Raw genomic sequence first — 72089 nt, 5'->3', positions numbered from 1 at the left:
ACACTGCCATTACTATCTATATCTCTTGGTTGATGTGTTGCCTTAGGGACTAGTTTGCTACTAATTTCGAAACCAACAAAAATGGTAGGTGAACCAGAAGGCACAAGAAACTATAAAACAAGGAGCTAATCAAGCAGCAGATGCCACAAAAAACATGAAAGATAAGACTACTTCAGCTGCTGGCCAAGTAATTATTTCTTTATATACATTTCGTGTTGAAATTCTTGAATTTTCTGCTGTTGGGGTAAGGACGTCAACTGTAGATTTTATTATATTCATTACGACTATGAACGTGTAATGAATGTTATTGGTGATCAAATATATAAGTTTGCTACTAATTTATTGGCAGGTGAGCGAGAAGGCAAAAGGAATGGCTGAGAAGGCAACGGATGCAGCAAAACAGGTATGGGACACTGCCATAGAAACTGCTCAAAAGGCTAAAGAAACTGTGCTTGGGAAAGCTGATGAATCCAAAAGAGGCATTAAAGAAAATGCAGAGAAAATAAAGCATAGGATGGACGACAAGAACTGATAATTTATTTCTAAAATGTTGAACCACAGCAAAATAAATTCACCTAAGGTCAACTACCCAATTAAGTTGTATACCTTACTCAGTTCCTTATTTCTAAAACCTTCCATTTTTTGTTTTTTAATTATTTATCTTCTTCTTTTCTAAAGCTATTTTCTTTGCCACTAGCCACATACCACCATCAAATATTTTACTTTACCAGCAATCTCTAAACCAATGACAAAAACTATTGTACAGTGTATTTTCAAATAAATAATTTAATATAAAATTTTGTATGTATAAATATATATTTTATACGATACTGGGTGTGGGGATGGAACTCGTGTCTAACAAGAGTTTTAACCAGACATAAATATATTTATATATTCTTCTAACAATCACAATCTTCAGATTTATATAATATATAGGATAAAATATGCCATAAGTTTTATAATCTTCACAAATTTAAAATTTAGTCCTTATACTTTTCTTTTTAGGAATTTAGTTTATCTATTTCTCAAATTTCAAAATTCAAGTCCAATTGTTAACACAAAATAAATAAATTAAGTTAAATTGCAAAACCTCTCCTATATATATTTTCTTCCCCTCTATTCAAGCAACAATTAAAGTTTTTAATATCTCATCACATTGTTTTACTACTAATCAATTTCACACAAGCATACCCTTAAACAGGAAATTTAAGCTTTAATCTCACCAATCTCACATTGTATATACACATAGACAGTCACAATTTTAACATTTTCTACAGTAGACATCTAATGCTCATAACATCCAATTGTGTAAACTTAAATTTTATCCCAGATGATATTAAAGCTTCACCCTGTACCATCTGTGATCAAAGAAGATCTCAAAATCATCATCAACAACTCAAACTTTTGTATTTTTTCATTTCTTATTAAGCAAAGATAGAGAGAAGAAAGAAAAAGCATTCAACTTAGGTGCACTATTTACACCCACATTTCCAATCCAACGCTAAAACATGCACCAACTAATAAAATAGTTGCCCATTCTTTGTCTAACCTCACCTGATTTCTCCTCTTTCAACTTATATCTCTTAAGCAACTTCAAAAATATTTTTATAGACAATCAAATATTTCTCTGGTCTATGAATAGTTTCGTCCAACAAACTAATAATCAATTTCTTAGATTCTAGCAATTAATTATCTTCACTACACTTCATCATGATGTATAAATTTTCTACCATCCTCTTTCAAATCATTCCCAATTGTACCAAATAGGGTTAAAACTTGGTTTTAAGTTTTCCTAAACCTTTAGTGCTCTTTTTGGATTTCAAAATCTAACCATGTAGCAAAAATTAAACCTAGACATATTGGTTACTGAAAAGTCCATAACCATTTACTGTAATTGAGTCTCATTGATGCGTGAGAACCAAAAAAGCCAAATTTACACCCTTTAACGATCCTCTTTTTTTGGTACGAAAAACATCTACTAATTTACCATAAATAAAAGAAAACGTCCTTAAGCCATCTTTAATGGACATTTGGTGGCAGTTTGCTGACAATAGCAAGACCTGTTAGTCGTCTCTTGAATTACCATTCCATAATTTTATAAAATATAAAATATAAAAATTATTTTGTCTTCAATATTTAAGTTTACTAAAGGAAAAATTTTAATTTATTTAATATTTTAATTTAATAAATTTATTAATTAGAAGATTTTCGCATTAATAAAAATGAAATAATACAACCAACAATTTAATCTAATAAAACATAAAATTTATTGTAGATTGAATAATCAGTTTAAAAATTAGCAAGGGCAGATATGTTGCTTACTATTTTTGTATCATGTTGTTCACTATTTATAGTTTTTAAATTGGTATTTTTAATATATTATATTATACTATTATTATATAGATTATTTATACTTATACTTATATTTATATTTGTATATATTAATTATATTTAATTAAAATTTAATAATTAATAATTAAAATTTATTCAATAAAAATATCAAGACACAATACTTGAATAGAATATATGCCACATTTGAATAATTTTAATTTTATTAAAGTAACATTTCTATTTTTTTAAATTTAAATATTATTTCTATCGATAAAGGTACTATGGAGGCTCCTATACTGAAAGTCAAATTGCATTTAGCCTCCTCCTATTAAACAAATGGGCAAATTACTAGCCCCTGTGCATTAGTTCAAAGATCAAACTGGTTTTTTTGTAAAAAATTTCATCCATTTTTACCGTTAAGTAATGAGGTAGTTAATGGAGAATATACAAATGTACCTTATGTTGATGTGGCATTTCTTTCCATGCTAACAAATGTTTAAAAAATAAAAAAATCCTAAAAATGAATAATTTTTTTAAATAATTATTTGAAATACCACATATAGGATGAACTTGGATAACTAGTTGTCCAGTTCATATTGAAGGTGGTTTGTCAAATAATTACAAAAATATTAAAAATATAAAGTTGTTTAAATTTTATAAGAACTATAAGAAAGTATAAGAAATTATTAAAATTATTAAAATTTAATTATATTATTTAAAAATTAATCTTAATTTAAAATAAATAACCAAAATTAATATAACCTTCACCAAACTACAAATTCAGAATAACAGAATCAACTTTTTGTTTTTCAATGAGGAGTATTTGTATTTCACACCATTTACTTTGAACATATTCCCTTAAATGTTTATTGTTATTGTAACATCTCAAACCTGGCCTACACGTTATGACCGAGTCTGGAGAGATTACATCAGCTCGTTAAAGAACTTTTGATTAAATCAAACTTAATGTGCATTTCGAAAGCATAAAATTTGGCAAAACTCTCACAAATGTTTAGAAATACTTAAGTCCGAAATCATTTATTCCAAATCCAGAATTTGAATTCAAAACCATGTTTTGAAAATAATTATTTTGTCAAATACACAAAAACAAACAAACAGAACAAAAATCAAAAACAAAGTCTAAACAAATTTATAGTCCAAAATAATTAAAAACATAAACTATCTTATTTTATTAACCAAGAAATAATCCGAGCTCCCTTACGCCGTTCGATCCTAAACTCAAAGTTTACTTGAAAAGTCAAAGATAAAACAAAGGGGTGAGCTATAAAGCTCAGTGTATAACTAAAACTAAAACTTAGATCACACATAATACAATATACAAATCAGAGAATTTCATAACGATCAATTAAACTAAACTGAGAATGCATGATTATGCTAATGCAGTATTTTTTTAGAAAATCATAATGTAGATTTTATAGAAAAACTTCCTACCCAACTCTACTACACACCAAAATAGAGTTCCCTAGAACTGATCCAACCAAACCACACCAACAGAATAGTTGTGGTCAATGCCATCAGAGATTGCAGTTAAAACTGCCATATTGGATATATATGGTAAAGCCACCATAATTGTAGACAAACTGCCAAATAGAAATGTGGATAAACCACCAGATAATACAGATCATTAAACTGCCAGAACTCCCTTCTTTCCATATGATCTCAAACCCCATGCAATATGACATGGCATGCATGTAATGAATCAGAATGAAAAGCATGTAAAACATGCAGTCATACAAAACAGACGTATCTCAAATTCAACATAAACAAATCAGTTTTGACATAACGTCACATGCATGGTCATATAGCATAATCCAAAGATACACGAATTTAGCAGATTCAGACATCAGATGCTCATACTCAATATAGCAAAACGAAAACACACCATCAGAATTGACAGAACACAAATCATACGTATATAATTCACATACCTTAAACACAACACATACGAAAACATATTAACAAATACCTTATTTTCAGGTCTTATTAAGCAGTATGGACCCCCATGGAAAGTCTAATTACGAATTTCAGAATCAAACGGCCTAGGTAAAAATTTCAAAAAGTAGGCCCCACACTGCCCAAATAGTCCAAACCGTGTGGCTCACACGGTCTGCCACACAATTGTATAACGTAGGCAATAGGTTTTCCAGCATCGTGCCGTTTGCTATTTTTCGAATTTTTCGTTACACACCTTACTATTTTTTCAATGCAAACACCACGGCGAGGATTCTAGTTCTCTTGGCAGCCGAGAATTAAACGTACTTACGAAGCCGAAGGAAAGTATGCCTCACCACCACCCATGAACGAAACTTAACAAGACAAATAATGACAATGCTTCACGCCAAGTCAAAGGAAAGGGTGAAATCGCAAAATGGGGAAAAAGGGGAAGTGGGAGAGATGGGCGACAATTAATGGGGAGATTTTTGGGGAAAATTTTCTCAACATGGGTGGCCCATAGGGGATTTAGCAAAAATAAATCTCATTTGCACACACAGGGATTCAAACACAGAACCGAAAGATAAACTAAAGCTTTACCAATAAACCAGCAAGCTTATTCTTATTATAAGTTGAGCGAAAATAATATAAAAGCCAGACATTTTAGGGATAAAGTTAGGATAAAAACAATAAAAATTCAAAGGAAATATTTGAACCTAAAACCTTACACACACAAGCACAACCCAAATCCATTGAACCAAATCAATTCCCTTCACAAAATCCCTTTAGCATTAATTCAAAAATTGAACGTGACAACTTTGGATTTCACTAACCTTATTCTTCTAACCTAGTTTTTGAGATATGACATTTATTTTGTCCAAATTTGTAACACATTTTCTTAGTTTGGTTCACTTAATTAGTGGAGAAAATACAACACAAACAACTTATTAAAAGAAAAGCTTTTGCTTCCATTAAATTTTGGTTTAACATAATAAAAAGCCTGTAAAATAATTCAATAATCAATTGATCCCTAATTGAGTGTAAGCAATTAATTAAGCCATCGAAAAATTAACTTTCGTGTAAGCCCTTTTTGGTCATTAAGCCTATGCTAACATGTTAAGTGATGTGGCAAAATGCTAATGTGGTAGATGATGTAATAGCTATTGTGGCAGATGTCATGGTAGGTTGTTCACGTGGACAATTTAATTGAATTTTCAATTATTTTATGAGAGTTTAATTATTTTTTTAATTATATTAAAATATTATAACAAATTTAGAAAATTATAAAAGTTATAAAAAACTATAAAAATAAAAAATAGAAAATTATAAAAATTATAAAAAAAGTTATAAAAATATAAAAACAATCATAGATAATTTTTATTATTTTAAAAGTTTGAAGTCTTTGGTTTCGATAATATGAAAATGAGGAACATGAAGTGTGATAGTGATAGGACTTGTATAATGAACCATTGCCAAGTCCAATTTAAGCTCTCGGTTTTTTATTATCGAAGCCAAAGACTCCAAACCATCAAAATAATAAAAAAATCTCTATAAGCTTTTAAAATAAGTTTTATAACTTTTTAACCATTTTTATAAATTTTATATAAAGAGTTATATAAAATTATATAAAAATTATTAAAATGATAAAAAATATAAAATATAAAAAAATATTTTTTTTTCATTTTGAAGGCTTAGAGTCTTTGATCTTGATAATAACAAAAATGGAGAGTTTGAACTATGATGGTGATTGGACTTGATCGATTTGGCACCCCATAAAAGTCCTATCTTCATCACATTTCAAGCTACTCATTTGCTTATTACCAAAGCCAAAAACTCTAACCCTTCAAAATAATAAAAATTCTTTATAATTGTTTTTATATTTTTTAAAAATAATTTTTAACAATATTTTACTATATTTGATACTTTTTTATAATTATCCTATTTTTCATAATTGTTATTTTTTTATAATTTTTAGACTTAAATAATTTTAAAAATTAATTAAGTCCTTAAAAATAATTAAAATTTAATTATGTCCTCATAAAATCATTTAAAAATTAATTAAGCCCTCCTTATTAGCAACCTGCCAAGTCATCTACCACATTAACATTTTGCCACATCACCTGCCACGTCAACATAAACTTAATGGCTATCAAGATTTATACGGAATTTGATTTTTTGGAGAGCTTAATTGATTACTTATATTTGATTAGGTACTCATTTACATGTCATTTTCGATTGAATATTCAATTTATTATTGAATTATTGTACAAGTCTTTTCATTATATTAAGGCTTACACTTTACATTTTTTTTTATAGTTATTTGTCATTTCAAAATTTTTTAATATTTATAGTAATTCATCTAATAATTATTAAATATTTAAAAATTGTAATATGATGATGATTAATTTGTAATTCGAATATTTATCATAAATTTAAATATTTTTATTAATTTTTAATAGTTTCCTGTATTTCTTAATAATTTTCTATAATTTTTATAATTTTTTGCAAAATCATATTCAAGATTGACCTGGACGAGCGTTGACCAAGTGCATTTGAATCTAGAGAACAATTTATCCAAGTTCATTCTGAAAATGAATTTTCAAATTTTTTTTTTTTAGAATTTTTAACTTTTAAATATTTGTTGACATGAAAAAAATATCACGAAGCGTGCAGTATATGTGACACACCATATGCTGTTGTCTACCTACTCTGTTTGTCATATCATGACTTAACAGTATAAATGGATAGAATTTTTAAGAAATGAACTAACTTATTTTTTAATCTAATGTATAAGGATTAATTTACTTATTTTTTAATAAAATAAACGAAATATAATTAAACTTTTAATACAAGACACTGATATTTTTACCGGTTTATTTATTAGATTGACATGATTTTATGAGCAAAGGACGTTGCCCTTTGTTTTTGGATAATTCATGCAATTCGCTGCATCATGATTTCATTGCCGTGCTTTAACCCCCCCGCCCCCCAACAAACAAACAAAAAAAAAAAAAAAAAAAGGAGGTTGAGATTTTTGTCCTTCAAGTATTAATTTTAAAAGTAGTGAATATTTAATTTAATAAAACGATCTTTTAAAAATAGTTTAATATGACTTAAATATAACAGTAATCAAAACAAATAAATTTTATTAAATAAAAAACAAAATATAAGCGTTAATTTTGAAAATATTCATTAAAATAAATAAAACAATTCATATTTTATTAAATAAAAATAAAAATAAAATAGTTAATTCTAAAAATTAATAAAGACATATACATCGATTAATATATAAGTTTAGAGTTAGTGGGTTTATATATAAAAGTATACATAGTATGTAATAGGTATCGAAACCATCAAATATAATTTCTCACGCTCTAACTTAATTAAATAGTAGTATATAGTAGTAGAGTCGATCCCATTGGGACTGGAATTTTTAATTTTTCTGTTTACGCGATTAGATTTCTGAGTCTAGATAGCTGTTGTGCTCATGACCTCCGGGTGCAGAGCTGTAAAATAAATAAAAGGGTTGATAAATAAAATAAAATAAAATAAAAACATAATTATGATTGCAAAATAAAATTAAAGAAATTAAATCAAATTGATAAATCAATATGTGAATGCTTAGCCTCAACCTCGGTACACTTCGAAATCGAATCGATCCTTGAAAGTAGATTTTCCTTTCCAAACGATAAGTTGGTTATAGAGATCAAGGATGCCCCAACCGCCAACTTTTCCTTGTGTAGTTGATTCTGATACAACCTGCAAACCAACCCTTACCGATTATCTAACCATGTAACACGCGTCCGCAATTTAAGATCTCGGCAACCTTACGATCTAGAAAAGCCTAACTCGAATTAACGACCTCAACCGCGTGGGCTATTTAAATTCAACCACTATCTCCCTTGACGGAATCCAACTAGCTTTTTCCAATTGAACACACCAATTTGTTCACGGGAATTTGAACTCAACAGACGACTGTCTCGTTTTCCCAACTGTACGCCAAGCAACTCCAACCCAGCGCGCTTTTTGAATTGAAATTGAATAAACTTTAATGATTATGACCATCTCATATTCCAGAGAGATAACAAATACTTTGTTGAAAGTTTTTTTAGTGCGAGTTCATATCTTACGATTTTTTTGTCGAAATGATAACCGAGACAAAGATAAAAGGAAATTAGTTGAGCATGAAATTAATCATACTCAAATTGAAATTTAAAAGTGGATTTAAATAAAATGATGATAAGTAAAAAGGAAGAAAATGAAATGAAATGACAGAATGGTTTGCCAAAATCTACCACTACAGATGTATGGAAAAAGATTAGAGAAAACAAATTATAATTTTTATTCAATGTCCAATGTGTTTTCCAAAGCCACTGTACAATGTATTTATATATATTACATATGCTAATTTTAGCTTAATTCATCTAATAACCAACCACATAAAATCATATCTTACATCATATTTTATATCACTTTTTTTTTCTAAATCTAGCTTTTATAAAGTCAAATAAAAATCTGATCAGTCATAAATTTATCAAAATATTTAATTCGACCCTCTATTATTGCTTATGCTCTAATTTAGCTTGATTTGCTTGTTAATTCGAATTTCGATATTCCAACTACGTATCTAATAAAATTAACCAAAAATTACAAGCTCAATAGCAAAAATTACCGAAATTGGATGCGTTAAGCATACAAATTTGAATCTGAACTCATAGGATTAGGCATGTCCCTGTTATCCCTTCTGATCAAAATCGACGCTTTTCAGATAAGGCCTTCCACATAAGATCTTTTCCAGCTTGGGATGAAGTTCTTCTTTGTATGAGAAGGTTCTTCTTTAGTACCAGGTCCCTCTCAAAGAATTCTATAGGGCGGACCTTTTTGTGAGCTCGTATCATTTGCTTTTGACACATTTGACCATGATGAATAACTTTAAGCATTCCTCTTCAATCGGAATTAATCCAAAAAACTCAGAGAGAAAAAATCATGTCTTCAATAGGCAATACCGTAATGGACCCAGGAGAAAAGCATTGCCCCGACGGAGTTTTTTTTTTTTGCAATATGGCATTAATCGCGAACAGACTGCAAACCTTTGATATTGTGCTATTGTTCAAATTTAGCACATTGTCATATATGATCTTTTTGGGGTTCCATACTGACATAGGATTCTTTAAGAATTTGCTGATTGTCGACTTTATGACATTGGCATACGATGCAACTTCCACCCATTTAGTAAAGTAATTGATGACCACAAAGACGAATCGATTACCGTCAGACTCTTTTGGCGAGATCGACCAAATGACCTTCATGCCCCACATAAGGAGAAGTCATGTATCCCAATAAATTTTTTTTGTAGGGTAAGATCCGTTTCTCGACTTGTTCTACCATCCTTAATAGGTCCAGAAATAGACTACGATCTATGTCATCATCAAAGTCATGAGATCCCTCTAAACACATGTCTCGCTCAGAAGGAGATTCTGAGTCAGTAGCAGCGTCACTCATGTCATTGATATCTGGGGACCCATAGTAAGCGCAAAAGAATATACAAAAGAATGTGTGAATTTATGAATAATTATTTGTATAATATAATTATGAATGAAAGAATGATTCAAAAGAATGAAAGAATAATTATTCACATGAAAAGAATGGAAGAATATTTGCTCAAAATGCAAAGATGTTTTTCATTAAAATAATAACATTCAGACATTAGCCTATTTCACAAAAAGTTCTCATTGCTTCTAGGCTAAAAGCAACAAGTGTTCTGAGTATTACTCTAAATAAACTCTAAAAACTATAGGGATTTCTTTCGCAGTCCAATTATTTAGAACACTTCCAAGTTGATGAGGGCAAATATCTAACAAGGACCCTTTTTAGTTGTCTTCATGCATGGCATTGATGTGAATGCTTCCTAACACTTCTTCATACATTGCATTCACCCCATCATCGATGTGATTGGGTAGCAGATTTTCTGCACTGGATGAACCATCAAATTTGTCAATGCCTATATTGATGAGTCTTTCAACTAACTTTTGAAGGCAATGCAATTCTCTATTGAGTGCCCTGTAATTCCCGCATGATAATCACATTGCGTGCTTGTATCATACCATTTAGGGTACGGAGGTTGTGGGGGTTTAGAGTAGAAAGGTGCAACAACGTGCGCATCGAATAAGCTTTGATACAGCTCCTTATACGCCATCGGAATTGGTGTGAACTTGAGCTTCTCAGTACCTGGTTTCCCACCAGATTCGTGCTTTAAAGGACTCTGATGTCTGGTGGTTTCTGTCTTTGGCCGGCCCACAGTGATTGGTTTTGAGTGGCCTTTGTTATATCGGCCTGCATTATCCCCCTTATTCCCCTTTCTCTTTGAGGCCTTTATAGTATCTGAGTATTCTACCCTCGCCTGTTTTATTTCTGCTAGATTATCAAGAGCAATATGATTGACTAAATTGTTCTTCAGATTGGATCTTGAGCCTGTCGGGCGATTCATTGGTGTTAAGGTATTGGTATGATATTGCTGAGATTTGATAGTAAAGGGGTGCCCCTTGTGGGTGCATATCTGGCTGGACACTTATCGGGATAAAATTTGAGGGATAATTACGGTCTTTTTTATCCTCCCCAAAGTGGACCACTGGGCTTTCCTCTCTTTCTAACCCTCTAGCCAATAACTGGGTTAACTGGTTTATCACATTGCTTTGGAATTCTAGCATCTGATCCTTCATATTTTGTTAAAATTTGGTCAATTGCTCTTGCATCTGTATTTGCATTTGCTCTATTCTTTCCAATCTTTAGTCCATGCCTCCTGACTTTGCTCGGGTACTATAACGGTGTTTAGCAGGTTGGTTGGTTTCCAAATTAGCTGAAGAATGATTTTAATTGATTAGGCTCTTTTAGTGGATTTTAATGCGTATGATGTCATGTAACGCGAATGCATGCAATGAATGCATAAAGAGATGTTGATTCTGATTCAATTCCATTTAGAAAACTTTACTAGAAAACAAATCTTTTTACATAAAGTGGATATTTATACGGCCTTGCCCTCATAGGCGAAGATATTCGATCCTCTTCTTCATTCGAGCGTTAAGATAAATCTCACGAACTCTTCAAAAAACGTCTCTTTTATCTCCTTTCTGCTCGATCCAGGCAGTAACTTATTGCTCACTTATCCTCATGATGCTCGTTGGCTTCTCTTTAAGAAGGTTCAGCAGCTCTCGAATAATCTTTGTCATCTTGAATCCCTGGGCAACGGAGCCATAGTCATGTAGTCCTCCATTAAATTATCATCTTTCTCTTATCACATGTTCTTGGACCATATTCGGACAACCATATTGTCATCCCCTTTATCAAGAAACCCATTTCCTTATGACAAGCTCTCTATTTAGCAACTGAACGTGAATCAACACCTCTTTTTTAAGATGTAAATGCAATACAATCATAATAAAAACAACATAAAAAACAAGTTAGTACAAAGTAAAACCACTAGGTTTTGGTGTAATTATTCCTAATGTGGGCAACTAGTGTTCACTATATGTAGTTTGGCTCTAAGGTAAGGGTACCTGAACTAGCAGATTCCTCGATCCTCACCCATTATAGGCTCATACAGACCAAGTTCAATTCAGGGGAATATATTTCCCTATGGCTGCATGGAGATGAAAATCTCAAGAAGACATAGATACGGATGTATCCCGAAAGCAATCCGCTATCCTGCACGGAAGTGAAGACCTCACGAAGGAAATAGCTTCTCACTCCCACTTAAAAGGATATAATCGAGTGGTTATGTAATGCAATATGCAGAAACATTAAAATTCAAACCAATAAAGTAATTACAAATCGAAGTAATTATAATCGTAACAAAAATGGACAAAATACAACAAAATGATCGTAAATTTAAACCAAGTTTTCGGGTGACCTCTAGGCATTCGGTGTGATTCTACCTAGGGTAGGCTCCTAAGGCTCATTATATGAGGTTCGGTTCGGTTCTAAAGTAAAGGTACCCGAACCAGCAGATTCCTCGATCTTCACCCATTTTAGGCTCATATAGATCAAGTTCGGTTCAGGGGAACACATTTTCCCTATGACTATACAGAGATGATAATCTCAAGAAGGCATAAGTACCGATGTATTCCGAAAGCGATCCACTATCCTATACGGAGGTGAAAACCTCACAAAGGAATAGTTTCTCACTCCCACTTAGAATGGTACAATCATTCAACTCATGTAATGAATAATGCAAAGATCAATTAAGCAAGAAAATGAATGGACACACAATGATCTCATGATTTTTTTAAAAATTTATTTTCTCGACAATAAGACAGAAATTAATCAACTTTGTGGCTCGACTCTCGTATGTGTCCCCAGCGGAGTCGCCAAGCTGTCGAAATCATTTTTTAAAAACAAAAAATTTAGGTTGTCGACTTTAAAAAATGAAAATTGGGAGTCGCCACCAATCTTTTATTAAGGTGTGATTGGATCACTTAAAAAAACGGCTTTGATCTATGAGTTTTAGAAAAACGGATCCGGGAGTCAGTTACGTACGAGGAATGATTAGCACCCTCGTAACGCCCAAAATTGGTACCTAGTTAATTAATTAGTGTCTTAATGTCGAAAATTTGAAAAATATAATCCTTAGCAAAAACTTAAAAACGTTACTTATTAAGACCCTTATCATTTCGAAGAAAGAAAATGTCACACTCAATGCGTTAGGGCACAACATTCTAATTTTCTCAAAAATGAATTAGTCTAAAACTCGTGTAATAAAAAATTAAAAGAATATTCATTTGTTTAAGATTTAAGAAATCGCGGCCCAATACGTTAAGGCACAATTCCTCAAAATCCCAAACTTGAAATATTTCCTTTATTATTATTTTTTCAAAAAATATTTATCTCGGGAAATCAATACGTCACATCCAATATATTAGGATACAACATATTTAACTCCCCAACAACAAGCTTTTTATTTTATATATTTTTTATTAATGAGCAACCCTCGATCGTTGGATTTAACGAAGAAAATCGGAACCCAATACGTTAGGGCTCAATTTCCTTGAAAATCCTAAATACGAGTGTTATCTCAATTTTGAAAATTTTAAAATCGAAAAAAAAAAATAATGTGATGCTACATTAAATATAAAATGTAATAATAAATACAACAATGGCATAGAAATAAATGAAATTAATGTACATAAACAACGACATGTAAAATATAAAATAAATATAAATGAAAACATAAATCAATAAGCAAATGAAGGAAATAAACAAAAAATATAAAGAGAAAAGGTTCAAAATATATATACATTTGAAATTATGAAGAATAAAAGACATAAAGATAATTTACTCATAAAATTTTGGGTTATAAAACTTATATATATATATATATATATATATATATATATATATATAATACATAATGCATTTATGAAAACAAGGAAAATATAAATATATACATATAAAATATATTCATGCATTTACAAAAAATAAAATATACAAGTATAATATAAAATGTGGAAAATATTTATAATAAGCTTTGAATGGAGTATAAATATATGTGTATATATTACAAAATGTATAAACATATAAAAATCATAGAATATGGGCAAACGATAAATATTATGAAATATAAATGTGTATGTATATATGTATAAAAACTATGAAAATAAAATAATAATAAAGTATGTATATAATATGTATATATATTAAAACATTTAAAATATATATGTATATATATAAACATGCATATGCGCACATATATGTAGGTATAATAATATATAATATAATAATAAAAATAATAATGATAAAATTAATAAAATAGACTAAAAACCTAAAATGAAAGATTAATGATTAAATTGAAAATCAACATAATTAAAAAAAAATGAAGGGCACAATTAAAAGGCGCGAATAACTCATAGGGCTCGAATGAGAAAATATCTCCATCTTTTGAAACGCGTCACTTTATTAGGGCTAAATAAAATAAATAAATAAAATTCGCTGTGGTATCACCTTCTCCCTTTTCTAAAATCGTAAATAAGTAAAAAATAATCGAAAAAGAAAAAAAGAAAACAGTAAACCAGCTTTAAAAAACCGCCAATCGTTCTCCCTTTTTTATTGATTCTTTTTTTTTTCGGACAATGAAGGGAGAGGCCTCTATTTATAGCTGAGCCTCCCCAAATCTAACGGTACAAATCAATTACATCAACGGCTAAGATTAAAGGGTATCTACAAATTAAATCTCTAAGATTACAAAATCATATCTTCTAAGATTGTATATATCATATCTAAGATTGCATATATCATATCTAAGATTGTATATCATATCTAAGATTGTATATCCTCGAAAATTATGTTTCCATATGTGAGCCCGGACTAAAATTAGGTATTACATATAAAATATAAAAACATAATTTTTTTTTTAATTTTGAAGGCTTAAAGTCTTTAATCTCGATAATAAAAAAATGGAAAGTTTGAACTATGATGGTGATTGGACTTGATCGATTTGGCACCCCATAAAAGTCCTATCATCATCACATTTCAAGCTACTCATTTGCTTATTATCAAAGCCAAAATCTCTAACCCTTCAAAATAATAAAAATTCTTTATAATTATTTTTATATTTTTTAAAAATAATTTTTAACAATATTTTACTATATTTGATACTTTTTTATAATTATCCTATTTTTCATAACTATTCTTTTTTTATAATTTTTAGACTTAAATAATTTTAAAAATTAATTAAATAATTTTAAAAATTAATTAAGTCCTTAAAAATAATTAAAAATTAATTATGTCCAAATAAAATAATTTAAAAATTAATTAAGCCCTCCTTATTAGCAACCTGCCAAGTCATCTACCACGTTAATATTTTGCCACATCATCTGCCACGTCAACATAGACTTAATGGCTATCAAGATTTATACGGAATTTGATTTTTTTGAGAGCTTAATTGATTACTTATATTTGATTAGGGACTCATTTACATGTCATTTTCGATTGAATATTCAATAATAGAATTATTCTACAAGTCTTTTCATTATATTAAGGCTTACATTTTACATTTTTTTATAGTTATTTGTCATTTCAAATTTTTTTTAATATTTATAGTGATTCATCTAATAATTATTAAATATTTAAAAATTGTAATTTGATGATGATTAATTTGTAATTCAAATATTTATCATAAATTTAAACATTTTTATTAATTTTAATAGTTTCTGTATTTCTTAATAATTTTCTATAATTTTTATAATTTTTGTAAAATCATATTCAAGATTGACACGACGAGACGTCGACCAAGTGCATTTGAATCTAGACAACAATTTATCCAAGTTCATTCTGAAAATGAATTTTCAAATTATTTTTTTTTAGAATTTTTAACTTTTAAATATTTGTTGACATGAAAAAAATATCACGAAGCATGCAGTATATGTGACACACCATATGCTGTTGTCTACTTGCTCTGTTTGTCATATCATGATTTAACAGTATAAATGAGTAGAATTTTTAAGAAATGGACTAACTTATTTTTTAATCTAATATACAAAGATTAATTTATTTATTTTTTAATAAAATAAATGAAATGTAATTAAACTTTTAATACAACGACCTGTATGATATTTTTACCGGTTTATTTATTAATTGACATGATTTTATGAGCAAAGGACGTTGCCCTTTGTTTTTGGATAATTCACGCAATTCGCTGCATCATGATTTCTTTGCCGTGCTTTAACCCCCCCCCCCCCCCAACAAACAAAAAAAAAAAAAGAAAAAAAAAAGGAGGTTGAGATTTTTGTCCTTCAAGTATTAATTTTAAAAAGTAGTGAATATTTAATTTAATAAAAACGATCTTTTAGAAAATAGTTTAATATGACTTAAATATAACAGTAATCAAAACAAATAAATTTTATTAAATAAAAACAAAATATAAGAGTTAATTTTGAAAATATTCATTAAAAATAAATAAAACAATTCATATTTTATTAAATAAAATAAAAATAAAATAGTTAATTCTAAAAATTAATAAAGACATATACATCGATTAATATATAAGTTTAGAGTTAGTGGGTTTATATATAAAAGTATACATTATATGTAATAGGTATCGAAACCATCAAATGTAATTTCTCATGCTCTAACTTAATTAAATAGTAGTATAGAGTAGTAGAGTCGATCCCATAGGGCCTGGAATTTCTAATTTTTCTGTTTACCCGACTAGATTTCTGAGTCTAGATAGCTGTCGTGCTCATGACCTCTGGGTGTAGAGCTGTAAAATAAATAAAAGGGTTGATAAATAAAATAAAATAAAAACAGAATTATGATTGCAAAATAAAATTAAAGAAATTAAATCAAATTGATAAATCAATATGTGAATGCTTAGCCTCAGCCTCGGTACACTTCGAAATCGAATCGATCCTTGAAAGTAGATTTTCCTTTCCAAACGATAAGTTGGTTATAGCGATCAAGGATGCCCCAACCGCCAACTTTTCCTTGTGTAGTTGATTCTGATACAACCTGCAAACCAACCCTTACCGATTATCTAACCATGTAACACGCGTCCTCAATTTAAGATCTCGGCAACCTTACGATCTAGAAAAGCCTAACTCAAATTAACGACCTCAACCGTGTGGGCTATTTAAATTCGACCACTATCTCCCTTGACGGAATCCAACTAGCTTTTTCCAATTGAACACACCAATTTGTTCACGGGAATTTGAACTCAATAGACGACTGTCTCATTTTCCCAACTGTACACCAAGCAACTCCAACCCAGCGTGTTTTTTGAATTGAAATTGAATAAACTTTAATGATTATGACCATCTCATATTCCAGAGAGATAACAAATACTTTGTTGAAAGTTTTTTTAGTGCGAGTTCATATCTTGCAATTTTTTTGTCAAAATGATAACCGAGCTAAAGATAAAAGGAAATTAGTTGAGCATAAAATTAATCATACTCAAATTGAAATTTAAAAGTGGATTTAAATAAAATGATGATAAGTAAAAAGGAAGAAAATGAAATGAAATGACAGAATGGTTTGCCAAAATCTACCACTACATATGTATGGAAAAAGATTAGAGAAACAAATTATAATTTTATTCAATGTCCAATGTGTTTTCCAAAGCCACCGTACAATGTATTTATATATATTACATATGCTAATTTTAGCTTGATTTATCTAATAATCAACCACATAAAATCATATCTTACATCATATTTTATATCACTTTTTTTCTAAATCTAGCTTTTATAAAGTCAAATAAAAAATCTAATCACCCATAAATTTATCAAAATATTTAATTCGACCCTCTGTTATTGCTTATGCTCTAATTTAGCTTGATTTGCTTGTTAATTGAATTTCGATATTCCAACTACGTATTTGATAAAATTAACCAAAAATTACAAGCTCAATAGTAAAAATTACCGAAATTGGATGCGCATACAAATTCAACTTATTACCATCTAGTTTTAACCTAACTTATAAACACAAAAATAAACCGTGAAAGTAAAAGCCAAAGAAATAGAATGGATTGATTATAAGAATCCATTAATATGGTGAATATTTTAAAGTTATGATGATTATTAGAATTAAAATAAATAAAAATGGATATTTCTTATCAGCCGGACTGAGAATCCAAGCAATCCAGTCAGTCTGGTTTAAGGTTACGGGGGTGCAAAATGGTAATTAGATGACACGGAATCTAACGCTATCCACTGTTGGAAAGATTCCCCTGCCTTGTTCCTGTTCCTTTTTTGCGGTCAAGACATTACAATAATAAAATAAGATAAAATAAAGAGTTTTGAGAGTTGGAGGTCCCGCCACATTACACACTTCCCTTTATCATCTTCAATTTCATTCTTCTTTAAACCCATATTATCTTTGTCCATAACTTAATATGGCTACCACTCCAGCTTTTCCTCTTCTTCAGCTTCGTTTAACCAAACCCAGACCCAAACCCACTGCTTCGTGTTTTAAACCTTATGGTATGTTCTAACTTTACAATTCTCCATTTTCTCTTTCTTTCTTTTCTTTTAAGCTTCATTTTTGCTTGTTTAATGGGATTTTCAGGCACATCTAAGTTTGGAATAGTAAAATGTGGATCATCTTCTAATGGGAGAGAGCCTGATTCAGCTGACAATGGTGTTAAAAGTGTGGAACGTTTACTTGAAGAGAAACGCCGGGCTGAGTTATCTGCCAGGATTGCTTCTGGAGAATTCACTGTTCAGAAATCTGGGTATTTTTGCTTTTGTTTCACTTTGTTTTTTTGGTTTTGGTTTTTATAACCTTTTAGCTGTCATTGTGATGCTTACTATTGTTTTGGGTATCTTTTGTTTTTCATCAAAGAGAAAGGGATGTTGACTTTTATTTCCCTTTCTTAATTTTTTCAATTAATTATGGTTAAGAATAATATTTGGAATTGATATCCTTGTATTCTTTTGTAATCTTCCTTGTCATGTTTGGATTGGCTTAATTATATTTATATTGGTGAATGCTTAGTCTATTCTCTGACTTGTATTTCTTTACTTCATAATAATTTCTGCTAATTTGCTGTTCTTATTATGTCTTCCTATTCCTGGGAACTAGTTTCCCTTCTCTATTGAAGAATGGTTTGTCGAAAATTGGTGTTCCCAGTGGGGTTCTTGAAATCTTATTTAAAGGGGTTGATGATGTTGAAGATTATCCCAAGATTCCAGAGGCGAAAGGGGCGATTAAGGCCATCCGAAGTGAGGCCTTCTTCATCCCTTTGTATGAGCTTTACCTCACTTATGGTGGGATTTTCAGGCTAACCTTTGGACCAAAGGTTCGTGTGTCCTTTTCCATTTTGGCTTTTTTTTTTTCTTGTACATAGCATTGTCCAAGATAATTATGGATTTCCTGTTGATATACATGGGATGGGGATGTTGCTGCAGTCGTTTTTGATTGTTTCCGATCCCTCCATTGCTAAGCATATATTGAAGGACAACTCAAAGGCTTATTCAAAGGTAAACAGTGGTGTACTTCTTGGCTTTCCTTGGATGGACTAATATTGCTTTATTGTTTTTGTCTCATCTTTTGTTCTCTTCAATGTGAAGGGTATATTAGCAGAGATTTTGGACTTTGTCATGGGGAAAGGACTTATCCCAGCTGATGGTGAGATATGGCGCATTAGAAGACGTGCTATAGTCCCAGCGCTGCATCAAAAGGTATTGTAGTTAATTTATGGGTTCAGTGCTTTAAAATTTAAAAATTTATTTCTTATAGTCCCATGCACTCTGACTTAGCAGTGGTTGATGTAGTCTGCAAAAGAGTGGACGGACTGAAGGGGTTTCCGATAACCATATAAATGATTGAAGTTAGTATGCATAATTACTAACAGCAATTTGCAGTCTAAAAAAGTGATAAACTAAGAATATTCATTAAACTTGATTGAACACACCCAAAGTCATTAGATTGGAGCTACCTTTTAAATATTATTCTCTATCAGTAGCGTTGTTTTACTTTTTTATTTTTCAAATATTTTTTGAGAGAAATTTTCAATTTTTAGTATGTAGCAGCTATGATTAGCTTATTTGGACTGGCTACCGATAGGCTTTGCCAGAAACTAGATGATGCTGCAACTGATGGGGAAGATGTAGAAATGGAATCGCTTTTCTCCAGGTTGACACTAGACATTATTGGCAAGGCAGTATTTAATTATGATTTCGATTCATTAACAAATGATACCGGCATAGTTGAGGTACTTTCTTTCCTATTTGGCTGGCACTTCACTGAGTCTTAGTTTCATTTACATTTTTGTTAAAAGCATCTAAAGTATGTGACTGTATTTTGACTAGGACAGGCTGTTTACACTGTTTTGCGGGAAGCAGAAGATCGAAGTGTCTCTCCTATTCCAACCTGGGAGATTCCTATTTGGAAAGACCTTTCACCACGACAAAGGAAGGTTACTGAAGCACTCAAATTGATTAATGATGTACTAGACGATCTAATTGCGACATGCAAGGTAAAGTTATCAGTAAATGTAGTGAGATAATATTACACTCTACCTTTACGTCTTCAATAATCACTGTGCATGTAGGAACATGTAGTATGATGTATCAAACACTGGATATGGTGTATGCATAACTTTTTGCAGCTATACCAAGCATTTACACATATCTTCAAGTACATAGAGGGAATGTCAGACCTGAGAATATATCTCCAAATGGGTCATTCTTGGTATTGTTGTATGTCAATGTAAGGTAAAAACTTTTTGCGGATTAGTCTAATTGTTTGATTTTGGTATGTTTTACATATTTGTATATGTGTCTCAAGGATATTAACCATTGCATTGACTTGATCAAACATTTCTTTTGTTGTCCTTTAAATTTAAACTCTTTTATTTTCAGAGGTTGGTAGAAGAAGAAGAGCTACAGTTTTCTGATGAGTATATGAATGAACAAGATCCTAGTATTCTCCACTTTCTGCTGGCATCAGGGGATGATGTATGTATTGATAGTTATGAAATTTGTGGATTAGCAGCTGATGAGATGTAAGATATTCCTTGAATCATTTTGCAGGTTTCTAGCAAGCAACTCCGTGATGATTTAATGACAATGCTTATTGCTGGGCATGAAACATCGGCCGCCCTTTTGACATGGACCTTCTATCTTTTATCAAAGGTAATTCAAGGATTTGTTCTGTTCTGCGCGAAAAAGGAGTTAATTCCCTCTCTTGTAATGTTTGGCTTCTTGTTTGTGGTCTGCCCATATAAACAAGCTTTTGGTACTAATTTCTGTACAATTATCATTAATTACTTTCTTTAACAGCTTTATGCAAAATATATTTATATAAACAAAGAATTAATGAAGCAAGAATAAAAAAAACACAGACACAAGGATTTACATGGTTTCACCAGAGTGAACCCTTGTTCCAACACACAATCATATTGAAGAACTCTAATTTTTTCAAGTTCATTAGAGTAAAAAGAATACAATAATTGGGTTGCTCCTACTTCACTCGTAAAAGAAATTAAATTCAAGTCATACTCCTATAGGCAGGAAAAGCATATGTTAATACGTTTGTTTTCTAATGCTTTTCTCCTTGATATTTATGTGTATAGGAACTGATTATGCAGTAAACATTACTTCCTATCCCTCGTAATTGCAATTAGTTGTACACTTTGAATGAATAATATGCCATAACCTATTCCAAGATTGCTAGGTTTAGTAGTATTTAGTAAGCTTTTGAATATGTCTTTGGGATTGCTTTTGGAGTGTTACTAATTGATGGTTGTTTCATGGGAAGAGGATCTCCCTCAACAGGGTTGAAACAAATATCATTTTTGAATAACAACTCATTTCAAGTTCTCATTAGTTCTTTTTTTCTGGTTGTTGCAGGAACCTAGTGTTGTATCCAAGCTCCAGGATGAGGTATCTTTGAACTTTGTGTAATACTGGTATAAAAGGGCAACCGATCTCATTGTCTCATTTTCTTATTTATTATCGTATCAAACTTCCTAGGTTGACTTCGTTCTTGGAGATCGGTTTCCAACGATAGACGACATGAAAAAACTCAAGTACACAACTCGTGTTATTAATGAAGTAAGTGTAGTTCTGTTTCATTTCATGTTTCATCAAATATGTTGCATTAATGCACCTTGAATGGATATAATTCTATCTACTTTTGTGCAGTCTCTGAGGCTCTATCCACAGCCACCGGTCTTAATACGACGTTCTATTGAGAATGATGTGCTTGGAAAGTACCCAATAAAAAGGTCCCTAAAATCAATATCATTACCTTCCTATTGGACAATAAGCATGCACCATTTGCAAGCATCTTCTTGCAAAATCACTTTCTACCCCTCTTTTTTTCTTGAGAAAATATGGTTGTTTGTCAAATTTATAAATGTAGAACTTGTAGCATAGATCAAATGGATTCTAGAAAGCTTATGGGGGTGGGGAACTTGTGCTAACTGTTTTTTGCTTATATGGATATCTTTTATTTGTATATTTTTGCTTTATCTCAAGCTTTACATGAAAGTGCTATGATATATTGACTTTACCACTCGTACTTTTTCCGAATTCTTAACTTTGTCATACATTTTACATTTAGGGGTGAAGATATTTTTATCTCTGTTTGGAATCTGCATCGAAGTCCAAGTCTCTGGCAAGATGCAGAGAAGTTCAATCCTGAAAGGTGGCCTTTAGATGGACCGAATCCTAATGAAACAAACCAAAATTTCTGGTAACATATAAGTACAACTTTGTTTATTTGATCAATATATCTATAAATGAGATGGCAACGAGGAGTTTTTTTTATTTATTTTTATTCTCTGATTTCTAGTAGTTGTAGTTTATAGGTGCAATTTGGTGAAATGAAAAATGTGTGTTAATAGATAAGCTAAGTTACTATAGACTAATATGTTTTCTCAAATGTTATTTGTCCTTTGTTACAGTTACTTTTATAACTTTCCTTCAATTACAAATCACCAATATTGGCATTCTTTTCAGTTACTTGCCCTTTGGTGGAGGACCTCGGAAATGTGTAGGAGACATGTTTGCATCTTTCGAGGTATTTTTTATTGAAAAAAATTCAGTCAGTACTCAGTATCAAAACATGAGAGTTAAGTTTTTTGTATTGGGGTATCATACTTAATTGTTCTAGTTGAAACATGACAAATTCTGGCCACTGGTGATTGGTATTGTATAACCTGAAGAAGAGTTACTTTGGTGTACAGACTGTTGTAGCAGTTGCAATGCTTGTCCGGCGATTTAACTTCCAAATGGCACTTGGAGCTCCTCCAGTAAGTAAACTGCCTTTCACTTTTTGTTCATGTTTACAACTTTTACTTGTAGACGACATAAACTGTAGCTGGCTCTCAAACTTATAGTGGACTAAAAACCCCAAAAACCTGAAACTCTCTTGTAAGTTCACTTTCCAATATTGGCTTAATAGAATAAGAATTGTTGACTATCTGCATCTCAAACTACATATACCCCATGCATAAGCTATGTATCAGACTTAAGTACAAAGAGATTCTCAGCTATTTTTGAAGCTGAAATACCAGTACCTAGCCAAGCTATGATTTGTTTGAGAGTCTTATTATTATTCGTATGTGCTTTGAGTACGAGTGGTGTCTTATAAACCTGTAGTAATTCAAAAAGGAAAGTGGATATACATTATAAAAGATCAATGAAATCTGTATGCAGGTTGAAATGACTACTGGAGCAACTATCCACACAACGCAGGGGCTGAAGATGACAGTTACACGAAGAATGAAGCCTCCGATTATCCCTGAAATAAACATGGAGGGATTGAAGATGGAAGGAACTGCCCGGATTTTGGAAGCAGAGACCCAACTTGGAGAGAAAGGTGAAGTTTCTCAAGCTCATTCATAGGTGGAATAGCTTGCTACATTTAGCTTCATTACACGATGCATATGCATGGGGGGGAAGTAATGTTGATAGACATAAGCATTGGGAGAAAGTCGGTAAATATTATAGTATATGCTTCCCTTCAAAACTAGCTGTTTAATGCAATTAATTATTTTCTATTTAATTTTCTTTTTGGTCAAGAATTACAGGTGTTTTCATCTTGCAATAAAATCCTCATCCTAGAATATCATGTTCACGTTTGGGTATATTCTAGTAAAATTTATACGTACTTAAAAATGATATTAAAACACGATACAATACTAAAAATAAGATAAACATGAAACAAAGACACAAATTAGCAATAATACCATTTCCAAAAGATTTGAACGCTTCAAATTTCCTTTTGAAATTTCAAGAATTCTTTTGAAAATTCCTTTGGCTTTTCTCTCAATTTATTCCAACACTATCCATTATATAAATACAAAACTGAAAAGATAATAGAAATTATCATTTATACTTATATATTAAGAGTTTAATTAAGTGAGTGTTATCTGTCAATTGTGTCTCAATAATTATAAAATTATCAAAATTCATTTCTTTTACAAAGCAATAAATATGATGACAATTATAGTGAAAACTTTTAAAATGAGAATTAAAATGATCTTAGCCATTAAATCAAAATAAATGGTTCTAAGCCTCAAAATTTGTATTTATCTTACCTTATTAAAATAAAACCAATAACATCCAATTTTTTAGATAATCTTTACTTTCAAATTTAATTTCTATTTTTTGAAAAAGAATTGGAATTGAAAGAAAAATTAGGGTTATTAAGATTAATCAATTTTTGTATTAGGTATTTATTTTTTATTGAAATAATTGGTCGACCATTTCATTTTAAAAAAATTGGGATTTTTACATTAGTTGAGTAAAAGTGAGTTAACCAATATAAAATCCCAAATTTTTAGAATGACATGGTTGACCAATTTTTCAATAAAAAAACCTAATACACAATTTGATTAATTGTAATAACCTTAAACTCTTACTTTCCATTGCAATTTTTTCTCAAAAAAAAAGATTAAATTTGAAAGTAAAATAATCCAAACTTTTTCACCCTAAGACTTCAATTACACAGTGGAAAGAAAAAGAAAGATATATAGGATGTTGCTAGTTTTATTTTAGTAAGGTGAGATAAATACAAAATTTAAGGCTTATAACAATTTATTTTGATCTAATGACTAAGATCATTTTGGTTCTCATTTTAAAAGTTCTCATTATAGTTGTCACCAATAAATATCACAAAATGAAATTTATAAGTTATAACTTAATTAGTTTACAAATTAACAATAAACAAGACCAAGAGATTTTATGGCAGAGGACGACGACGATGAAAGTTTGATCGGGGATTGACACACTAAAAAAGTTTGTTTTAAGGATTTGGACTCAGATATAGACAATGCTATGGCTATGGGCTCATTTCCAGCGCTGGAAATGTCTTGGATGGAAAAAGTTTTGGGTCAAGGGGCTTCTGGATCTGGTAACAATGAGGATTTTGAGTTTAAAAAATGAGATTTCGTGAGGACTACTGTTAATGGAATACCTACAATTAGTTTCTCTGAGAGGGTTCAACAAATTCTGGTTAGAGATATGGTGACCACGGTGGTGGTAAAATTACCGGGCCGAAACTTATTGCATACACTCTTGCAGAATATGATCCATTCCCTTTGGAAACCCTCCCAACAGTTCCATCTCATGGATGTGGAAAATGGATATTTCCTAGTAAAATTTCAAAGTTGAGAGGATTACGAGAAGGTGCTTACCCAAAGGCTGTGGATTGTGCTCGGTCAGTATCTCACGGTGCAATCGTGGACTCCGAAGTTTAACCCCCTCCAGGCTTTCCCCAACAGCATAATGGTTTGGGTTCGGTTTCTTGGTTTGCTAGGATTTCTCTACAAACGTCGAATCTTGGAGGAAATCGAGGGCTTGGTAGGTGTTGTAGCTAAGCTTGATTTATAGACGGACAAGGGTTCGAGGGGGAAATTTTCTAGGATGGCAGTGTATATCGATCTAGGAAAACCTCTGGTCTCTTAAATCCTGGTTAACGGGGTGGTGCAGAGGATTGAGTTTGAATCGTTATCGTTTGTTTACTTTTCATGTGGTCGGTTTGGTCACATGAAAGACCCGTGCCTTGGCATTGGGTCAACAAAGGATACTGATGTGGGTAAGGAGTTGACGGCGAGTGACTCACCGGAAAAAGATAAGGTGGTGGAGCTGACGGAATCCTTTGGGACATGGATGCTTGTCGATAGAAAGTCACGGTGCAACTCAATTGCTCGTCAAAGCCTTGTCACGAGAGTGACTGAGAATGGAGCTTTGAATCTGACTGGAACAAAAATGACCGAGAATGGCGTGGTGGCGACGAATTTATTGGAGGTGAGATTTCAAAAGGGGGAAATATTAAAAGTTAAAGGTCAAGGAAATATGCTTAGGGAAAAAATGAATGATGGGTCAGTGGCAAAGGATTTTAATGCTTTTAGCGTTTTGAGGCATGATAATTTGGCTGGGCTAGGGACTTGGAATGGGGTTGATTGTTTGGTGGATATTGGGCCTGGTTTGAGAGACATTGGCAAACAAAATGGACCAACGCTTGATTACCCAAATTTGGGGATTGAGGCTTCTGGGAATTTTAAAAACTCCGTTTCTATTGGGCTTGACCAACCAGCTCCAAGGGGCGAGGGTTTGGAGTTATCAATTATCTTGGGGAATTTTATGGTGTTGCAGGGGGATGATACGGAGCTTGTTTCCCATTCGGAGGTGTCAGCTACTTAGGAAGGACCGACCCTTTAAGGTATTACTGCCTATTTAACCCAACTTTTGATGGTCTGGTAGAGTCGGTCGTGGAACTTAATAATGAGGTCATTGATCTTATGAGACACTCAGCTGTTACCTTCAAGGAGAATGAGGTACCTTAGCATGGCAAGCCTAATAGAGTTGTTGATTTGATTGGGAGAGGTAAAGGGATCCTGGTTTCGAAATATAGGGGGTCAAGGGTTAAGGGTGGTACTGTTTGAAGTGGTAGTGCTACCAGTAAGATAATTTGAGAACGTGGGAGTGTTTTAAGAATTGTGGTAGTTCGAGGGTTCTGTTGTCAAACAGTATGAATTCCATGGCCAAACTTATCAGTTCACAAATTAATAGTGAGGTTGAGAAGGGGAGTTTGAATTGCGATGGGAAATGTCATGAAGGTAGTTGTTAGTCAGGATTTACGGTAAGCTCTCCTCCTTTCTCTTATTTTTATTTTTATGAGTTTATCTATTTTTTATTGGAATTGTCAAAGGTGTGCTAGTAGAAAGTTTCCGTGAATTTTTCGTGAGTATAATCGGAAATATGAACTGGATATTGTTGGCCTGTTAGAAACAAGAGTTAGTAGTGGCAAAGTTGACTCAATTATCACTAGTCTTGGCATTCAGTGTTCTCACTGGGTGGAAGCAATTGGTTTCTCTAGAGGTATTTGATCTGCCATGAATTACACTATTATTTATACCTTTTTTACATATAACTTTAGCTTGTTTGATTGTTAAATCAAAGCATCTTAGTATATATTTAGGTTTTCATACTTAAAGCAATAATTTATGCTTTTTAGTAGTTTTTACTAGATTCCATATATCTAAATAAGGTTACATGGTCTTGTAGGTCAAGACGAGAGCTAAATATACTTATCCGGGCCAAAATTGATGCCTATGTCGCGACATCAATATACTGATGTCTCAACGTCGAAGATAGAAGCTAAAAACAAGTTTTGGAGAAAAACTACCCTCGATGTCAAGACACGACCCTTGTGTCACAACATACCCTTTGTGGTTGGTTGCAACATTGCATGCCTGTATTGTAACCAAGCCCTTGCGCAGCCCAAAAAATTCATGCACATTTTAATTACATTTTTAGGGAAATTAGGAGTATCTGTCCTAGTGGAACTCCAAAGGCTTCAAGAATATTTTTGGCACTTTAATATTCCAATTTTAGCCTAAGGCCATTGTAATATGTTTAAGCGCACAATTTGAGGGTTTTGATTCTTAGGTTTTTTTTTCATTCTTAGTCTTTACTTAGATTATATTATGTTCTTATAATCGAAAGATCCTATTCCAAAGTGAGACTTATGCGAGTAGAGATTATACTGGAGCTATGCTTTCATCGATAAATCTATGAGCATCTATTTTCTTTATTTTATTCTTTATCTCTCTTTCTTTAACATTGCTTGATGAATGTTTGTGTAAAGATTAGAATCAATTTATGTTTTATACATATTTTGCATGTTTCAATCACTTTAACTTAATTAGTTGATTGAATGATAGAGTTTCTTAGAGGATCAACTGTTTGGGAGAGGAATAACTTAAACCCTAGGCTTGACCACCCTATGAAGTCATTTAGGTGAGAATTAACCCAAAATTGGTATAGCCTATCCGTGAACACCTGATGCGGTCGTTGAAAGCACTAAAAATATCCTATCCCTAATAAATAATGAAAAAGAGTAGTAAAAGGGAAGTAAGGTCAAATCCTTAGGGACTGGATTTGCACAATATCTTGTTCCATGAAATCCCAAGTAGAATCTTGCCCAAGAAAACTTGTGTTCCTGGAAAAAAAAAGAAAGTTTGGATCTAGAAACAAAAAATAAAATAAAAAAAAGAATTAAGAATATTGAATCAAAAATTTGAGAAATTAAAAATAGAGTTGAGAGAAAGGAAATTCTTATGAAAGGTTCCAGCCTCCAGTTGTCTTGTTCCGCCTTGGGTTCAATCCTCGGCTTTAGATGATCCTTCCCAAACCGAATAAGCCAGTTATAGTGGAAGAGGACGCCTACGACCACCAGCTCCAAGGATTTAGACTTACGATTTAATGGAACCTAACTCTAGTCAACAATCACTTCTGTGGGATCGTCTTATGCTAGATCAACGCTTCTTAATGGCGAATCCCACGCCATTTTGTCTCTTGGGCTCGCCAACCTCTGACGCAGTAAGCTAACGAACCGACTGTGCAACCTTTCCAAAACATACAAAATGGCCGCCTTTGCATACATTGAAAAGCTTACTTCTTAAAGGACATTGACGGAAGCATCAACCCCGTAATGCGGAGAAATGATGAATACTCGGCGAGGAGGCTAAGTACGGACTCTAAGCCTTAAAAACCCTTTTTGGGGAATATCGACAACCTTCGTATAGATGAGTTTAGTGGCTCATGGTTGTGGTGGAAAAGAAAATAAATAAAATAAAAATGGAGATTTTATTGAAAGGAAATATGAGAAGAATAAAAGCCTAGACTTTTGGGGAGAGAGTGTTTACAGAAAAAGATGGATGCCTTTTGAGTCATTTCACCCCCTATTTATAGTGCTAGGGGAGATAGTCTAATCTTACTTAAACTCTCAAAGATAAATATATTTAATTGAAGATAAATAAAGATAAATAAAATAAAATCCTAAAATTAAATAATCCTTAATAATTATCTTAATATTAATTATCCTAATATAATTAAAATAGAGTCTGATAGAATAAAATCTCTTCTTTTTGCATTTCAACCCTTATTTCCTCCATGCTTGCACTTTTGGCACCAACTTTTTCTTGTGTCGCACATTGGCCCATTTTATCTCTAAATTCACGCTTTTGGCCCTTAATTTTGCTTCTGCCTCAAATTTAGCCCATATGAGATAAAAGATCATAAATAACTCAAATTAGCAGGATTATACTCAGAATAAATACATAATTAATACATAAAAATACATTATTCTAGAGTGTTATCAAATTCCCCCTACTTAGCCCATGCTTGCCCTCAAGTATGGTTCCTATCTATTGTAAAAGTTAGATTCTGCCATAAAAGAAATACCACTCCAAAGTTTTATAAAAATCAATCAAAAATGCATATGAAAAATAAAGAGAACCCTAAGCTTGCTTTAAGTAAAACAGAAAAAGTTTTCCAATCAATACACATAAAGATTAGAATCGACTTGAATTATTTAATGAAAAATAGGTAAATTACCAAACATACCAGGACACCTTATTTGTTTCCTCCTTTAGTCCCCAAATTATATATTTTTTTATTTTTTATTTATTTTGATTTTGATTTATTTATTATTTATATTTTTTATGCTTTAGGAATATACTGAACCTTTTGACGCGAAGAGAGATGACAGGCAAGCACTCCACGCCAATTACTCAGCCCAGCAGACTCCTAATTTATTATAATTTTTTCTTAAGAGCACATCGAACCTTTTGACGTGAAGAGAGATGACAGCCAAGCACCTTACCCCGGTTACTCAGCCCAACATGTTCTTAAAAATTAATTCCAGTTAGCGGATTTTTACTTAACACATGACACAACCTTTTGAAGCGAAATAGGATGACAACTCAAGCACCCTACCCCGATTACTCAATCAGTCACATTTTTAAGCTGCACTCATAACCACAAAAACATTAAACGACATTTTAATAATAACTTTTTTATGAAGACTTTAGAGAAAAAAATAATCAAGTGTCAAAAATAAGTTTCAGTAATTACCTTAATAATCATAAACATATTTTAGCATGCAAACATATTAAGTGTCCACTTTGTATTAAACTTGATTAATTTTACGAAAAGCAAGATAAAGTTAACTCTATGAATCATAATTATTTTTAGCCTAATAAGAATAAAACAGTGGAGATGGCATCAATTATGGAAAATCCGTAATTTCCTCAGAAAACAAGAATCATGCTTGTAGGTCAAATAGTAGGAAAATCTTGGTAAAAATCTTAGGCATGAAAAGAGGCAGGAGATTCTAAAAAAAAGTATGGACAAAATGGAGCCTCAAGCAGCAACACCAGCAAAAAATAATCACAGCAATAGCAACAGCAACAGCAACAACAACAACAACCAAAATCACAGCAGAAAATGACAGTAATAATGAAGTGTACCTCCCCCTATTGAAAGCACATTGTCCTCAATGTGGACAAAAAGAAATAAATAGGTAGAAAAGTTTAGAAAAACTCCCCGTGTTGTTACTGTCGATCGCATATGATGGCTGGAGTTCGGAGAAATGGCACCGTCGTGGGTTCATGGTGAAGGAGGGCTCAGCGGCGGCGCGACTACGGGTCCTAACCATGGTGGTGGCGATCGATGGTGAGGGAGAATGGAGGGAAGAGCAGCAGCTATGGTGGTTTTGTGGGAAAAGGAAAAAAATGTTTTAAAATTTTAGGGTTGGGGGTTAATTTGTGCTGAGAGATGGTGCTTGGGTACAGGGATAAGGGTGGTTGGCTGCAGTAATAGGGTAGTTTGGCTGTAGGCATTCTGGGCTGGAATAGTATCTGGAATAGAGGCTGTTTGGTACCATAGATAGGGCTGTTTGGTTCTATTTTTCTAGCTTTTTCCTTTTTCTTCGCATTTTCGCTCTGTTTTATCTAAGCAAAAGAATATAAATTTATTAATATCTAAATAAGTAATAAGTAATAAATAATAAAATAAAATAAATTAATAAATAAAGTAAAAAAATAAAATAAAATAATAAATAAATAACAAAAAATAAAAATAAAAATTGGGTTGCCTCCCAACAAGCGTTTGTTTAACGTTGTTAGCTGGACGCCATTATTGGTTCTATGATGGTTCCAAATGGATTTTCTCAATCGTGTGAGCTTGAAAATTCTCATAAAATGGCTTCAACCGCTGGCCATTGACTACGAACCGCTTTCCAGATTCTTCACTCTCTATTTCAATCTCTCCATGTTTGAACACTTCAGTAACAATAAAAGGTCATTGTCATCGTGATCGAAGCTTACCTGGGAATAACTTTAACATGGAGTTATAAAGTAAAACTTTTTGTCCTACCGAAAAAAGCTTATGAGCTATTCTCTTATCGTGAAATAACTTTGTCTTTTCTTTATAAATGCAAGCATTCTCATAGGCATCATTGTGAATTTCTTCTAACTCTTGGATGTCTAATTTCCTTACCTTTCCTGCGGGTTCTAACTCCATGTTACATTGTCGAACGACCCAATAGACTTTATGTTCCAATTCGACCGAAAGGTAGCAAGCTTTGCCAAAAATAAGTCAATACGGGGTCATGCCAATCTGTCCCTTACACGCAGTCCGATAGGCCCAAAATGCGTCATTTAGTCGAAGGCTCCAATCCTTTCGATTGGGACGAACTGTTTTCTCCAAAATAATCTTGGTTTCCCTATTTGAGACCTCGACTTTACCGTTCGTTTGGGGATGGTAAGTCGTAGCTATACAGTGATGGACTCCGTATTTTACCAACAGTGCCTCCATGACCTTATTGCAAAAGTGGGTGTCACGATCACTGATTAGGGCTTGAGGTGTGCCAAACCTGGAAAAAATAGTTCATTTTAGAAACTCCGCAGCAGTTTTGGCATTATCATTATGAGTAAGCTTTGCTTCTATCCACTTAGAAACATAGTCTATTGCAAGAATTATATATACATTACTAAATGAAGAAATAAATGGGCCCATGAAATCGATGCCCCATACATCAAAGATTTCGCATACATGAATCGGGGAAAGGGGCATTTGATTTCGTTTGGTGATGTTACCTATATGTTGGCACCTATCGCAAGACTTTCAGAAGCTATATGCGTCTCGAAAAATTGTGGGCCAATATAGCCCACATTCTAACACCTTATGAACGGTCCGCTTAGGGCCAAAATGGCCTCCTCAAGCTTCAGCATGACAAAAATTAAGGATAGAAGTTACCTTAGTTTCTGGAACACATCTTCGTATTATCTAGTCTGAATAGTGTTTCCACAAGTATGGGTCATCCCAAATGTAATATCAAGCATCGCGTCTAAGCTTGTCCCTCACGGAACGTGCTAACTCAGTAGGTAACGATCCTGTGGCTAGAAAGTTTACTATATCTGTATACCATGGGAGACGTGCCTAGGTCGAGAATAGGCTCTCATCAGGGAATTTTTCCTTAATAGGGATGTTGCCAAAAGGTACTTTTATTCTGCTTAAGTGGTCAGCCACTAAATTCTCGCATCCCCTTTTGTCTCGAATCTCGATGTCAAATTCTTAGAGTAAAAAAATCCACCTAATGAGCCTTGGTTTTACTTCCTTCTTCACGGTCAAGTACCTGAGGGCTGCATGATCAGAAAAAATAATTACTTTAGATCCCAATAAATAAGGTCAAAATTTATCTAAATCAAATACAACGGCTAAGAGTTCTTTTTCCATAGTGGTGTAGTTGCTCTGCGCAGCATCTAGGGTTTTCGACGCATAACATATGATATGTGGTTTTTTGTCTATCCTTTGGCCCAATACGGCTCCTACACCATGCTCGCTGGCGTCGCACATAATTTTAAAAGGGTATTTCCAATCTAGTTGTTTCACTATAGGAGCGGAGACTGACTTTTGCTTGAGTGTATCAAATGCCTCCTTACATTTCGGGCCAAACTCAAATTTCTTATCCTTCAGCAACAACTCACACAGTGGTTCAGCTACCTTCGAGAAGTTCTTTATGAAGCATTTGTAAAACCCTGCATGGCCAAGAAAAGAACGAATTTCCCTCACAGTGGAGGGATAAGGCAAAGAATTTATAATATCAATTTGGCCTTATCGACCTCAATTCCTTTAGATGAAACAACATAACCTAAAATTAAACCCTTGTCTACCATAAAATGACACTTTTCATAATTCAAGACAAGATTAAATTCTATGCACCTACTCAAAATTATCGTTACGTTTTTAAGGCATTCATCAAAACAATTCCCATATACAGTAAAATCATCCATAAAAACTTCGATAATGTTTTCTACATATTCGAAAAATATATTCATCATGCATCTCTGGAAGGTGGCCGGTGCATTGCAAAGATCGAACGGCATCTTTCTGTATGCAAATATATTGAATAGGCATGTAAAAGTGGTATTTTCCTGGTCCTCCAGTGTGACTGGAATTTGAAAGAAACCTGAGTATCCATCAAAACAACAAAAGTGAGATTTTCTAGCTAATCTTTCGAGCATTTGATCTATAAGAGGAAGAGGGAAATGATATTTTCTAGTGTATGAGTTCAACTTCCTGTAATCAATGCAGACGCGTCACCCATTTTGTACTCGGGTAGGTACCAAGTCACCTTCAGAATTTTTCTTTACTATCACGCTTGTTTTTTTGGGCACAACTTGTACCGAACTTACCCACCTTCTGTCAGAAATAGGGTAAATTATTTCAACGTCCAGAAGCTTGATTATTTCCTTTTTTTACTACCTCCATCGTATTCAAATTTAGCCGTCTTTATGCCTCTCGCCTCGATTTCGTATCTTCCTCCATGTAGATCTATGTGTGCATGTCAAAGGGCTTATCCCTTTTAAGTCTACAATGGTCTAGCCAATCGCCTTCTTATGACTTTTTAGTAAATGAACCAAACTTTCCTCTTCATGTGTGGAGAGTCTATTGGAGACTATGACTGGTAAGGTATTACCCTTCCCCAAAAATACATATTTCAGATGCTCAGGACGTGATTTTAACTCCAACTCTGGTGCCTGTATAACAGAAGGTAAAGTTTAGTATTTGGAGATAATAACTCATTAACAAATTCAAATTTATCAAGTTTATAATTATCTCCATAAATTGACTCAAAATTCTCTTCCACTAAAGAGTCAATTATGTCGATACGATTTATGCTCAAGATTTCACTTGGATGGCTAATGGCGTCGTAGACATTAAACTTTACGATCTCCCCATCAAACTCTATCGTGAGAGTTCCACTTCGAACGTCGATTTTAATACTAGCTGTACTAAGGAACGGTCAACCCAGCAGGAGATTTGAAGATCCAGGAGTGCTATCTTCCTCCATTTTGATCACATAAAAATCTGCAGGGAAAATAAGCTCGTTAACTTTTACCAGAACATCCTCAAGGGCTCATTCTGGATGCACAATAGACCTGTCCACCGATTAAAAGATAACACCTATTTTTGTGAAAAAACCCGCGTTAAGTGATACATAAATAGAATATGGCATTACATTTATAGAAGCCCTTAGATCACACATAGCCTTCTTAATTCCCAGATGGCCTATTTTGTATGGTATTGCAAACATGCCCCTATCCTTGCATTTTACCGGTATTTTTCGCTGTAACACTACAGATACATTCTCACCAACATTCACCCTTTCATTACCAGTTAATTTTTGCTTGTTGGTGCAAAGCTCTTTAAGAAATTTAGCATACCGTAGTATTTTCTTAATGGCGTCCAACAGCGGAATGTTAATCTCGACATTCCTAAATGTTTCGAGGATTTTCTTGTCCTCTTTACCTCTTCGACACTGGTTGAATCGTTCTGGAAATTGAGGTTGAATTTTAGATAATAGAAGCTTCGGTCGGACCTGTTCGTCTTTCTTGGGTTTTTCCTGAGCGATTTCTTGGCCAAGATTCCTGTTAGGAATTGGTTTCAGTACCTTTTTGCTTCACAATGTCATTGCATTTGTATTTTGTCAGGGTTTGGTTCTGTTTGTGACGGTAGCTTCCCTTGAAAGGTCAATTTCTCGATCGATGTGGTCAACTCTTTGATGGACGTCTCGATTTTCTGTTGGAAATCCTTCGTCTCTTTTTGGAAATTAAGAGTTTGTTGTTGGATTCGCTGTTGGATTCGCTGTTGAAAATTAAGAACATTAGTTGCTAACTTATTGACCATGGTTTCTAGAGAATTACCTGAACCTTACAGCTGTTCTGGAAACCGATTTTGGTATGGCTGGTTATTTCGTGGATTGGCCCCATAACTGAAGTTAGTATTATCCCTCCACCCTGGGTTGTAGGTATTAGCGTAGGGTCGTATTGCCTTTTTGGTGGCCTAGGGAAATTTCCTACAGCATCCAGATGGGCCATGGTATCATCATACAAACTGGGACATGTATTAATTACATGATCAGGTGTAGCACATATTCTGCATAACAGGGCTGTCTTTGCTTTTTCTGCAATAAAAGAGTTCATCATATTAGTAAGTCTATCAGCTTTATCCTCTAAGGTTGAATTACTAAGCTGGTGAACCCTTCTAGGGGGTTCAGTATTGGCTCGGAACTACTGAGAATTTGCAGCCATCGTAGTGATCAAGTCTCTCGCTTGTTGGGGAGTCATGTTGACCAATGCTCCTCCACTAGCGACATCTACAATATTCATCTCCACGGGCTTCAAACCTTCGTAAAAGTATTGGATGAGAGATTGCTCCGTTATACCATGTTGTGGGTAGCTTGCACACAACTTCTTAAATCGCTCATAATAATCGTAAAGGGACTCAACTTCTTTTTCCCTTATTCCAACTATCTCTCTTCTTAGCTCAGCTGCTCGAGACGCTGGAAAAAACCTGTTTAGAAATAAACGAGATAGATCAACCCAATTTGTAGTAGATCCAGGGGGTAAATAAAATAATCATTCCTTAGTGGAATCTGCTAAAGAGAAATGGAAAGCACGCAATTTAATATGATCCTCAGTTACCCCTTGAGGTTTCATACTAAGACAAACCATATGAAACTCTTTCAGATGCTTGTGGGGATTTTTATTTTGTAACCCACGAAAAGTTGGCAGTAACTGGATTAGACCTGACTTTAACTCAAAATTGGTATCCACAGTAGGATACGCGATGCACAATGGCGGTTGTTTTGTCGGAGCTTCGGCCAGTTGCCGAATCGTTTGACCCATTGGTTGGTGTGCTAGATTCAGGTTTTCATTAACCCTAATGTTAAGCACTTCTTCTGGTGAGTCGACTTATACTTTTTCGCTTTCAAGTGTTCGAGTAGGGTTTTCGTTAACCCTGGACTCAGCTTCGTCATCGACTTCGATTTCTGGCGGTGGGTTACTTTGAGTTCCAACCACCGTTGACTATTTTTTCCGTAACTTTATCTCCCTGCGATTGGCTCTAGTAGTCTTCTCAATTTTTGAATCGAACGCAAAAGTACCTAGATCAGATCTGGTCATAAGAAATAAAAAATAAGATTAGTACGTTACCAGTCCCCGGCAACGGCGCCAAAATTTGATGCGGTCGTTGAAAGCACCAAAAATATCCTATCCCTAATAAATAATGAAAAAGAATAGTAAAAGGGAAGTAAGGTCAAATCCTCAAGGACTGGATTTGCACAATATCTTGTTCCATGAAATCCTAGACAGAATCTTGCCCAAGAAAACCTGCGTTCCTGAAAAAAATAAGAAAATTATAGAATTAAAGGTTTGGATCTAGAAACAAAAAATAAAATAAAAACAGAATTAAGAATATTGAATCGAAAATTCGAGAAATTAAAAATAGAGTTGAGAGAAAGGAAATTCTTATGGGAGGTTCCAGCCTTTAATAGTCTCGTTCCGCCTTGGGTTCAATCCTCGACTTTAGATGATCTTTTCCAAACCGAATAAGCTGGTTATAGTGGAAGAGAACGTGTACGACCACCAGCTCCAAGGATTTAGACTTGCGATTTAGTGGAACCTGACTCTAGCCAACAATCGCTTCTGTGGGATCGTCTTATGCTAGATCAACGCTTCTCAATGGCGAATCCCGCGCCATTTTGTCTCTTGGGCTCGCCAACCTCTGACGCAGTAAGCTAACGAACCGACTGTGCAACCTTCCCAAAACATAAAAAGCAGTCGCCTTTGCATACATTGAAAAGCTTACTTCTTAAAGGACATTGACGGAAGCATCAACCCCGTAATGCGGAGAAATGATGAATACTTGGCGAGGAGGCTAAGAGCAGACTCTAAGCCTCAAGAACCCTTTTTGGAGAATATCGACAACCTTTGGCTAGATGGGTTTAATGGCTCATAGTTGTGGTGGAAAAGAAAATAAATAAAATAAAAATGGAGATTTTATTGATAGGAAATATGAGAAGAACAAAAGCCTAGACTTTTGGGGAGAGAGTGTTTACAGAAAAAGATAGATGCCTTTTGAGTTACTTCACCCCTATTTATAGTGCTAGGGGAGATAGTCTAATCCTACTTAAACTTCCAAAAGATAAATACATTTAATTGAAGATAAATAAAGATAAATAAAATAAAATCCTAAAATTAAATAATCCTTAATAATTATTTTAATATTAATTATCCTAATATAATTAAAATAGAGTCTGATAGAATAAAATCTCTTCTTTTTGCATTTCAACCCTTGTTTCCTCCATGCTTGCACTTTTGACACCAACTTTTCCTTGTGTCGCACATTGGCCCATTTTATCTCTAAATTTACGCTTTTGGCCCTTAATTTTGCTTTTGCCGTAAATTTAGTCCCTATGAGAGAAAAGATCATATATAGCTCAAATTAGTAGGATCATACTCAGAATAAATACATAATTAATACATAAAAATACTTTATTCTAGATTGTTATTAACACATTAACTCCAAATCGTTCTGGACTATGAGGTCGAAAGATAAGTAGTTCTTGCCGACTCGTTATTTTAGTGGAAGATCGGAAGGTCCTTCTAAAGTGTCGACTAGTTGATTGATTAAAACCTTACATCAATAATTAATTAGGTAAAATAATTGTATCGAGGCTAAAGGAACTCGCGTAGTCGAATCAAGGGATAGGAGAAGTCGATAGATGAACTTAGGAGTAGATTTAAATTTAATTCAATTTATTTAGTTTATTATTATCATCTTGCTTCTTGATTAACATTACTAATTTGTGACTCAAGTATATTAGTAATTATTTTTGGTCATTGGCTTAATAGAAGTTTTATCCAAATGACAATCCTTTGGGTATGATCCTTGGAATACTTACCAAGTCTTATGTTGTAAATAAACTATATTACAGCCTGACCCATATACTTGTAGACGTCGCCTTAAATCTATATCTTTAGTTATTGTATTCATACTCTGGATGTTGGTACGTCCGGAAGCTGTCAGTATTTGGGTTGGATGGAATGAGTTGATTCAGGTTGAAGTTATACAGAGTCATCCCTAATTATTTTAATGTACTTTTCAGCAATCGATTTTTGTCGTCTTTGTTTATGGTGCCCTGATAGTTGCAAACGAATGTGCCTTTAGGATACTCTAAATGCGACTATTCTGGGTAACGATTCCCCTTGGGTGGTAGTAGGTGATCTGAAAAGAGAGGTGGGTGAGTTAGTGGAAAAATATGTTCATTCTTTGGGGGCTTTGTGGATTCATCTAAGGTATATGATTTGGGATTCAGAGGTGCTCCCTCACGTCGCATTGAGGTGGAGTCTTTGAGCGTCTTGCATATTTTCCAAATTATTCTGTTACTCATATTCCAAGGATTAAATTCGATCACAGGCCTTATCTATTGTTTCTTCGATCTTTGCTCCATTATTCTATAGGTCGACCTTTTCATTTTTTTGTAAGATAGGTTGAGCATTTAGACTTTTCTGACTTTGTTAAGGAGAATTGGAATTTTACTGGTTCTATGTCCACTTCACTTTCTAATCTTATGAGTCAACTCGAGGATGGAATAAGAAGGTGTACGATAACATTGGGTTCCATAAAAAAGGATGATTCAGAAGCTTGACAATATTCAGAGGGGTATGGATTATTCTCAGTTAGATTCTTTACTTTAGATGGACTTAGAGGTTGGAGAGGAGTTGTAACATGTTCTTTATCATGAGGAACTTCTTTGTAAACAAAAGACGAGATGTGGTTGGATTTCTTTGGGGGACCGTAATATAAAATTTTTTCATAGGTTCACTCTTAAGAGAAGGAAGCAGAATCAAATTATGAAATTAAAAAATAAGGTGGGGGAGTGGATTTTCGATGAGGAAGAATTGTGCCATGAGGTGGTTTATTTTTTTTAGAATCTGTATGGACATGACCCGGGGCCAATAAGGGGACTTTCCACTAGTTTATTTCTGAAGTTTGAGGATGGCGAGGTCTAGTTTTTTAGTAAACTAGTCTCTTATGAGGAAATAAAATCTGCTATGTTCGATATGGGGCCTTTAAAGGTGTTAGGGAGTGATGAATTTCATACCCTTTTTTTCAGAGTCAATGGGATCATCTTGGGGATTCAATTTTTGCGTGGGTCAAGAATAATTTTGCATGGGAAAAAATTGACCCAGAACTAAACAACACATTAATAGTCCTCATTCCTAAGGTTCCGAATCCTGAATGTTTTTCTTAGTTTCAGCTAATTAATTTGTGTTCGATTCTCAACAAGCTGGTGACAAAAATTATTGTTAATCGGTTTAAGTTGGTTTTCCAAGAATCATTGCCCTAGAGCAAACTTGATTTATTGTAGGAAGGAACACTACAGATAACATTATTATTGCATAGGAAGTGTTTCATTCCATGAGAATTAAGCAAAAGACTAGGAACTGGTTGGTTGTCAAGATTGACCTTGAGAAGGCTTATGATTGAGTACAATGGGAGTTTATTAAAGCATCTCCTCAAGCTACAGGTATTCTAAATTTTCTCTATATTTTGATTATGTTTGCTATCACAAACTCCACTATGTAGATTTTGTAGAATGGAACACCAACTCAAAAATTATGGTCGCCTAGGGGGTGTTCGTCAAGGATGTGCGCTACCTCCATATCTTTTTGTTTTGTGCATGGAATAGCTCAACCACAGTATCCATTCTAGTATTAACTCTAGGAAATAGGGGTCTATTCGCCTGTCTTGATCAGGTCCTCTCATTTCTCACCTCTTGTAACAACCCGTTTTCAGTGATGTCAAAAATAGTGGTTTCAGAACCATAATTTTGACAAGTAAATTATTATTTTATTATTTATTATAGGTCTACGGGATTATATTAAGGCCGTATTAAAATCTTGTTAAGAAATTTTAATGTTTGCATGGTTAATTAAGTAAAAATGACTATATCGCAAAAAGGGTAAAAGTTGAGTTCTATTAGTTAAAAGGGTCAAATGGCTCTGAAACCTTAAACTAAAGGACTTGAATGGTAAATAAATCATTTAGTGAGTTAGTGGATTTGCATGGATATATTTTAATGAAATTTTAATGATTTTAAAAAGGTTAGTTTGGTAAATGGATAATTAAGTTAAAATGTTAAGTAAATTAAAGATAAAAGATATCATCTTCTTGCTTTCTTCATGCCAAAACTGAATTTAGCCATTAAAGGAGGGGAGAGTTCGGTCAAGAATTGTTTCTCTTACATGGTATGATTTTCAACCCCCTTTTTAATGATTTTTATGTTTTTGAGTTCATTTTAGCTTAATCTAGCTAGCCCGAGGGTTAATTTGTAAAACTGTTAAAGGTTGAAGGTTATGCGATGGATGTTTTTGAGTAATTTTTAATGTTAAATGATAGATTATGAATCCGTGTTGAAAAATAAACAAGTTTTGTTAAGTGATTTTTGATGAATTTTAGAGTTAGGGATTAAATTGTTAAATGTGTAAATTCTAGAGTTTTATTGTGAAATGATGGTTGATATGAGTTGTTTTAAAGTCCATGGATTTAGATTGAAATGGTTAGATTTTAAGTTATAAGCTTAAGGACTAAATTGTGAAAAGTTAAAATGTTAGGGGCAAATTCATTAGATAAACCACATTCGGATTTAGATCGAAGAAAAGCTAAAGCTTCGGATTAGTTCGATCTAACCTATACGCCCTTAGTCATCGAGGTAAGTTTGTATGAATTGTAATAGTTTTAATCTTGATTAAATTGAATGTTTACTAGTTATTTTTAATGTAAATGGATTGATATATAAATATATCAATGCTATGATGAATTGACGGATATTGAGTCCCAGTTGAACCTTAAGAATTTGTAAGATACAAATGACATGTCATTAGGGATTTCATGTTTCGAGTGCTGGTCTTGAATGTCCTACCGATGACTGAATCCTGCATTTGTTACGGATTCTCCACTCCTCGTGTGAGCAGCATCGTGTAGCTTACATTTTGACCTACAGCTCGTGTGAGCAGACCCATTTCACAGCTCGTGTGAACAATGATGTAAAGGAAAGGTTACGGTTATATATAAAGACACACTTCGTGTGAGCTTTCCCGAGTATCCGATGTAATTCTAGATGGTTCAAATGGTAAGAAAAGGAAATGGAAATGGTAAGTATGCAAATGCTATAAAACATGACATTATGGTAACATTGATGATATAAAATGTTATGCTTATACATGGTTGATTTCATATATGTATGAACAAGTATGCTAACTTGTGAGTTTTGATGATGTTGTATAGGCTTGTGCCAAGATTATGGTTTTAGTTGATATTACACTTATGCTATATACATTATGCAAATGAAGTGGTAAGTTGTGTTCAAGTTTATTAAGCTTACTAAGCACTCGTTGCTTATGTAGTTGTTTTCCTTTGTTTTATAGATTATTGGAAACTCGTTTTGGTTAGCAGCTCGTTTTGGTTAAAAGCTCATTGAAGATCTATCACACTATCCAGCAGACAATTCGGTAATTTCTTGTGAATATGGCCCTTATGGTATGTTTCGAATGGCTTGGAAATGGTTAAATATGGTATGCTTTAGTACCTAAATGGGCTAGGGTTGTATGCGTGAAATGAGGCATGTGAACATGTTTAGGTAAGTGATGTTTGGATGTTAATTGTGGTGCCTTTGAATGGCATATTGGTTACTTAAATTAGGGTATTAGAAATAGTAATTATATATGTTCTTGGATCATGTTTTAGTCCATTGAAAGTGTGCACAATTGGATTGAATGTTTATGCATGAAATGGTTATGAAATAACTTGATTTTAGGTAAATTTTGGGTTCACACGGCCTGGTGACATGGTCGTGTGTCATTTGAGGATTTCAAAGGGTACAAGTCAATGAGTTACACGGCCTAGCACACGGCCTGACACACGGGCATGTGGGGCAACTCAGAGAGTTACACGGCCTGGCACACATGTGTGTGACATGGCCATGTGACCCTATTCAGTGAGTTACGTGGGTAAGGACACGGGCTGGGACACGGCCGCATGTCTCTAATTCGAATGTTACATGGCCTGAGGTGATTCCACACAGTCATGTGACCCCTGTTTCTAATTTTTGCAACTTTTTCCTAAACTTTCCAAATTATTTCAGATTAGTCTCGACTTACTCCTAAGATATTTTTAGGGCCTCGAAGGCTTGATTTAGGGATAGTATGCATGTGAATGGATGATTTATGATATTATTAACATGTTGGTTGATATGATGTTTAATTGTCCCGATTGTACAGAAATACTCCGTAATCCTAATCCGGTGATGGAGACGGGTTAGGAGTGTTACACTTCTTCTTTGCAGATGACCTGATTCTGTTTGGTCAAGTTGAAGAGGATCAAACCACAATTTTGAAAGGAGTGTTGGATAGTTTCTGTGCTTATTCTGGGCATAAGATTAATGCTTATAAAACTACTATTTTCTTCTTAGAATGTGTAAGTGATGCTTGAGGAGGTAGCTTGTGCAATATTCTTGGTTTTCGTAGAGTTCAGAATTTTAGGAGTTATTTGGGTGTACCTTTGTTTCATGACAAAGTAACCAATAGCACCTTGCATTTTGTTGTGGACAAGGTTCAAAGTAAATTGCGGAGTTAGGATATAAGGTCGTTGTCTTTAGCTGGTAGGGCCACTCTGGCTCAATCGGTCTTATTAGTGATCCCCAATTATTTCATGCAGTCAATGTTGATACCCAAAGGTCTTTGTGAGGAAATTGAATATATGGTGCATCAATTTGTTTGTAGGGTTTCAAGTAGTGGTAGAAAAGTGGCTTTGGTTAGTTAGGAGGATGTTTGTCAACCTCGGGATCATGGAGGGCTTGGTTTTCAAAAGCTGCAAGATTATAACACTTCATTTATGATAAAGTTACGCTTCAAATTTATGGTTGACTCTAAAGCTCTCTTGGTCCAAGTCATTCGAGCTAAGTATGGGGTTGCAAAATGAATGCCCAAAACTTTATCGCGCAGTATATGGTCATTCTTGTAGAGAGCCTTACAAATGTTTGGCCACTTATTCAGGAGAATTTTCTTTGGTCAGTAAGGGATGGAAGTGTTGGGAAATGTGTCAATATTGTAGTAAACATGTAATAATTTTCTATGTATTTGAACGATGAATAAATAAGTTTCACATTTCACTGTTTTGTCTTTTGTACTTATGTCTTTCATATTTTTCATGTTGGGAAATGTGTCAATATTGTAGTAAACATGTAATAATTTTCTATGTATTTGAACGATGAATAAATAAGTTTCACATTTCACTGTTTTGTCTTTTGTACTTATGTCTTTCATATTTTTCATGTATAGCGAAATTGTGACAAACAAATATTAGCTCATTAATTGTCTAAGTTCAAATTGATGATAAGTGGCATTGTAAGAACGTTTACATTACGAGAAAGACAACTTCTTCAATAGATAATCTAAACGAGTCCATAATCCTATAAAAGAAGCATAGTTGAACTCCCTAAACTCTCCCTATATAAAGAGAGCCTTGGGTTATTATTTTTCACACACTTGAATTCAAGAGAAAGTTGTAGAGAGAAATTTCTCTAAAGAAATTATTTTAGAAAATTTCTAGAGATATTTTTCTTATTTACAACTTGGTCCAATAGTTTAGAGAAATTGCAAAATTACTCCACTGATAATTTTTGTGAATTTTTTTATTCAAAGCGAGCCCACACATGATAGACGTGAGCTTGAGGATAGCGGAGAAGACTACTCGGCTGAAGCGTTCATCCTAGACAAATAAAAAATGTACAATTTTGATTACGTGTTTATTACTTTAGATATCACAATCAAGTTCTTGTTTTGAAAAAAAATTAAAAACTCTAATTTTTTCCCTAAATTTATTTTCCACTGCATTTTCTAATCCCGATTTTCCAACAAGGAGAAATGTTAGATGTTGGCGCAATCCGTGGGTTCCAAATATGGGGACTTTCGTTAGTTTGATTCCCGATCATTCTAGTCTTAATTTGGAATGCTTGTTGAGTGATATGGTTTTAGATGATGGAACTTAGAACCTTGATTTGTTTCAGCTTTCTCTGCCTGAAGTGGTCATTCGAAAGATTATAAGGGTCCCTCCACCACATTCGACAACAAGTGTTAACAGGATTATCTGGGGAGGTACGTCGACGGGCTCCTTTTCTGTTAAAAGTGCCTATGAGAAACTTCGAGAATGTTCCTAGAAGTCGAAGGAAACTGTTTGGAAAATTCCTTGGAAGTTTCAAGGACCTTAACGGGTTAAATTGTTTGTTTGGCTTGCGTTCAAGTAGAGGTTGCTTATTAACATGGAAAGAGTTTGACGGGGTTTTGGTCACAATTCGGTTTGTGGGGTTTGTGGGCATATTCCCGAAGATGTGTTGCATGTTATTAAGGATTATCTTACAGCGAGAAATATTTGGAACCTTTTGGTCCCTACTAAACGACTTGCTAGTTTTCATTCTGACAATTTACAAGAATGGCTTATCTCAAATCTACAGAACCAATATGACATTTGCTTTGGCGAGGTTGATAGGCATTGTTTTTTTGGGATTATCTTCTAGTTTATTTGAAAGAATCACAATCTTTTTATCTTTCAGGGTGCGTTCTGAAGCAGCAATGATACTATTAAGGTTTCATATAGTTGGGCCAAGCAATTTATGATGTCTTGTAGGGGCCCAACAAGTTTGTCTCAGGTTGTAATTTCTTGCTCAAACTTTTCTGAGAGTTGGGTTTGCTTGAGTACTGACGGTTCTGTTAGGTATGAAGATGGTTCTGCTGCAGCAGCAGGAATTGTGCGAAACCGAAATGGGGAGTGGATCATTGGTTTTAACAGATTCTTAGGGAGATGCTTAGTGTTTGAGGATGAATTGTAGGGCATCTTAGATGGCTTGGGCAATTTAATTGATCGGGGATACGATAATGTGTTGATCCAGATTGATAGTCTTGAGGTGGCTAAGGCCATTCAAGAGAGACCTATAGAAGGATCCAATTCGACTTTGATTAGGAGGATTCTTCAATTATTGTCTCAGATTCATCATTGGAGTATTTGGCATATTCCTAGGGAAGATAACCAGGAAGTTGATAGTCTGGTCAAGTTGGCTCATGTGGGAAGTCAAGGATTGTGAGTATTTGAAGTATCCTCGTTTGGAGGATCGGACTAGTTTATATAATTTGTTTTTCTTTTACAGTCTTCTTTGTCACAAAAAAAATGAAATTTATAAATTAAATTCATAATTTTCAATATTTTAACTTTATTAATTCAACCAAAATATAATTTTCATAAATAATGTTTTTACTTCTAATTTATTTAATATAATATATGTTTAATACTATGAATGATATTTATAGATGTTTACGAATTTAATGATACACTACTTATACAACAAATTTGTTAAATAATTAATTTTTAACATGAATATTTTATCCAAATAAAACCTTAGATACTATTATATTCTTATCTACATATTTAAACTCTTTAATCAACTGAGTAAACTGTAAATTACTTAACTATTTGGTTAAATTTCCAAACACATGTGACCTAAAATGCTGTAAGAAATTGAGTTAATTTTTATTGGTTAAATAAGCCCATCTGAGCACTTGGATTAGTCATGGGCAATTAAATGCGAGCTATGATAATAAGATATGGCTTTTTCGTGCGGTTATAATCAAATTTCACAAGTTTCTTACCATAAATGTTGATAAAACCATGGGTTGGAATCTTAAAAATAAAGTCAACTGAGCCACTGGGTTAGAACCAAATTGTCAATCAAACTAGCGTGTCTAATAAGTTAATTTACTTGATAATATGAAGGCCTTTATATACCGAATCCCCCCAAGAGGTATAGTTCAGAACCAATTGAACAGAAATAGATTAACTCTTTCATCATAAGAGGGGCAATTATTTAGTAACTATGTGCACATGGAAGGAGATTTGAGCAGAGGATATGCTTTATTCTAAGACTGGAATGTTAAAACCATACAATAACATTACAAACACATTACTGATTCTATTGGAATTTCAAAACAAAATATTGAAAGGCTAAAAAGAAAGGGGCAAAAAAAGATTCTAAATCAGGGTCAAATTGGCATTGTGCATTTCTTTTGAGAATGACCTAATAAATGGCATCTACCACATTGAACAACTCTCTTTGGCCGCTTCAAGTTCTCTACACGAAGGACTTTCTTTTTCGGTCTGCCAGGTGGCCGGCGAATTTTGGGAGGGCGTATTGTGATATCAAGCTTCGCAGCTCCACCCTCAGCTCCTTCACCCAGCTCCTTCCAAATGCTCTTATCTGGAATAGGATGTATCATCTGTGAATAGGTCTCACGGTAGCTTCCCACTGTGAAACAAGGTTCGGCAAACATATGAGCATTCTGCCCACAAGAAATAAGGGCAGCTGCAGCATGTGCACATGGTAAACCATACAGCTGCCATCGCCGACAGGAACACACACGACTCCTAATATCCACTATATTAGTCCTCTCGGTTGAGACAATCTCAAACTCAACTTCATTTGCTCTAAGTACTTGGTAGCAACGAGCATCTGCAATTGCCTCCGAAATTCGCTTCTCGGCAGATGGAACAAGAATTGAGGTCCATCTCATTCCCATTTCACGACGATTGGTAAACCAAGTAGTTAGTTGATGGCGAATATGTTCCATCATCTGCACAATGGGGAGCTCATGACATTCGAGGGCCCAATTATATAACATCTCAGTCACACCAAGCGTAAAGTGGCCATATCTCACTCCTTCAAAATATGCTACTGCCCAAAGCCGGGGAGGGAAGAGTTGAAACCATTGTATAACATCCTGTGAGATCTCTACCATTTCTGCAATTTTGCTCTCAAACTCTACAGTCGTGAGAGCATAAACAGCGTTCCAGAAGATATTAACCAACTTTGTGTTCTTAAATGTATCACGGAAATTTTCACTGACATAACGTAGACAAAAACCATGAAACGCACTAGGAAAATGGGTTTCTACTGCATCTACCATGCCTCGCTGTCTTTCAGACAGTATAGTAAGTCTAGGCATGTTTTCAGTGTTCACACCAAGAAGCTTCCTCAACTCTGACATGAACCACATCCAATTTTCATCACTTTCCACGTCAACAATAGCAATTGCCAAGGGAAACAATGCGTCATCAGCATCAACAGCTGCAGCACAAAGTAATGCACCCAAGTATTTTCCTTTCAGATCTGCCTTATCAAGTTCTAGAAGTGGTCTACAGGCGGTTATAAAACCATAGATAGAAGCACGGTAAGAAATAAAGAGGCGCTGAAAACAATTTTCTTGTCCAGTGGCAAAAACCGATGCAACACTTCCAGGGTTGGTTTTTCTTATTTGCTCACAGTATGCAGGAAGAAGGCGATACCCTTCTTCAAAAGTCCCATGAAGAGCAGCCATACTTCGTTCCTTTCCTCGCCAAGCTTGCATATAAGAAACAGCAACTCCATGCTGGTCTCGGATATCTTGCAGGATTTCTTTTGGTTTGTACTGTGGATTATCCCGAATGCGTGCTTCAACTGATCTTGCAACCCAACCCACTGATGCTTGCTGATGATGGAGGTTGCGAACCCCTTCACATGTATGCTCTCCATGCAGAGTTCTAATTGAGAAAGTTGGAACCCCAGGACATTTTGCAACATGGACTCGCCAGGGACAACCTTCTTTGGAGCACTTGGCTATAAATCGGCTGCGATCTGATTTCACTATCCTAAGATCAAAATGCAATGCTATAGCAATATCTTTCAAGGTTCTTCTGCAGGTTTCAACATCAGGAAATTCCTGCCCGATAACTAATGAATGTTCTACAAGGGTATGAGAAGTATCAGCTACCACTAAAGCATGATCAGCCATGACTACATGAAATGAGGCAACAGACTGACGTGATTCAAAGGGCTCCCTCCATTCAATAAACAGAACAGAAAATGCTTCCAAGGAAAAGCTTCAAAAACAGCATGTATATACTCTAAGTTAAATTGCAGTAGAGACAAAAAAGAAAGGAAACTAATATACATACATACATAATGAGGTGGCAGGTCAGCGGAGGTTAGCCAAAACAAGCTAGGGAATCAAACAAAAATATGTATACCAGCATAATTAATCAACATATAAATGGAATTTTCTTCTTGACAGAACATAAACATTGGCAGCAAAATCCCTTTTTAAGTTTTCAATTAGTGAAGCAACTTATTTAGTACCCAAAAGTATTATATAGCACACCTGTGATAGGTAAAGAAACTAATGAGCAGTTGTTAAAAGACAACCATATTTAACAGTAATCTCTTCCTCTATAATGGGAAGGGGAAGGGAAATTGAAAGAAAAATAATCAGGTCTATGATGAAATATCAAAAGGAAAAAGAAAGTGAAAAAAGTAAAAAATGGAACAAAAATGAAAATGCAATTTGCATTAATTGCTATGAACATTAGACATGATACCCAGAGCCAATCATCAATAAGAATAAAAAGTACTAATTTAGCAATTCTAACACAAAGGAAGTAACTTTGCAAGATTTTGTAACTTGACAATCTGAAACTAGTTGTATCTTAGTCTTGGGGGAACACACTACTATATCAGAGCCAAATCAACTTATGCCTAAAACCATGAGAAGAAGCCACCTATGGTCAACGTAACAAAAGGAACCTTGTGTATGTTTGTGAAGAGGTGTCAACATGCAAGTTGTCTATGAGAATATGGCCCTCTGATGTAGGACCTAGTTTATCATTAATTAGGGATTGAAGATGCAGTACATCCTCTATCTAAAAGCATTGGAAGAAGTTATAGAAAAGATTTAATCAATAAAACTTAAAAAATCATTCATTATTACTTGTGCCGAGTATGTTTATGAAATTTTTACAGCCTATATATTGATATTGAAAGTTAATCATCTGATAAAACTTATAAAAAGAAAGTTCTGATCTAATTCATTCTTTTAAAGAAATTAAACGTGGAAAATACAAAATCATACTTGATATCCAACAGCAACAAAAAATTTTCATAGTTTCACCTTTTTCTTTCTTTCATTTTTGTCCTTTTTCCCCTTGAGAAAGGATTTTGACAAACAATTTCTTCCCCTTCTTATTTCTTAATATGTTGATTCACCAGACTACTTATTCATTTTTGCTTTCATTATGGTTCCTCTGTTGTTAAGATTTGATCAGATAAAGTTTTTATCAAAGATCCTGCAGGTGTAACCTTTATTCAAACTATTCAACAAGCATGACACCACAAATTGATAGTTTTGAAACAAAAAAGAAAAAGGGTATAATACTTGTTCGCCAGCTAGGTTTCTATCCAAGTTGCATCTCCCTGGCTCCAGGAACTTTTTCAGTTCAAAACCAATCTTTAACTGTTTGAGGGTTTAGGTTTGAAAGATAACACAGAAAAAATTCATAAAACCAGGATTAATCACTTGAAAGTTCAACATAAACAAGATAGACTTAAGACCAACAACCCGAATCTGATATAACTTGAATCCAATCAACCAGAAAAACTGTGAAGAATTGAAACCTGACCCAAAATGGAAGCCAAAAGTCTGCAGTGCAAAGTTGATAAAAGATAACCAGAATAGCGAACTCAACTACACTGACAGCCTACATAATTGACACTAAAAGTCCAAGAACAAAATCTAATAAGCCCAAAACAACCTATAACTGAAGCCAACATGACTCGCCTCATTGTCTACTCCAAGGAGAATAAAAAGATATTTTAAGGCTATTTAGAAGAAAAAATGAAGGCAATGAAAGAAGATGATATGAATGAGGGAAATCAGCAATAAATAAGAAAGAAAAAGGGAAATCATGTCTAGGGCTTTCTAAGCAATCACGCTCAGGATTGGATGAAGGAAGCTATTTTACAATTGACAGATTATAAAAGGCAATGCGCAAAATACTAACTTCACCTAAATCTGTCAAGACTTCAAATCCTAATTACAAAAGTAAGAACCATAAGAACAAATAAACTAATTAAAACAGCATAAAAGGAGTCACTAACATAATTCCATTCAAACAACCATTGACCACATAGTAACTAAACTTCGGAAGATTTGTCATTAACTAAAATCCCCTTTAAATAAGTAACTGACCCAAGCCCTAATAATACAGTCCATGTCTCAAGGATGAAGTTTTTTATCCCCCTTAACCAAATATGATGAATTTGGACATAGAATCATCAAAATCTTCAACAAGTAAAAGCAACTTGAACAAATTCCAGTGAAGGAGAAATCCCATGTCACAGCAAGATAATTACAGCAGAGGCAATACCATAGCAACTAAACACCTTCAATGCCACAATTTTTACAAAAGTGAATAAATACAGGCATGGGATACTTTTGATAGTTAATATCAAGCCACCTTTAACTCTTCAAGCAACAAAAACAACACTTTTGAGTCTACAAAAATTACCAATATTTCGAAACAATCTAGGTTCCAAGCAATCGAAAAACGGAAATTACAAAAATGGGCTAAATTCAAAGGGCTTACTAAGCACAATCTAAACTTGCATTAGCTCTATAAAACTTCACGAAGATTAATCCTTTTTCTTAACTCGGCTAATCACTCTATTTTAAGGTATTAAACAAATTAGTTCACTTTCACCAAAAACTACAAATTTAAAGACCCAATTGACCAAAAATGTTACCTGGAATTGATTTAGGTCTAACTCTTTCAAATTCCACGATGCCCGCAAGATCTAAGGCTTGTTTCTTTCAATAAATTTTCACAAAAAGGAAGGCAACAAACTCTTGCCCTTTGCTCAGCGCCGCCTTTTAAATGAAATGGGAGGTGAAGAAACCCTGGAATAAGTGGAAAGTTTGAGAATTGGAGAGGGAAAAATTAAATTTGATAAAAGAACTTATTTTGCTTTTGTGTTTGGATGATTGGAAAACCAAGGAAAACTGGAAAAAAGTTGGAAAGTATACGTAGACCTTGTGTTAAATAATTGGCAGTTATGAGGTAGAAACATTTTGAGTAAATATCACAATGAGTCCCCAAAGTTTCAAAATATATCATTTTAGTCTTCAATTTTAAAATGCTAATATATATAATCTCAAACTTTACAGTTTTGTTTAAATGAGTCTCTACCTTTTTTCCCCTACATATATCTTTTTATTTCTACCCAAATATGCTTTTATTTTCAAATGAAAGGTTAATAATGATTTCAATAAAATTTATATATATATATATTATAAATTTGTTTCCACTCATGTTGTGTATGCAATAATCTAGTTTATGATAAAAGATTTCAAACTTTTTTCTTGCATATAATTAGTTATATTTAGGTATAATTTTAACTTGTGCATGTCTTGTGTGGGTTTTATCCAATTCGATTCAGATGAGTTTAATTTTTATCTCGTTTGTCGTTTGTTGTTTGTTGTATATTGTATTAATTAATACTATTTTATAATCGATCAAACATATAATTATACTTGTAAAGTCACTGCCTTTCATCTTCCAACACAACTTAAGCATGGGATGAAGAATGTTTCCATTAATTATGGATGAAAAATCATTGTATTTTATTTTTGAGATCTTTTTCAATCTTTCTATTTTTACGCTCTACTAAATGCATTCAAAGTTTATAAGCAAGCTTGGGTAAGATATATGTGGTTCTAAATGGTTGGAAATGAACTAAATACAAAATTAATTATACTTACAAGAGATGATCTTTAATATGGTTAAGTGAGTATTCAATAATAATAACTTCACAAGTGAAGTTATAATTTTGTCTAGTACCCTATTTATTTTATATATTTTTTATGATACCTTATATATATTTGTCATCAACTCAAGTTGCATATTAAATATTTTCCTGTTATAACCCTTTTGAGGACTACTATGTGAATTTTGAAAAATGTGGAAGTCATCATCATTTTCTTTTTGGCTAAATACAATCAGTTATCTTTAAAATTATCTTGTATAAAAAGTTTTGAAATAATTTTAAAAGATATCATGGTTTATAAATGAAAACTAATAAAATAGTTTTAACTTTGAAAGTCTGTTATGTAGAGGAAAAGTTATAGCACCTATGTTGATGCGTAATCTTGGACCCAAATATTGAATTAATGGAGTGGAAATTAGTTCAAGAAGAGAGATTAGAATATGATTAACTACTTTAACGAATTTGACATGATTTAAAATTTAAAAGGTAATTCAAGTAATCCTAATTAAAATAAAGAAAATAGAATAATAAAGAGAAAATTAAAGACCAAATTTGTGAATGGGTGATTGATGTTTTAATTAGATTGAATTCAACAAAGCATTTAAAAGACTCTAACCAAGATCAAGAAATTCTAGTAAATTAAAATGTCGAGAAGTTTTTTTTTTTTGAATTATAATAACAAGACAAAGTCCAAACAACCAACGTAATTAATGTGACTCGAACCCAAGATATATCTAAGGCGGTGAGCACATTTGATCATCAGACCATTACATGAAGTTCAAAAAAGGTAATCTTTAAAATTATAAATTCCTAATAAATTGGAACAAAAAAGGAATAAGAATTAAATGGAACAAAAACATTTATTAAATTTTAAATTTATATATAAAATTGTATATAAAAACCTAAACTAGAAAACATCGTTTGCGTTTAAACATTTGAGATAGTCATGCCAGAAAAGAAATTAATGAAATTACATGTTTCGGAAAAACGACAAAATGTGAAGTTTTAGAAAGTCGGTTTGACGCATTTCAGGATGCATAACAAAAGTGCAAAGAAACAACCTAGATCGCAGTTCAAACTTTTTACCTTATCAAAAGAGTTATAGCTGGAAAGATGTGGAGTCTGCTCCCCTCAATGAATCTACCAATATTAAATAAATTACATCTTTTGTATTTCTTCACACTGCACTTGTAACAATTACTTGGACAGACAAAATCAAATAGTAAGGCAAAACCATAAGAATGATTTTTGCAATTTGAAAATAATCATATGTCAATGAATTCATTAATATAGTACTTAGATATAAGTGTAATTGCTTGTAATTACAAATGATAATATATTTAGGTGGGTCCCACTAAATTAGTGTAAGAATTGGAGTTATAAAATTTATATTATAAACATGAACATGTATGAGTGCACAGGATGATTACGGCCAAATTTTTCTTATACTATAAAAATAATTTATGTATTTTATAAAGTTATAACAAAAAATTATTTTATTTAAATTTAAAAAGTTCTAAAGTTAAGGCTAAAAGTTTATTATAAAAATAATTTACTTGTTATAAAAGTGTTATAATATATTTATTTATAAAACTTATGACCAAGAAGTATGAAAATAACTTATTTATGTGCTCATACTATATATTATAAAAACAATATACTTATTGTAACGCCCATCTCAATGACCGGTACGAATGTGAGACACTAATGGGACATTTTCGGAACAAAATCAATACTTTATTTAAGAAAATAAAGTGATAATTTTTTTTTATAAAATTATAGAAAAGATTTAAATTTTATTCAAAATTAGTTTTATGTTTTCAAAACAAAGTTAAAAAATCTTATGGCGTCAATTAAAACAAAGAACTTGGTAAATTATAAGAATAAGAAAGTTACTTAGTTTATTAAAGGCTACTCAAATCTTTAAGGAATTTATTAGAAATTAAGTAAAACCAAAAAACAGTAATAGTACATCAAGTTATCACCCAAGCGACCAAAGCTCTTGCCTAGGCAGTACTAGAGTTATTAGTTTTTTTCTTTTTTTTTTTTAGCTAAGGAGCTGCTTAGGCGACAATGTAGTTAATACTAATTTCGTTAAGCTGTTGCTCAGACAGTATTGGAATTATTTACAATTTTACACATTCTTGAGTTTTATCTAAGCTTTCAACCACTAACTCCATAACACAAGTTTCAAGTACTATTTAACATATCAAATAAGCATATTAATACACATTGATGCTGTAATGGCCCAAATTTAAGGTTATTGGAACAGTGGTTTCGGGACCACAAATCCGATGAGAAAAAAATTTATTTTTATTATATTTTTATGGCCTACAATTTCACGGAAAGATTTCGTGAAAATTTTGTTCAAAAATTTCGACGTTTGGGCACTCAATTTAGTCAAAAGGACTAAATTGTAAAAAGTGCAAAAGTTGAGTTCTACATGTTAGAGGTGTCCAATTGTTATGAAATTTTAAATTGGAGGTCTTTATATGGTATAGACCATTGGTTAAGTTGGTGGACAAAAATGGACATGGTTAGGCATGTTTCCAAAGTTTTTCATTAAGGGAATTTTAGTCATTTAGTTATTAAAATGAATTAAAAATAAAATTAAAAGCCAATTTTTGATCATCTTCTTCATTAGGCCGAATTTAGCAAGGGTAGAAGCCATAGTTAGGGTTTTCAAGCTTCCAAGCTCCATAGTAAGTGATCCCAAGCCCCGTTTTTAATGTTCTTTACGTTTTTGGAATCCTGGTAGCTTAATTTAGCTTATTCTAGCAATAATTTAATCTAGGGTTTATATTTGGAAAAATACCCATAGGTGAAATGTGTTTATTTTGATGTTTTATGGTAGAATATGAAGCTAGAAATTATGTTAAACAACTTTTGCTAGTCGATTTTAAGCGAAAACGAGTAAGTTGACATAATCGGTAAAAATCCCTAATGCACATAAGTAAATGTTAGAGTGAGAATTTGATGTTGTCATAGAAGAGAAAAATGTTCAGCATGTTATAAAACATAAGAATAAGAGATGAAGTTTAATTTCTGAGCCTTGGGGCAAAAATGTAATTATGCAAAAGTTTAGGGGCAAAATCATAATTTTGGAAAAGTTAGAGTCGAGGGCTGTTTTGATAAATGTGAGTATTAAATAAGTTAAATTTTCTATTTTAGATCAAGAAGAATGAAACTCGAAGCTAGACAAAGGAAAGAATAAAGTTGAAGGCTAAGTTGGTGAATTTGGCTATATTTGGCACCAAGGTAAGTTTACAGTAAATAAATGCAATATTTTAATAATTATTATTAATGCTGATATTTTCCAGAAATTATGTATTTATTTCATGAATTTATTTGATGTTGACTCAAGTATGATACGATAGAGAATTAGTATTAAAAAGTCCCGTTGAAACTTTTGGAATGTATTGGATACAAATGTCATGACATTTGGGTGATGAGATCCCATGTAAGACCATGTTTGGAACATGGCATTGGTATCCTTGAGATCATGAGAGGTCCCATGTAAGACCATGTCTGGGACATGGCATTGGCACCGAGATGAGAGGTCTCATGTAAGACCATGTCTGGGACATGGCGTTGGCACCGAGATGAGAGGTCCCCTGTAAGACCATGTCTGGGACATGGCATGGGCACCGATATGATAACATCCCATGTAAGACCATGTCTGGGACATGGCTTTGGCATGTTATGATCAGAAGAGGCCCAAGTATCCTTATTGTTCCAATGTAGCTCAACGGGCTAGTAACCGAATCATGTACATGAAAGTTCAGTTAAGAGAAAAAATGGCAAGCTCATGTGAGTTATAAGAGTTAAGAATTTATTATATTGACAATTGATATTCAACGATGCAGCAAGAGAAGAGTAAGTTATGCACACAAGTATAATAAGTAAACAAGCAAGAGAACTAGAATGAAATTAATTAAAGAGTAAACTAGAGATATAGATACTTGAGTAAATTTATTGGTGTTTAATACTGCTATTTATTTGCTAGTAAACTTACTAATCTTTATGCTTACTTCTTTTTTTTCTTTCTCCTATAGTATTGTAAAGCTACTTCAAGGACCCTAAGAAGTCGGAGATCGTCCACACCATCAACCACAACTGCTCGGTATTTTTGGATTCTGTTCTGAGTTTAGAAAATAATTAAAAATTGTACAAAAATAGTTATGAATTTAAATTTACATGCTTAGATTCCTTAATGAGTCTATTTTCTGTAGGAACAAGTGGGAACACCATATGAAAATCCTATAATGTGAAAATTTATTTTTAGTATCAAGAGGTCAGAATAGTCGAATGGTGAAACAGGGGAGATTTTAACTAATAAACTGTACTAATTGACCAAACCAAAAATACTGAAAATTTTATGGCAAGTAGATATATGAGTCTAGCTTCAGGGAAAATTTACGGAGTTAGATTTCGAGTTCCATATCTCAAGTTATAATTAATTTAGTAATTGCTGCGCGATTGGACAGGTTTGCTATAAATAGTGAAATTAATTTTCAAAGTAAATTTTTATGCTCCAAATTAGAAAGATAAGCTAAGCAATGCCTCATGCTCGACTCTGGCAACAGTCTCGGGTAAGGGGTGTTACAGATGCCCTAGGTACATGCCATTCACATTACAATATTTATATTCATCACTAGACTTAGTATATATGTCTCTAATATAATAAAAATTTCACTTTAACATTTAAAAAAACAACCTTATAGGATCGTCGGGTGATACAATGCTCCCTAGCTATCATAACAACTTCTCAGCAAGTCTACACTTACGCTTTTTAAACAACTAACGCGTGAGCTATAAAACTCAATAAGTAACAAGGATAATCAAACTTTGTCCTAAGTCTTTTAGATGAATCATCATCTTAAGTTTATTTAAGTCACATTGTAACTATTTTAACCCTCTCATGTGAGTTTACAAGTTAAGCCAAAACTTGTAGTTTGATGGTTTATTAACAATTCTCATTATGCATGTGTTCCCAATTTTGACATTTGATTCATTTATGAATCTCACCTTTCAATTTCAATTTGCATCCCTGAGAGCTTACACAATTATTAACTCACCTTACTAACGCATTAAAGGTTTTAAGTAGACCATAATTTGTTTAGATATTTTATTGCACCAATTTCTTGGAGGCTTACTTTTCCACTCTGATTCTTTCACTACAGCAAAATAGGTTTTCTGCGGTGTTTTTTGGGACTATAGCGGAGCTCTAAAACTAAATTTTACGCTGCAAAAAATGCCGCTAAATTTTACGGCATTTATGTGGAAAAACGCCACTATAGAACATGACATTTAGTGGTGTTTCTCACAAAAACGTCATTATAGAACATGACCTTTAACGGCACTTTTCCCACAAACGTCGCTAAAGAACATGATCTTTAGCGGCGCTTTCCCCACAAACGGCGATAAAGAACATGACTTTTAGCTTCATTTTTCCTAAAAACGCCACTAAAGGTCATGTTCTTTAGCAGGGTTTGTGAAAAAAAGCCATTAACTTTAGCAGATTTTTAACATCCCATTTTCATTCATATAGTAGAACCCGAATTGTCAACATAATTTCCTGTAACATCAAATTCAACCAAAAACTGCAAATCTAAATGATACTTCAAATCCAATGAAAAAAATATGTATATAATCTAATTAATAAATGAAATAACAAAATTTATTATTTTCAAAAGTTATAATGTTAAAATATTCTTACAATAAGAAAACAAATGTCTAAGATGGTGGATTCTGCAACTGTTGAAACATTTTCATCATATTCTGAAGCTGTAGCTGGAGTACGTCATATTTTCTACTTTGTTCTGCTTCCCTCGTTGCTGCCTCTGCTGTAAGTTGTAGCTAGAGTTCTTCATATTTTCTTTGAACCTCTGCTTTTCTCAATGCTGCCTCCGCTTTAAGTTGAGCAATTTGCTCAACTGTACTCGCTTGCATCTAAGCCATCTGGTCTCTTTGTAACACCCTTAACCCGAATTCGTCACCGAAACAGGGTTACAGAGCATTACCAGAGTTTACAAATTAATTATGAGACATTTCATTTCATCTAGCATTCATATTAGAAACCAATCAAAATCATACATATTGTCCCTTAAACGAGCCATCGAGGCCCAAATTACGTATTAGAAACAAATAGGGACTAAGAAGTCTCAAAAACATTTTCGAAAAATATTTAAAATTTTCAACACTGCAGGGGTCACACGGCCGTGTCTCAACCCGTGTCTGTGCCCGTGTGAGTATATTGACTTGGGTCACATGGTCAAGTCATACGCCCGTGTGCTAAGCCATGTGAGCATTCTGTTTTGTGCAAATTTAATATACAGGGGACACACAGCCGTGTCATCTGGCCGTGTGTCACACACGGTTGAGACACGCGCCCGTGTCTCTGCCCGTGTGGACGAAAATTGGCTATTTTACAAGCCATATTTCTCACCCAATTCTATGTTAATCTATACACGCCATTATAACCAAAATCAAAACATTTGAAAGTACCGATAGAACCGATAGATAGTGTGATACAACTCCGACAAGCTTCCAACCCAATTGAGCTTCCGATAATCTGAAAAGTAAAGGAAAACACATACATAAGCAATGAATGATTAGTAAGCTCGTATAACTTTAATCATAATACTTCTTTTCAAATATGAAATTTAAACACATCAAGAATAATCCAATATTGATACCACAATACTCATGAAGTTATATTTAATAGCTCACTAAGTGAACAAATCTACAGTATCACTATATATATATTATTCCTAACGTAGTAGGAATTTTAAACAACTTTAACTCTTCCAAAATTTCTTTATTTTCTTTTGCGTTTATTTACCTTCCACACTCATTCCATTTGTATAACACACCAGTTATAAGCATATCATTCAACCATAGCTACAAGCTAGTGCATTTAAACATAGACCTTTTTCGAATTAATCACATGATAACTCATTTCATAAGAAATTGCATAACTTAAACTTTACCACTCTTTCATGAGCACAAGCATATTTCCATTTGAACACTTACCATTTCAATGCACCTTATAATTAAAAGTATTACCATTCAACCAGTAATTTGGCATTTGCCTAAGCATCAAACAACAACACTTGTTAGCGTACTTGAACATATTTCATATAATTTCAACATCAATAACCTTATTATCTCAACATGTCACACTTGAATTTATACTCGTCTCAACTTACATAATTTTCATTTATCACATATCAACTTATTAATATATATACATTTCATGATACATATCATCTTTTACTGTTTCTTCATATATCATCCAAGATAACTCCCGATAACTTACCATTCGAGGAACAACTTACGGATATGAGTACATCGTTTTCAAAAGCCAGAAGGCTAAACAAAAGCTCATGAGAGCTATACGAAAAGTAAACACGAAAGTTTGCAACAAATGCTGAACCTCGATTTACTTGGGTAATTTACCGTCAATTCATCTTTTATATTTTCCGTCAATTCATCCTTTACATTTCCTGTCAATTCATCCTTTACATTTGTAGTGCCATAACCCAGTTATGGTCTTATCATTAGAATGCCATAGCCCAGCTATGGTCTTACATATAAACACTGTCATGGTCCAACCATAGTCTTACGTTCATAGTGCCATAACCCAGTTATGGTCTTACGTTCATAGTGCCATAACCCAGCTATGGTCTTATCATCAGAATGCCATAGCCCAACTATGGTCTTCCATATAAACACTGCCATGGTCCAACCATGGTTTTACGTTCATAGTGTCATAACCCAGTTATGGTCTTATCATCAGAATGCCATAGCTCAGCCATGGTCTTACATATAAGCACTGCCATGGTCCAACCATGGTCTTACGTTCATAGTGTCATAACCTAGTTATGGTCTTATTCGTCAATTCATCATTTGCCACAGAACGATTGTACTCAATCTCGCGTTCCACTCGTTTTGAACATTTAATTCAATTTCATAATTTAACAACAAGTTTATTTTCAGCAATAGATATGAATAAATACATAATACCATTCATCAAATTAATAAATAAACATTATAGTTTAGCCCTACGAACTTACCTGAATTGAATTGTAATAATTGCAAGAGTTCAGGGTCTATTCCACTATTTTTCCTTTTCCACGAGTATCTACGAAATCTTGATCTTAAATATAAAATTACTCATTCATTAGCATATATTTTAGTTCCAATTCATTTCACAATTTATACCCATCAATTTTTTGAATTTACACAATTACCCTAACTTTTACAACTTTTACAATTTAGTCCCTTAACTAGCTAGTCTATCAAATCAACTAATTTTTTTCTCAATTAATCATTTATCCAAATATTCTAGGCTATCATACAACCCTTAATAAAACAGAAATTTAATACCAAACCCTAATATTTTAATCATGTTCACAATTTGATCCTAACATCAATATTTAACAAAAATCACTTTATAATATCATCATACAACAAAATTAAAGCTCTAAACCCACTTGATATTAATAATTTCTTTCAGTATATTAATTTAGACAATAAAAAATTCATTTCATGCAATTTGATTATTTTGATATTTTTACAAAATTGCCCTAAAAGTTTACTTTTATTCAATTTAGTTCTGAGCCTAAAACATGCAAATTAGCCATTTTAATGTAAACCCATGCTAGCTGAATATTCATATATATTTTCCTCCTCCTCTTCTTTCCACATCCTTAATGTATATAACTTGCTTATATGTAACATTATCTATAATTCCACTATTACTTATATGTTCATATCAAAGTTGTCCACTTGAGTCATAGTCACTAAATTATTTATATATTGAGCTAAAAAATTCTAAATTAAGATCCTCTTGATGTTTTTGAAACTAGACTAAAATATATTTCTACCATAAAAATTTTAGAATTTATAATTTAGCCAATAAGTATAGTAAAATCTTCAAATTTATCCATGTTCGTTGTTTGACAAATTCGACCTTTCTTTACTAAAATTAATTATCTCTTAGTATAGGGTTTGGATGATGTCTCCATTTGTTTCTCTTGAAAATAGACTCATTAAGAATTTAAACATATAAATTTAAACCCTAATTATTTTTTAAAATTTTGATTATTTTCCAAAGTCGGAACAGGGGAACCCAAAATCAATCTGACCTTGTCTCACAAAAATTCATATATCTCATAATATGAAACTCTTTTGCTTACACCATTTCTTATATGTAAAACTACGCTCAATAGAATTTAATTTAATACTTTAATTAATCTCTAATTCAATTTCTACAATTTTTGGTGAATTTTCAAAATCAAACTACTATTGTTGTCCAAAACTGTTTTAGTGCACAATGTTGATAGCCAAGTTTATAACACCCTCCTTTCCTTTCTCTACAATATTTCCCTTCACTAACACATCAAAAACATAGAATCTTATATAAGAAAAATCTAATTTAACATCATTTTCATGCTTTTTCAATAATATCAAACTTAAAAATATATTAAAATCTTGATGTTCTTACCTTATTCTATTGATTTCAGTCTTTAACTTGATTTTCTCTCTCCGCCAGCTTTTATTTCTTGAATCTAACTTGATATTCTAGCTCCCCATAGTCTCCATATTATTTTACTCTCTTGGTAGCTATGGAAATTCTTTTGATTTCTAAGTGAAAATGGTGAATTTTTGGTAAAATGACCAAATTGTAAAGAAAAGAAAATTTCTTTCTTCTCTTCTCTTCTCACGTGGGTGCATGTAAAGATGAAGAATTCTTAATCTTTCTTTCCTTATATACTAAATAAAATAATAATAAAATATCATTAAAATATCTCTAATATCATCATTGCCTTCTAGAGTTCTCTCTCTTTCTAATTGACTGTTTTGCCCTTTATGATCTTTTAAAATTTCATCATTGAGTTATCACTTAATTTGGTGAAATTACGATTTAGTCCCTCATAATTCTTAACCTATTCAATTTGGTCCTAATTTATCCATTTTTCTTAGTTTCTAGATCATTCCACCCTTAAAATATTTATACTATTGGTCCTTTAACTTTTTCATATTTACACTTTAACCCCTCAAATTTTATATATTTACTCTTAGGCCACAAACTTTTCTTACTTTTGCTATTTAGTCCTTTCTTGAATTAATATATCATAATATACTTCCCAATGTTGACATAACTCAAAATTTCCCTTTTTGTCACTTTATTTCCTTACTTTACTGTATCTAGGATAATATCTTACTTTCTTACTGTAGTAATTTTCGGGGTATTACACTCTTAACCTTTGAACTTCAGCTTGAGTCTAACTCTCCGAAGGCATGTATTGCTACGAGCTGGATCTAAAATATTAGGTTGGGTTAACAAAAGATCCCTGAAATCGAACCCGACCATACCTTTCAGGACCCAAAACTTCAGTAATAATTCGGTTATCAATGTCGTCAAGATTAAAAGAACTATCACTCGAAGCGATTGCTTCATACTCCACCTTTTTATTCTTTAGTTTCTCCTAATAAATCAATCAAATAGTTAGAAACAAAATATATAATCAAAACAAATGCAACATAACTTAACATTATTTGCATTACAAACGATGAATTAAATCATTATAATTAAACATGATAAATATTTAAAATAATTCAAATTTTATTAAGTAAATATACCATAATTTCTGCAGCTTCAATAGTCATAAGAGATCCATCTTTCTTTCTATGTGTAATGTCAAAAAGCTGAAGGCGTCCAACTTTTTGACCAGGCGACAGTTCCTACAATATAGTAGTAAAAATATTATTTAATAGAAAGTAATTAATATTTGACACAATTAATAAATTCAAAATACCTCGTCCTTAGCTACACAAGCAAAACTTTTTGACCCAGCTGTGTGCGTGAATTTTTGTTTTTGCTTACTTGGAGTTCTAACTCGCTCACGATCCTACATTATGAAATTATTATTACGTATATAGTAAATACTATAAACTGAAATAATTATAAGAGTTTGGAAGCACGTAATACCTCTTCTTTCTTTGAATTCCAAAATCTAACTGCATCTTCCCATTAGTACCTCAACATTCCCGGCGGGATATTTCGTAATTTCTCTTCGAGGATTATATTTTTCTTAAATATTCCTTCTTTAAAGCACTTTTATGGTCACTCCATTTTTTCCTAATGCCTTATTCACATAATTATTCGAGACCTCTAAAGCAAATCTCTCTTGCAAATAACACAAGTTTAGAAAGTAAATATAAATGAAACTTAAACCAAAGTATTATAAATTACATTCACGTTATTACCTTAATATTATCGAGAGCTTGATTTTTGTTACTATCAGGCATATGATGCCATAACTCGTAGTTGATAGGCAACAGATTGGCATTTCGTGCTATAATGCCCAAGTATCCTGCTAAAATTTGAGCTTCCAATACAATAGGCTGACCAAGACCGTTTCTAGCTATTTTGACACGCTCGACAGAATTTAACTCGTAAAAATCTTTTAATAGCGTAGGTCCTCGAGTTTTGCGTGTCCCACCACTTTCAGCTGAAAAAATGATATATTATAATATAAGAATTTGAAACAAAAATCAATAATAAAGTCAACACACATGTAAATTAAAGTTAACATTACTTTAAATTTCTGCAGGTTCATCAGCTGTATTCGGAACATTCGAAGATCCAATAGCAACCTGTTGTACACTATTTTTTTCTTCCAAATTTGGAGGATTTTGAACAATACTTAGATCTCGCAATCTTCTTTTAGGCATTTTATCTGCAATACACATAAAATAGTTGAAATTTTAGTAACTAATTCTGTAACACCCCTTACCCGTATTCCTTAACGGAACAGAGTATGAGGTATTAATATTTTTTTTTAAATTTCGACAGCATTTCTGCTTGTTTTTACATACAACCCCCTGTAAGTTTTCAATCACACTTTCAAACAGATCTAATAATCCAACCAAAAACAGTTGTATGACCAAACACAATTTATTTAATAATGAATACCAACATTTTAAATCGAAACATATATATATTAGTTTACGCCACGATATATAAAGTCGTCTATACATGCCATGCTTCCAAAATATGAGTTGCAAAATACCCAAGCGTTGATGATAGTGTGGATGATTATCTGACTTCGTCCAAATTCCGAGCTGGTTGATGTCACTATAACCAAGGGAAAATAAAAACGAGTAAGCATATAGCTTAGTAAGTAAACATATGACAAATAAATAAATTTCCCACATGATTTCATAGCAACATAATTTTAGTCACACATAAATTTCAAGGTTCGTTTAATTTCCAGCAAACTATCTTTCTGCGTCACAGACGCTAATTTATTTTTATCTGGAGGTACAGGACTCCAAATTAAGTTCCGTAAATTTTTCCCAAAACTAGACTCATATACCTTTCTACCATAAAATTATAATAATTTTTTATTTATCCAATTAGTACATTTTATTCTTTAAAGATTCCCCTGTTTCACTGCCTGATGGTTCTGACCTCCCTTTACTAAAATTTACTTAAATCTCTGTACAAAATTCAAACAATGGTCTCATTTGTTTCTATTAAAATAGACTCAATAAGGAATCCAGGAATATAAATTTCAGGCCATAATTATTTTTTCACAATTTTTGGTGATTTTCCAAAGTTGGAACAGGGGATTTCAAAATCAATCCAGCCCTGTCTCAAATAAATTCAAATATCCCCAAATATACAACTCTTTTGCTTGCTCTGTTTCTTTCATATGAAAATAGACTCACTCAGATTTAATTTAATATATTATTCAACCTCCAATTAATTTTCCACCATTTATGGTGATTTTTCAAAGTTGCCCAACTGCTGTTGTTCAAAACAGTTTTATATTTAATTTGCTCTTTTGTAGTTTTTGATACTTCCTTTTACCTTATACATGGGTTGACTATGTATCAAACCCAATATTCCTCCCATAAAATTTTCCACCATACATAAATATTCACCTTCCCAATTTCCTCGTTGAACACTCGAAATGTTAACCGTTATCAGTGGATTCAGCACTTAGCAACCACCAGTGATTCGGGGAATCAGCACTTAGCAACCCCTTTCACATTCAAAGATATGGTGGAATCAGCACTTAGCAACCACCAATCATTCGGGGAATCAGCACTTAGCAACCCCTTGGGGGAATCAGCACTTAGCAACCCCCTTCACATTTAGAAATACGGTGGAATCAGCACTTAGCAACCACCAATGAATCGGGGAATCAGCACTTAGCAACCCCTTGGGGGAATCAGCACTTAGCAACCCCCTTTATATTTAAAGATACGGTGGAATCAGCACTTAGCAACCACCAATGAATCGGGGAATCAGTACTTAGCAACCCCTTCATATTCAATGTACTCCGGCTTATTCCGAGTGTTCAACCGAAACCCATATTTTCAACACTTTACCACCTTTCCCAACTTAACCACATTTTTAGGATCTTGCCAAATATTTATTCTATGTTCTATTAAATACTAACATATATTGAATAATATCAAAATAATGCATTAAATCACATGTTTACTTACCTCGGTGCAAAATATCGAAATTTTACAATTTACTCAACTACCTTCTCTTTTCCTCGTTTGAGGTAGTCTTCTCGTCTTTCTTGATCTATGATGGCAAATTTAACTCATTTAATGTCCACATTTATTAAAATAATCCACCACCCAACTTTTTGAAAAATTACAATATTGCCCCCAAACTTTTGCATAATTACACTTTTGTCCCCAAGCTCGGAAATTAAACTTCATCACTTATTCTTATGTTTTATGACACGTTGAAGATTTTTCCCTTCTATGGCAACATCAAATTCTCACTCTAACACATACTTTTGAACATTAACTATTTTTACCGATTATGTCAATTTACCCATTTTCGTTTAAAATCGCTTAGCAAAAGTTGTTTAACATAATTTCTAGCTTCATATTCCACCATAAAACAGCAAAATAAACACTTTTCACCTATGGGTATTTTTCCAAATATAAACCCTAACATGAATTAACAGTAAAATAAGCTAAACCGAGCTACGAGGATTTCAAAAATGCAAAGAACATTAAAAACAGGGCTAGGATGCACTTACTATGAGCTTGAGAAAGCAAAGAAACCCTAGCTATGGTGTCTTCCAAAATTTGACAGCAACTATGAAGAAGATGACAGCACTTTTCCATCTTTTTCCCATTTTATTTCTTTTTATTACTAAATGACTAAAATGCCCTTACTTAAAAAAAATCTATTTCACTAATTCTATACCCATTTTTGTCCATCAACTAACTAATGGTCTAATTACCACATAAAGACCTCCAATTTAAAATTTCATAACAATTAGATACCTCTAAGATGTAGAGCTCAACTTTTGCACTTTTTACAATTTAGTCCTTTTGACTAAATTGAGTGCCCAAACGTCGAAATTTTTGAACGAAATTTTTACGAAATTTTTTCGTAAAATTGTAGACCATGAAAATATAATAATAACCATGTTTTTCCTCGTCGGATTTGTGGTCCCGAAACCACTGTTCCCACTAGGCCCAGAGTCGGGCTGTTACAAATTCCAACAATAATAGTACATATAAAATAGTTGAAATATTTAACAAGATCAAGATTTAAATTATAATATTACATATAATTAAAAAATCGTAAAATCTTACTACATCATAATTCGTAAATATCTTCATCCATATCCTGACGAACCTATTGAAATTGTGTACTAGTACTAGGGATAGTTTCATTTAAGTTTTGTTCTGGAAAAGGTAAAGTTTCTGATCTTTAGTCGATGTCATCTCTACTTCCATTGCCCGTGTCAAACAAGCCTCTAGGGGTGTTACGGAGTAAAACGTACCAACCCTCATCAGTTGGGTCTTTCGAGTAAAAAAACTTGTTTGACTTGAGAAGAAAATACATATGACTCATCTATAAATTGTTGTCCAGTGTGAATTAATCGAGAGAAGTTCACCATTGTAAAACAACATTGATCTTTTTTAATTCCGCGAGTAATATTAACATCATCCTAATCACATCGAAATAAGACAACTTTCCGTTTTCCATAGTAATCCAACTCAATAATGTCAGTAAGAAGTCCGTAATACTTCACATTTCCCTCAACAGGATTTTATTGTCCCTAACACTAGCATAACTTTTAATTGAAGAATTAACAACTATTCCACAATTTTGAGTCCTCCTAAATCTTTCGCGAGATTTTGTATGAAACCTGAATCCATTGATGAGGAAGGCACTATATATTTTTACTACTTTATTCGGACCTTGGGAAAGCCATTTAACTTTGTCATTGACATCATTTCCACTCCAAACCTACTGATTCGAAAGTAAATAGATTAATTATAAATGTTATACGAAAACATTATTACTTGTCAATGAAAGCGTCAGCTGCAAACCGTTTGCCCTAACCATTCATGAAAAGATTCTGTGAATAACTTATGAACCTCTCAATGTTGTAATCTTTGGGAACGTGAACGAGATCTCAAGACTTGTTTGTACTCGCTATGTTAAAAAGTGGATTACTTTGTTAGAAGATAAAAAAAATTAAAAAGATGAATATTTATCAAATTCTAAAACTTACTTGTGTAATGGTTCAATTGAATCACGGTGAAAAAGAACATATCGATGTGCTTGTACCCAAGATCTATCATCTAAGTGTGCAATTTCAACTTTACCAATTGGTTCTCCATAATTTCAAAATAGATAAGCTTCGGCTAAGTTATGATTAGTGATCCCAACATTTCTACTTGGTCTAGTCAGTCCTGTTTCAACATCTTCTAAATATCTAGAGTAGAAAGTCATACACTCCTCTGCCGAGTAACCTTCAGCAATTGATCCTTCTAGATAACGCTTATTACGACAATAAGACTTCAATTTGCATAGGAACCTAAACACAATATACAACATTATCAAAAGTTGTAATTAAAGGTATATTCATGAATGAATGAAAACTTTGCAAATAAATTAGCACCTCTCTATAGGATACATCTACCGATAGAAAATCGGTCCACCAAGTTTTGCTTCATGAGGGAGATGGATTAGCAAGTGCACCATAATAGTGAAGAACGAAGGTGGAAAGATCTTCTCCAAGTTGCATAAAGTCAAGGCGATTCGATCTTGTACTTTCTCAAGTTCTTCAACAATCAAAACTTTGCCACAAATAGCTTTCATTATATTGGATAGTTCAATTATACAAGACGTCACCTTTTTTGACATACAACACCGTAAAGAAACTGGTAGTAAATCTTGCATCAAGATGTGATAATCATGTGATTTTAGTGAATATAGTCTTCAATCTTTAAGACTCACACATCGAGATATATTTGAGTAAATCCTGAATTTTAGTAAATCCCACACTCCAACTAGACAGAGAATTTTCAGATAAAAAACCAGCCAAATTGGAACTACATCTTTCTTTGTAAGTAACACCTGAACAAGTGAATAAACATTGGGACTAGGCTATGTAGTCTAGAAATATTTGGTCTTCGCCTAACGAGGAGTAACAAAACCAATTTTTTAACTATGTTTATCCAACTCTTCATTTTTCTTTTAAGCACCTATGTCCAAAACATCTACAAATATGGATATGAGATATAGAATCCTCCAATTACACGAAAAAACATAAGAAAAAAGTTAACCTACTCGTGTCAAATACATTCCAATATCTGACATTCGCATCTGAATTCGAGTGACATAAGTTTTTAACTTTTTAAAATTTAAACACAAAGTTATGTCCTCGGTTCCATTCACCAGTACGAAGTCCCCCACAGGTCGAACCTTTCGCCTATTTCACTCTCCTTTAACTAGACCTTAAAGTCATCAATCATCAAACACTGCAACTAAAACTAATTTAGATCTACAAATTGTTTTCATTTTCATCCTTTTAATAATAATTTACGGTAACTATAAGCTATCAAGTCCATCACAATTCATCCAATTCCACCAACTGCAACTATATCTCAAATCATTTATGCTTAACCAGGCTAAATTACTAAGAAATTGGGAAAAAGTTTGCCACTAAATTTACATTAAAATGCACTAGCACATGAACTAAAACGAGAGAAAGAGAGAGAGATCATCAACGTGCCATTTTTCTCCCTTCAAATTTTGAAGTTAACTCCCAGCTTCCGGTTATTTAAAAGAAATCTACAAAAAAAAAGGCTAATTTCAACTGTAAACTAACAAAAAATAAATAGTAACAAAATCCAAAAACTTCATATATTACCTTTTATAAAATAAGATGATAAGAAAAAAATATGAAAAAAAAACATTTGCAGATCGGAGCAATCGAAATCAAATCTGAGTGATGAATAGCGTTTTAAATAAATTTAAAGAACAAACTTAAGGGGGAACGAATCAAATTAGGGCAAATAATTAAATATAATTAAACTAATAGTAATTTATTACACTTGATAAACTTACAACACGAAGCAGCAGAGGGCTGCCGACGGAGATGCAGTAGAGGGCTGTTGACGGCGATGCAGAGGGTTGTCGATTTGGGAAAAAAAGTTGGGGAAAAAATAAAGGGAATTGGGAAAATTGTTAGGGATTTCGAGGTAGGGGAGAAATGATTTGGGGAAAATAAAATGGGGGAAAAAAGTAGGGATTTCGGATGAAATTTTGGGATTTCGGGGGGGAACTGATTTGGGGGAAATGAATTGGGAAAAAAGGGGAAGGTTCTCGGGAAATTACTTAGGGATTTTGGAGAGGGGGAACCGATTTTGGGAAAAAGACTAAGGCATTTCGGGGCTAACAAAACGACGCCGTATTGCAAAAAATAATACATATTCACGGCGTTTGGACCAAAATCGCCACTATTTCTCAACTTTTTGCGGCGTTTGAACCAAAAACACCACTATTGCTCAACTTTTTGCGGCATTTGGAACAAAAACACCGCTATTGCTTACCTTTTGCATCGTTTTTCTCATAAACGCCACTAACGGTTGACTTTTTTACAAGTTTTTTATTGAATTATTGTATCTTTCATATCAATTTTAAATAAATAATTTTTTAAAATTTAAATAATATTTAAAATAATTAGATAAAATTATAAATTTTATATAATTTTATGCAAGAAAACAAAAACAAAAATTTCAAAATATGAAAGAAAAAAAAACAAAAAGCTTTAAAAAAATTCTCTCTTTGTAATTATATATTCTTCAATATTTTAGGAGATTTAAATAACTTTTTCAATTTACTAATTAATTTTTTTCTCTAGAGATGCATGGCTTAGCATTTTTTTAATTTTAATATATATAAAGTTTATCTATTATCTCTTAAATAATTTAAACTATAATGATAATTTTAATATATTTAAATTAATATTATCTCTTTACAATTATATAAGAAATTATTTAATATATAAATTAAAAATAATCAGTCATATACCCAAAAAACTTTAAAATTATTTTAAATAATAGTATTTTCATTTTTTCATTTTTAACATATATTTTTCTATGTTTTACTTTCAAATTTTCTTTACATGTCATTAATTTTTTTCTGAATATTTTAAATATTAAATTAAAAATAAATTATATTTTAACTAATATAAAGAAACTAGTTAAATAATAAATAAAAGAGGATGAAATAGTGCATGCATGGGTGACAATACAAGGAGCAAAACGGCGCCATTTTGTTTAAAATAAAATAATTTTTTGCGGCGTTTTTCTCATAAATGCTTGACTTTTTGCAGCGTTTTTCTCATAAACGTTGCTACTGCTAGACGTGTTTTTCTCATAAACACCGTTACTGCTTGACCATTTGTGGCTTTTTTCTCATAAACGTCGTTATAGCTCTAACCTTTTGCTGCGTTTTTTGATTAGCGCCACTAATGTATAACTTTTGCGGCGTTTTTGGTCCAAACGCCATTAAAAACGCCACTAAAAGCTTAATTTCCTGTAGTGTTTATGGTTAATACCTTTTTAAAATGGAAATTTAGGCTTCTTATAATGGATTATAAAACATTTAAAAGTAGTGTTAATAGCATCCATTCAACGGTTCAGAAAATAAAAACTATTTTAGTTCCATAAAGGTCATTAGTAAACAATGACATATGTTAATTTCAAGAATTCATTCATACAATGACAAAATTGGTTTAACTTCAACCCTTAGTAAGCTTAGAAAAATGAAGAAAGGATACTAGGGACGAATTATATGGAACTACAATAATAGGAGTGTTGAAGCACAAGTGTCTAAAGACTAGATTAAGATCACACCGAAGTGCCAGCAATAGGAGCACCAAGGTGCAAGTAACAAGAGTACCGAAGTAAAAATCAAGAGTCCCTATTAGCATGTCAATCGTATCCTGACTATTTATTTAAGCTACCAGGGCCTTTGTAATACCCCAAAACTCTTGTTTTTGAGAAAGAATAAAGATTTCAAAGGTGAATATAGTATTCGGAGAAAAATTATGAATCATGAAATTTGATAAGGATTAAATTGAGAATTTTTAAAAGTTGGAGGACTAAAAATACAAATTTACCATTTTAAGAAAAGGGCATGAGAATTTAAGAATATTTTTTTATGAATGTGATATGAAGACATAATGATATGTGAAGTTGGAAAATCAATATAAGGACTAAATTGAACAAAGTGGAAAAGTATAAATACTAAAGTGTAATTTTCCCAATTTTATGGAGGAAGGACCAAAATGAAATTTTTCCATATTTAATTGATATTTGGAGACATAATGATGGGATTAAAATTTGCATGCAATGATGTGTAAAGGAGAGAGAAAATAAATGGTAATTAAGCATAAAATGTGTTGAAATGTGATTGGTTGAAAAGATAAGGATGAAATTGGAAGAAAAAGAAAAGTGTAGAATTTTTTATTATTTTAGTAAGGGACGGTAGCAAGCTTGACCTGAAGAAAAAAATAAAGAAAGAAAAGAAAGTGAAAAAAGAAAGAAAGAAAAGAGAATTTTTCTTGGATTTTCTTTGAATTTATCCTTTAAAATCATAGCCAAATCTCAACTCCAAGAGAGCTATGGTACCA

General features: G+C 32.8%; 4 protein-coding genes across 4 annotated transcripts in view; 3 read left to right on the top strand and 1 right to left on the bottom strand.

Moving 5' to 3' along the window:
• Window positions 1-532, top strand: part of LOC105781252 (late embryogenesis abundant protein 1) — a 985-nt gene extending 453 nt beyond the window's left edge. The window contains exons 3-4 of the mRNA XM_052627124.1: window positions 89-244; window positions 350-532. Of these exons, the coding sequence (XP_052483084.1) occupies window positions 89-244; window positions 350-532 (339 nt within the window). The remainder of the gene's footprint in view (window positions 1-88; window positions 245-349) is intronic.
• Window positions 533-18082: 17550 nt separating this feature from the next.
• On the top strand, window positions 18083-23784 carry LOC105783469 (protein LUTEIN DEFICIENT 5, chloroplastic). Its single transcript, XM_012608950.2, has 16 exons — window positions 18083-18251; window positions 18337-18502; window positions 18853-19069; window positions 19179-19250; window positions 19341-19451; window positions 19793-19984; window positions 20087-20248; window positions 20634-20729; window positions 20805-20906; window positions 21624-21656; window positions 21747-21827; window positions 21918-22000; window positions 22339-22470; window positions 22737-22797; window positions 22964-23029; window positions 23436-23784. The coding sequence occupies exons 1-16, from the start codon at window positions 18164-18166 to the stop codon at window positions 23622-23624; spliced, it is 1851 nt and encodes a 616-aa protein (XP_012464404.1). The 5' UTR covers window positions 18083-18163; the 3' UTR covers window positions 23625-23784.
• Window positions 23785-24768: 984 nt separating this feature from the next.
• LOC128036049 (uncharacterized) lies at window positions 24769-27819 on the top strand. Its single transcript, XM_052626675.1, has 2 exons — window positions 24769-26865; window positions 27291-27819. Exon 1 carries the CDS (start codon window positions 25770-25772, stop codon window positions 26424-26426), a length of 657 nt encoding a protein of 218 aa, XP_052482635.1. The 5' UTR covers window positions 24769-25769; the 3' UTR covers window positions 26427-26865; window positions 27291-27819.
• Window positions 27820-46363: 18544 nt separating this feature from the next.
• LOC105783147 (uncharacterized) lies at window positions 46364-51341 on the bottom strand. Its single transcript, XM_012608395.2, has 2 exons — window positions 51079-51341; window positions 46364-48383 (listed from the first exon to the last, which is right to left on the bottom strand). Exon 2 carries the CDS (start codon window positions 48293-48295, stop codon window positions 46511-46513), a length of 1785 nt encoding a protein of 594 aa, XP_012463849.1. The 5' UTR covers window positions 48296-48383; window positions 51079-51341; the 3' UTR covers window positions 46364-46510.
• Window positions 51342-72089: the final 20748 nt, after the last annotated feature.

Source organism: Gossypium raimondii, chromosome 13 (assembly GCF_025698545.1).
Source record: "Gossypium raimondii isolate GPD5lz chromosome 13, ASM2569854v1, whole genome shotgun sequence".
NCBI lineage: Eukaryota > Viridiplantae > Streptophyta > Magnoliopsida > Malvales > Malvaceae > Gossypium > Gossypium raimondii.
Note: the sequence above shows the minus strand (reverse complement) of the source record. Positions and strands in the feature narration are given on the sequence as shown.

What these genes read in the sequence shown, in the direction of transcription:
- LOC105783469 (XM_012608950.2), top strand. Translation starts at nt 18,164, where the DNA reads ATGGCTACCACTCCAGCTTTTCCTCTTCTTCAGCTTCGTTTAACCAAA. An exon ending in TTCACTGTTCAGAAATCTGG is followed by an intron (nt 18,503 to 18,852) that starts GTATTTTTGCTT and finishes CCTGGGAACTAG; the next exon opens with TTTCCCTTCTCTATTGAAGA. An exon ending in ATGATACCGGCATAGTTGAG is followed by an intron (nt 19,985 to 20,086) that starts GTACTTTCTTTC and finishes TGACTAGGACAG; the next exon opens with GCTGTTTACACTGTTTTGCG.
- LOC128036049 (XM_052626675.1), top strand. Translation starts at nt 25,770, where the DNA reads ATGAAAGACCCGTGCCTTGGCATTGGGTCAACAAAGGATACTGATGTG.
- LOC105783147 (XM_012608395.2), bottom strand. Translation starts at nt 48,295, where the DNA reads ATGGCTGATCATGCTTTAGTGGTAGCTGATACTTCTCATACCCTTGTA.